The 70,585-nt window shown below is 37.8% G+C and overlaps 1 protein-coding gene across 3 annotated transcripts; it reads left to right on the top strand.

Annotated features, from left to right (window-relative positions):
- Window positions 1–10,369: 10,369 nt before the first annotated feature.
- CUL2 (cullin 2) lies at window positions 10,370–53,328 on the top strand. Of its 3 annotated transcripts, none has more exons than XM_027686893.1 (22): window positions 10,370–10,479; window positions 13,098–13,236; window positions 19,374–19,476; window positions 21,319–21,413; window positions 24,009–24,114; window positions 28,862–28,944; window positions 31,708–31,794; window positions 34,800–34,896; window positions 34,989–35,099; window positions 36,283–36,445; window positions 37,523–37,647; window positions 39,116–39,223; window positions 41,235–41,294; window positions 41,671–41,799; window positions 41,905–41,991; window positions 42,473–42,625; window positions 43,022–43,099; window positions 44,832–44,898; window positions 45,770–45,972; window positions 48,470–48,571; window positions 49,317–49,433; window positions 52,520–53,328. In XM_027686893.1, exons 2-22 carry the CDS (start codon window positions 13,118–13,120, stop codon window positions 52,649–52,651), a joined length of 2,325 nt encoding a protein of 774 aa, XP_027542694.1. In that variant the 5' UTR covers window positions 10,370–10,479; window positions 13,098–13,117; the 3' UTR covers window positions 52,652–53,328. The 3 variants fall into 3 exon arrangements, with proteins under 3 accessions (XP_027542694.1, XP_027542696.1, XP_027542695.1); XM_027686894.1 differs by lacking the exon at window positions 10,370–10,479 and adding an exon at window positions 12,021–12,040; XM_027686895.1 differs by lacking the exon at window positions 31,708–31,794.
- Window positions 53,329–70,585: the final 17,257 nt, after the last annotated feature.

Below are 70,585 nucleotides of genomic sequence, written 5' to 3'. Positions count from 1 at the left end.
TGTTTTATATTTATTCGGATAAATAAATCAGAAATTGCCGACGAGGAGGGACGTGCGCGTTTCCCCGCTCGCTGCCATGGGATACGTGCGAATGTCATGAGTCATGTCGGGCTGGTGCCGTAGGTGTGAGCACGGCGTGTGCGCAGGGCCTGTGTGCTCAAGTTTAATGATATTAAAAATCCCATAAATGCGTGAGCCATAAACTTCGTTAATAGTGGTGTTTTAACATCGTATGTCTTAGTGTTGCTCAGTGTTTTACGAAGTAGTGTAAAAAGGGATTACACTGCAGTATATTTTAAATTACATGTCTACACATCACTGCACTTATATTGTGAAGTTACATAATGTATTTACCATTTACCTTTTTTTTTTTTTTTTTTTACTGTGAGAAACTATTCAGCAGTGCGCTAAATAAACATGAAAACCTCAGTTAATTTCACATAACTCATTGTGATTGAAGAATTGGAGGATGTGTGTGTCAGGATTGGTGATATGTCCGTGCAGGTCAAACACTCAGTCTTACTCATGGTATGAAGAGAACCTGGGTATTGATTTCCTGTGTTTAAAAAAAGCCAAATTACTCTTATCTCTGACTTCATAAAAGATGAATCATATTTACTTGCAAAGGTGTTTGCCTTTAAGCATTTAGTTCATTAATTTGCTTCACAGAAGTTATTTACCACCGCTATCAAAATCACAATGTAGTGGAAATAATACAGAATCTTCAATGTTGCTATTGCTTGTGCAAGTTTTCAGTTTTCATCCATTTCCTTTGTTGAAACATTGAACAACACCCCCTTCCTGTTTTGAGTTCTGTTTCCCTCCCTTTGTTTGTTGCATGTATTTTATGTGTCTATTCAGGGTTTTAAATAGGAGTTTCTCTTCCCATGATTAATAACCTTCTGGTTTGACAGCTTACCCATTGGGAACACAGTATTGTTATGCTCATTTATTAAAAGATATGCTTTGCTAGAAAATCTCTGGTCAATTAGCAAATATTTGTTAGAATGGTAAGATAATCAAATGAACAGTCACGTGTAAAGTACTGAGAATCACTCCGCTGAAACCTTTGGAAGAAATTCCAGCTTTGCCTAGTATAATCAAAAAGCCAAAAGTAGCTTGGGATACTTATAGCACCTCAAAAATGTTTTTGAAGGCAGAAGTCTTATTGCAAACAGGAAGAAATTTCGAATGAGTGTGTTAAATAATGGAAACCACTGGAGTGAGTTACTTATAAACAAGCTGAGAATTTCCATGAACTCTTAAAGCGTGAATTTGAAGCAGTTGTTTTTTAGTAGTTTTCAAGTCATAAGCAGCTTTGAAATGTTTAACTAAGAATTTACTACTATTTATACCTCTCCTCTCTGATGATTTAATGGAGTGTATTAGAGGAGTGAATGAACTGCCTGAGGGATTTAGATCTTGGTTATACAAAGATGACTAACCAGCTTTGGCTCTTAATACAGCTTGCTGAAGTTGGTGGGCTGCAAGAGGAAGGGAATGAAGAGCAAGTGCCTTCATGTTTGGGGTACTGTGTTTGTTACCTGAGGCCAGAATGGCCTTTGCCACAAAAGCGCTCACTTGAACTAAAACACTTCTCTTTAAATTGGTATCAATCCCTGATATGAACCCATTTAATTTTGAATGCTAATCTGTAAGAAGGCCGCACAGGTCAGGATTCTTTTATGGTTGTCATAATTTACATAAGATGCTTCTGAACATAAATTTGAAAGCCAGCTCTTTGCTGTTGTCAGAATGACTACCTGAATCATCTTTTCTCTCTAATCTAAAATGTCCAACCTGATGTTATGTCCTGCAAATTCAAGGAAGTATCAATGATTCAGTAGCAATTACTTTTTAATTGAGTTTTCTGGGCTCTGGTGGGCAAAGCCAGAAATATCCTTTCAACCTAGGTCAATTTTGAAGTCTGATCCACTGCACCATCACACAGAGAGAAATACTCCATCAACTGAGGTGGGGTAGTAGATGAGTGGGGAGTTGGAGCAACTTCATTTGGCACCAAAAGAAACATGGTGCTCTTTGCAGAGAATATAAATATTTCACCAATGCATATTACATCAGTAGGAATGCTATCCATGTAATCTTCAGACAACTGATTTTACGTATTGGGTCTCACAGCTATCTTTTAAATAGATTTTTTTAAAGGAATGGAATTTTAAAAAAAATGGTGTATTTCAGTTGTAATCTCATTAAATACCTATTTAGTTTTCATGTTAAAAAGTTCATAGGTTGTCATGGTATGAGCAAAGACAGTGAAAGGGATATGCTGCCTAGGTTGGTTGACAATTTGTATTTAATTAGAATTCAGACTTTGAAGATAATACAGGTAAGACTGATAGAAAAATAAACTGCCATCCTATTTGAAATAATACTGATACTTAATGATTTTGCTTTGATTGGGCATTATAAAAATGATCGACTATTACCATCTTGACTGATGTTTAAATGTTTGTGGTTCTGTGATTTTCTTCTATCATAGAGACATTTGGTGTGTTACACATATCTCTTTTCAGCCCACATCCATATCTTACACATCCTAAACATTTAGGAATGATGAATGATTAACTTTTAGGTTAATAAAAAACCTTTATTCAAGTTGTATCTAAAATGCCCTAATGTTATTTATATAAAGAGAATTATAACATATAGGTAGTTTATTATGCCAGAAATAATTCCCATTGAAGCCTTAGCTAAAAGATGTTCAGTAAATGTAGTCTCACATAACATTTAATGACGTTCACTCTTAGGCTTTTCTAACAGAACTTTGTTTTTCTTCACTTAACTGATATTTGATGTCTATATCTTTGTCTCCTTGAACATTGCATGTTTATAATTATTGTCATAGGTAATACATTAATTCCTTATTGGGTATATGAACCTAGAGGAGACTGAATTACCATATAATAGTGGCACTTGCAGACCACTTCAGTTTTAGCTGGTCATTGAATAACTGTACTTCTACTGTCTCATTGCCTCTAAGGGAATAGGACAAGTACAGAACTTGCAGAGGAGTCACAGGAAAGTGCAGTCAACACACAGCCACTGTTTTCATAATTTATTTTATAAAAGTGATGAAAGTCAGAAGTAACCAATATCTGCATGGTGCAACAGAATCCTGATACCTCTGAAACAGAGGACAGGTTAAGCAAGAACTACACTTTAATGAATATAAAATACAGTAATGTATGTAAAATACAAGACTAATAATTTTTTTACCCATTTTTTTAATCTCTTTGTATGTCAAGGAAAACATATATTTCCCTTGACATACAAATAGAAACATACACCATTAGAAAGACAAATATTGGAAAATATTGTAAAAGGTAAATGCTTTGTAAATATTTTTTCCCAAATATATATATATTTTTAAAAAAAAGTTACGTGTCTCTAGAATTATAAATATTTAGTTATGTTTCCTTTCCTAAACTGCGTGAAGTTGGAAGTGAGACTGAGTGACTGTATGAGCAGTATAAGAACAAATTACTAGTCCTTTTATTTTTATTTTTTGCCACTGCCCATCACTGGAACCTTTGAAAATTGATAACTGCCTAAATTACTGCTCTGCTAAGGCACCACCTTGACTTTTGTGGGTTGCAGAAGCCAGAAGTGCAGGAAGGAATAGCCTTGAGGAATTCCAGATCTGGCTTAGGGAGAAGTCTGGCCTAAGAGCTGTGAGCCTTTGCACTACCTCAGCTAGCTCTACTCTGCCTTGTGTCATGTAAATAATAGGATTTCTTTAGCTGGAAGGCTTGAAGGTTATTATTGGTGAAGGCAGTGTCAAGTACTATACTACGTCCATTTTTTAAAATATTTTTACTTTGATTCTGTCAGTTTTTAATTATTTAATTTTGGATAAAAATTTGCAGTAATGCTACAATATTTTATACCAAAAAGATGAAATACATTTCAATGTGGTTTGTTTGTGTTTGATTTGGCTTTTTTTTTTACTTTTTTAGGATTTGTAATAACAAATTGAATTCCATAAATACTAAACAGGTATCACAAGTGATATGCTACTATCTGGTATGTCCTGCAGTTTGAAAGAACGGGTACTTACCGGTGCACCAAAACATAGCAAAGCAAACCAGAGTGCACTGGCAGTTAAAGTTTAATCACATTATTAGTCACTGCTTGAACAACAACACAAAAACCTAAAATGATTTGTGAATGTGTAGTTAGATGTTTGGTGTGGTAAGTAAAGCTGTATAAGAAGGGGAACTGACAGGATGCAGCATCTGATTCCTCATCTACTGGTCCTAGATCAGGACTCCAGAGCTATTGTCTCCCTACACAGTGGAGCCAGAACAAAGAAAACAATGGAGAAATGTATAGTTTGACAAATAACGACATTCTATAAATTACTGTGTACTCATTTTTTGCTTATTCATTTCATAAGAGAAATTATTATAGTGGAAAAATAATATTCAGACTAGGTGACAGTGTAAGGTGTGTAAAATGTTTTAATGACTGGTGAGTTCCATATATATGCATGATGGTACTTCTGTTGCAGCAGAAAAAAAGAATGGTGACTAAGATCTACTACATGAAATTTTCTTGTTTCCTCTGCTGAATAATGAACTTTCCTTGTATAATACTTTCCTCATAACCTGAACCTAACATGTACTTAATAGTATTCATAACCTTTTACAATCTGTTACTGTTTGTAGAGATCTTCAAACTTTTCAGGTGAAAAGCACAAGGTTTGTATAAAACATTATTTTGTACTTATAGCATGAATATTATAGCATGAATAACTAATGTTCTTTACAACCGCTTGAGTTCTATTTAAAATTTAAATACTTTAATATTAAAAGTCTTCTGAATAGGCCGTGTTTAAAAAATTCTACACAAAACACAGTTTGTAACCTAATGTGAATACACTGTACCACAGAAATGTGATACCACAAACTGTTTGCGCATGCTTGTTCTTTGCAAAACATGTATCCTGTAAAACAAGGTGAGCCAATGCAGCAATGTGGCCGGCACTAATAACACACTGAGAAACTACCTCACACAAAGGTGAATGACATCAACCATTCAGATAATGCCATAAAAGACAAACACATATAAAGACCTCACATTTATTAAAAAATATTCAATGAAAATATGAAAAAATACCAAGAATTATTTGCATTTGGTTAACAGTGTGGCTGTAGACTAGATTTTCTAGCCACCTGTAGGTTGCTTTCAATGGGGAACCAGATTTTTTTGTTGGTGGTAGATGGTTGTAAACAGTAGTGAAGAGCAAGAACACAGAATATAAATTAAAAGCAAAAGCTGCTGAATAAATGAAGGTCACTAGACACAAAGTAAAGATGTCTGGGAACTATAAAGAGAAGGAGAAGATACAAGTGAAAAATAACTAAATGGAATAGTATTGAGTATAAAAGAAGATTATTAGGCTATTTGCAGTGTGTTTATTTGACAGAGCTTCTGTATTTCTTTCGTGTCAAGAGTTGTTAGTTCTTAATCTACCAGTGATACAGATGAATGGCTAAAGCAACATATTTTTCTGAAGAGGATGTATCTTTCATCAAATGCTAGCTCAACTAATCTATCTCCTTGATGATGCTATTTTGCCAGCTGGCTTATTTATGACCTGTTTTTTCTCATTCTATTTATCTAGCACTTTTGCATGTTACAGAAGGTTTTCATCTCCATTAAGTTTGAAAAATGTGTTTTACTGAATTATTTGAGAGACAAATATATGTATTTTTATAAAGTCATTTCTCAGAAAACCCAAGGAAACTGTCAGTGGAATGATGTCTAGTTTAATTTGGAAAATGATGTTTTAGAAATGGGCACTAGACATTTCCTATTTATCATATTTCAGTGAAGATGGATGCTACTTGCTCTTCCCCCCGCCTTTTTTTTCTTTCTTTTTTTTTTTCTGGAAACAACAACTTTGCAAATCCAATCTTGTCTCAAAGCTAAGTTGTGTTGCCTAAAATTCATCATCACTTAGAGTTGTGTAGTCACTGAGTTCAAATGTTTTTCTTTTGTGTGTATATATACCACACACACAGATGTTGAAATGCTGCATTCTGGGTGTTCACTTTTTTAGTATAGGGGTAGAACCACTCAGGATTTACATGACTGTTTTCTCCAAAGCATTATAAAAGTTGTACAGGTAATTGATCTTTAAATACACAATTTTACTTGTCACTAATATTGGAGAATATTTTTAGCACTATTTTTTTTGGCAAAAAATATAAGAAAGAAAAATTACCTAGGTTTGCTCATGCAGATAGTTTAACTGCTTAGCTACAATAACTTGAAAATAAATTGGTGTCCCTTTTTAATAATGGAGGAAGAAAAATGACATTTGCAAATTTTTTTCAAGCAATCTCAGATTCTGGGGAAGGACGGAATAAATTTGGAAAATGAACTAAGCACTTGATGGCTAACTAATAAATATTGTTTGGGAGAGCTCAACTTTTGTTTACTTTCCTATTTCATGAACAAAAAGATGTGGATTTTGTCACTGTAGGTAGTGCAAGTTTAAACTCCTAAACTGCTGGTTTTTATATATCCAGCACTGCCATCTGGTGGCCAGGACTGCAGTGAGCATCCGCTTACCAAGAATTAAAGGGGTTTAAGCAGATAAAATAATCACACATTTAAAATGCTTCATAGACTTAAAAAAATGAAAGCTACAAGAATAGTACTTTATTACTCTGTATTTTTATAGTAACAAAGGTACGCTAAGTTTATACTCGTATTTTCACAGAATCACAGAATCTGCCAAGTTGGAAGGGACCCACAAGGATCATCGAGTCCAACTCCTCCTCCTTCACGGGACCATCCCCAAAAGTCACACCATGTGCCTGAGAGTATCGTTCAAATGCTTCTTGAACTCAGACAAGCTTGGTGCTGTGACCACTTCTCTGGGGAGCCTATTCCAGCACCCAACCACTCTCAGGGTGAAAAACCTTTTCCTAATATTCAACCTAAAACTCCCCTGACACAACTTCACGCCATCCCCTCAGGTCCTGTCACTGGTCACCGCAGAGAAGAGATCAGTGTCTGCCCCTCCTCTTCCCCTCATGAGGAAGTTGTAACTGCAATGAGGTCTCCCCTCAATCTCCTCTTCTCCAAGTGGAACCGCATGAAAGACAAACACCCACAATAAAAATCTAGATTAAAAATAGCTGCAATGAAATAAAGGTTCTTTCCTGATTTCATTTATCTTGGTTTTAAAAACAAAACATTTTAAAATTATTTTAATATTATTATCTGCATAAACAATGCAGACTTATTTAATGAAAATTGAATCTAACATGAATCTAACATAAATAATCCAGTCAATATTCTCATTTTCTGCATGAAAAAGGCTAAAGAACCTGTTACTTTAAAAATAGGATTTTAAAGCAAAGGCAAAAAGAGCAGATAGTAACATGGAAGGCATTTCCAAATTAAATAGTGGTAGTGGGCAATGTGGGCTATTCACTATCAGTTCAGATTGCAGTCTAAAACAGTTATTAAATAAAGTGGTAGGTTGCATAGTGGCACATTGCAAATAGTGTTTGTATTATCATAGGCCTGTGGGATTCCTAATTCTGTACCAGAATAATACAGTATTAGATGTAGCATAAACATAAAAAAAAATAGATAGCTCCCTCCAAAAGAACTTATTACTTAAGAGAAAACAAGTTAATGCAAACAGAGAAACAGAAGTATCAGACAAGAGAAAACAAATGCATATAAACAACAGGGGTAACTCAGGAAATACTGCAATACTGGTGAACAGACTTGACAGCAGATGTAATCATAGAAACATAAAATTTGCATATGTGGTGGCAAAGTTTTAAGGTGGCGTATTCATGTAGTACAAACTAACCTGTGTCACTCGCTACTGTAATCAACAATTGATAAAGAACTGATAGGAAGTTACTGAGAAGAAACTGACTTGTCCATAGGATCGTCCTACAAAAACTTCCAGAATTTCCATCTGTCACCCATCTATGACTCTGCTAGCTACAACTACTGAAAAACAACACTGGGCTCTGGTCAAGCAGGATTTAAAGAAGGTCTTCACATTTGCTGTCATCAAGAAATGCATCAAGACATGGCTAAGGTAGCGGAGCACTCCATTAATTGGTTAAGCTTTGTCAAATGGCAACTTTCTTCACTGGCATTCTTGGGCACGTCTGCACAGCAGGTTAATTCACCTCATCGGCAGCTGGGCTTCAGCAAGTAAGAGCAGCCCCACCACAGAGCTAACAAACACAACTGAACTCACTGCTGCATAAATCATGCATGCACTCATGTAAAGCGTTGGTGCACACACACAAGTTTTAGTCTTGCTCTTGGCAGATAGATTAGAATTATTTCTTAATGGACTGTAGGAGAACCTCTCTGTTCTTTTGGAAATGCAGGCAGCACTATGGGAGTGATGGGCTGACCCTTGGCAGCACACACAGTAATGCTCACAGCTTGCTCATCTCAGACTCCTGCAATATTCTGTTCTGTATTTTCCCTTGGTAATTCTCTGGCCAGGCTTGACAAAGAAACTTGATGAAAAGATTATCCAGATTTTATGAAGTTTTTGGACTTAGAAATTGTTATTTCCTAAATACATTCGAACCCAAGAAGAATTTTTAAATACCTTACATAAAAAGCAATAATGAATGTTCATGTTCTTCCTCCTAATCATGATTACCTCATCTGCAGTCTTACAGAACACAGTTTGCAGAATAGTTAAGGACTCGGTACCTAATGTAAAGTCTGTGGAATTTGTGAATATTCATAATTTCAGAAAATCAACACATGATTCTCCCATGATGAACACTCAGAATTATTACCTTTGAAAATACCTCCCCATATCTATGTTTCCAGTTCTCAACAGTTAACTCAGGACAGGACTTCTTCATGTAACAGATATTTAGAAAATATGTGGTGTGTAATGGTTGGGTAGTGTACAGATAAGGATGTTTTTCATTAACTGCTGTCTAACTTGTGTTATCTGATACGATCTTGTACAATTAATACATTCACACAGCATGGTTAAATAGCATAATTTAATTGTGCCAGCATGTATCTTAACTTCTAAGAGTTTAACTCACAAGCTTGTGGCTAACACTGCCACTAAAAAAGAGCCTTCAGTCCTACAAAAGGGCAAAAGTGCTGCAGATACAAACCAACAATTGCAGAAAATAACAAGCAATCAAAAGCTGAAAGTTACAACCTCCCTCCCCCCAGCAAACAGAAGTGAACTGAACTAGCAGAATAGAAAAAGAAAGGGGTTTAGGCCGAAAACAGAGAAAGTTGCAAGAGTTTAAAATGTCTAGAAGAAGTTAATAAAAATAATTTTAAAAGAAAAAAAAAAAGCAAAATGCACTAAGGCTTAATGAAAAAGCTGTAAGTTCTGGAAATGAAATGGGCAAGGGCCTGATTTGAAAACAGGAAAACCAATTTTTACTTGAGTTTTGAGTAATTTGAACAACAGAGTTTTCCGAAACAAGTATCTCTTTATCAGAGAACCATGTCTCTGTAGATACGTGCACTACATGCTGCAAATGCATCCTTTTCTTAGCTTTTTTTCAAAAAAAGAACTAATATTTTTAATTGCGAGTGCTCTCTGAGTGGCAGGTCCGCGTTTAGTCCCGGCTCAGTGCGTGGTGTCTGCACTGCTACGTAAGCCCGAACCTGGGCGAGCTCAGGGCTCCCACAGCGCCCCGGGCACGGAACACCTTCAGCTACTTAGCCTCCAGAGCGACTTCTCTTTGTTACTCCGAATGAACAACTCCGAGTGAACCCTTTTCCGCCAGGAACCCCAAGGGGGGGCGGGTGCCCTGCTAAGCCGGCCAGGCCGAGCGGCGCAGGGGGACTCTCGCACCTCCGGCGCGTGGCGGGAGAGAGGGAAATTCCCCGTCGGGAGCCGGCGGCGGGACGGGGACACCCCCACCTTCTGGGGAAACCGCCTCACACAGGCCCCGGGAACCCCGCGCCCGGGTAAGGGCCCCTCCCATCCTGCGTCCCGCCCGCCCTCCTGGACTCCATGTCGGGAGCGGTTCCCCTCAGTGGAGAAAGAGGAGGAGCAGCGCGTGCGCCGGGACCACCCCGCCGCCGGGAAGTGCGGCCGCCCGCGCTCGCCGTACAGCGCGGGCCGTACCAAGTCACGCTGTCCGGCGGGGGGGGCCGGGATCAGGAGGTGCCGGAACGCCGGGACCCTCTGACCCCAGCCCGGACCGCAGCCGGCGGGAAGATCGCGGCGGGCACAGCCCGAGGCGGCGGCGGCGGCGCGGAGGGTGAGGCGGCGGCGCGACGGCTGCAGCTCCGAGAGGGGCCGCGGGCCGCGCCCCGGCCCGGCAGTGGCGGCGCCGGCGGTAGGGGCGGGGCGCGGGCGGCTTTGGGTAATGGCAGCGCTGTGAGGACGGAGCGGGGCAGCGACCGCGGCCGAGGGCAGGAGCAAGGGAGGCCGGGCGGGGGTCGCTGACTCGGGCCCCGGGCCGCCAGGTAACGCCCTTGCCCGGCCCGGCCCGGCCCGGCCGCCGCGCTGAAGGGAGGGAGCGCCGCGCTCGGGGCGAGGCGGCGGTCTCGACTCCGCCGGGTGTGCACGGGGGCGATCGGGCCCCGCCGCCCCGTCCGGCCCCGGCCCCGCCGCTCCCCCCGACCCGGGCCCGGCCGCATCTGTGCGGCAGCGCCCGCGCCTGCCCCGGGTCCTGCCCTTGCCCCGCGGGGAGGGCGCGGCGCGGCCTCTCTGGTGGGGCCGGTCATTATTATGTCCTGGCGGCATCCTCGGCCGGTTTCGCTTTTGTTTTGGAGGGGGGAGAAGGTGGGGAGCGCACGGTTGGGCCCGGGGAGAGGGGCACGGGGGCGAGGGCAGGCAGAGCTGGTCACCTGTTGGAGGCCAGAGCTCCCGCCCTTGGCTGTGCACCCACCGCTGGCTTGTAATTTATCGAGGTGGTTCAATAGGTTAGAAATTTGGGGAATGCTTTGACACTGGAGGAAACTCTACATTTGTGTGAACGAATATATGCTGTATGCCATCGGTATGTTTTAAAAGATGAGGCGATAGAAGCACCATCCTTTCATTATTCTCGTGTGTAAATATGTTTCAGCAATATCTGCTTACCTTAGGGCTTGTCGAACAGGTATGGTTTCCCACCCCCTGAATAGTATAAACCCTAGGGTAGATATTCTGCCCTGCCATAATTCTTACTATGGAGGTTTATTTGCATCAGTACAAGACATTTAATATTCTAAGCTGGTGAGCTTACACAATGCAGACACCAAAGCACAACAAACCCCAAAACCCCACCATCTTACAGAAAAGTTATACTGCATTTAGTAGTGTGTCTGTAAAACACATTTAAATTCATATTGATGCGAAAGCTGTGAGAGACTGCAAAACAACAGTCAGCTTTGTCTTAAATTATTTAACTCTGGAATACTTTGTTGACTGTGTGAATGCTTTACATGTTATTAGGTTTTGGTGATACTGAACACAGGTTTACTGATTCTGTGTGATGTACTGTGGGTAGGACTTTTTCTTCACCCTTCCTTCCTCCCCCGGGTTTTGCTTATCTGTGAAGAAAAGGTTCTTTTACCTTGGTGGTACCACGTGTGTACCTTGGAGGTGCCACGTGTGTTTCCAAGACAGTGACCTATAATGTAACTCTCAATTAAGTACAACTTCATTACCACAAGCACTTCTTATGATTGTTAATTTTGTTTGTGGACCATGATTTTTTTTTTTTTGGGGGGGGGACAGCTGAAAACACTCTTGTGTTTTCCAGAATAATGGTATTAGAGCTCTTTGAAGACTACCACTTTCTCCCCTCCCCCCTTTTTTCAGTTCTCAGTGATTTTCTGTGAAGTGAGCTTCTATTGATGTACTGGGATTGAAGTAACAACCATGTTGCAAATATAACAACATTAACAGCAGTTGAGGAGCTTGGTTAGTTAGTCGAGGGGGTGTTTTGCATGCATGCAGGGTAAAAGTTATGTCTGATTTTATTGTTTTTTTTCTTAGACTGAGAAGTTCTTTACCCTGCAAGAGCCAGTAGTGATTAAGGTAGTAAGCTAGTTGCTAAATGCTTTTGTAGCATGACATTTGATTCTTTCCCTTACAGAGGTCTGCCTCTTGTGTTCAAAGTCTGCTTGTCACTAGCTTTCTGTTTTCCCTTCTGACCTTGAAGATTTGGGAAGACAAGTTAAGAATCACTTGTTCATGTATTTAAAATGAAAGAACAAGTATTCTTTCCACGTTTTATTGTAGTCTTACAATGTCATGTTTCTGAGCAGGAACTAGACTTGCTTTGTGCATGGAATGTCACACATCAGGTCCTTTCTAGATTAGGTGCATAGGACAGAGACTGGTGGAAACAACGAAGAGGTCTTCACGGTTGTCTCTTTTTTTAAAAATCACCTTACTTTTTCCCTGGTTTTATTTCGATAATTTAATGTTGAGGGTTTTTTTTTCCAGTAAATCTCTTCCAGTATTTTTATATGAAATTATTAATACAGCTTCTGTATTTTGAATCCATGTCTTTGAAAGATTTCATGATTTGTCCTACTGCGTAGTGCAGTAAGCTGCACAAGCTCTACGTATTGCTCTGTGTTGTCTTTTTGCCATCCTGATCAAAGCTTTGAGCTTTTGTGGCTTTTTAAATGTAACACCAAAAATGTCTCATGAAAACCTGAGGTGAACGTAGGCTACAAACTGACAGTGGTAACTTCAGATACTCTGGTAATAGTTCAGTGTGTTCCTGCCCAAAATTTTCTTAGATACAGCTTAAACATGTTTTGCATAGAAGTGAACAAATAAGAATTTACAGGAGAGTTGTTATCTTCATATAGCACTGTTAAATGGACAGCTTGGTGAGACAATGAACTTCGTGAGGCATGATGTTGTTAGGCTACTCGTGCAACATGAATGTTCCATTCTATAACATTAAAAACAAGAGTTCGTGAACTTAATTTTGGAGGGTGGGGAAGCAGGGGTGGGTGTTCGTGTTGCTCTGTCATGGTGGTACAACACTGTGCAAAGTTTAAATTGAAAAATTTAAAGGAAATGTATATATTTTTTAATGATTGTGCAATGTTGTCTGACAAGTTTAATTCTTCTACAGATTAACACTAAAGCCCCACAATGTCCTTGAAACCACGAGTAGTTGACTTTGATGAAACATGGAACAAACTTCTAACGACGATTAAAGCTGTTGTTATGTTGGATTATGTTGAAAGAGCAACATGGAATGATCGCTTCTCGTATCCTTTAAGTGAAAACTCTGACTTAATGTGTTCATATGATGTATTTAGCACAGAGTAAGCCCGTGTTACACAACAATTTCAGTGATCTTGATCAGAACTTGTTGTAAGGCTGTAGCTGTTGTTAAGCCTGAGGATCAGTGAATATGTTTAAAGGGATGGAAAATTCTGTGTATTTGGGAAGTGTTCTATATGAAAGTCACCATATTGACAAAAAGTCTCAGTTTTAGTCACTTTTAGTAGTTCTATTACTTAGCTTATGCTATAGCTGTTCACAAAAGTGCAGGCATTGAATGTCTGCTATTCTAATAATGAGGTTTTCTTGTTTGTTTAAATGTGTGTGTGGCAGGGGAAACACCAAGGACAGAGAATGCACATCTCTAAATTTGCGGTGCAGGGAATGGTGAGGTTTTTCTGTGTAAAGATTTCTGCCTCTCCTTTGCACTTCGATCTGTACTGATGACTAGCATATTAGACATTTCTATAGCAAGGGTTTATTAAAAAGCCTTCTTCCATTCCCTCCACTGTCATAGCCTGTCTGTTCTTTACAGTTAAGCCATGGTTAAAAATAATTACTCTTTCTGTGATCAAATAGTCTTGCTGTTCGAGTCACAGCTGTATATATATTGTTGTAGTGAAAGGTTTGCATTTTATCTGTAAAACGGACTTGTAATTTTTTACAAGGTTTAAGTTGCAGTTAACTTCTTTTAAAATAAGTATAACTGTTCTAACCAGTTATACTGTGCTCTGTGTCTATGTATTCATTAGCCATTACAGTGTGGTGAATAATTAGACAATTTTAGGAGGCTTTGCACCTGTTCTGCAGCAATTATACAGAGTTTGGTTTAATTATAAGGGGGAAGAATGGTTTAGACTTATTTATTGATTTGTTAATTCTTGTGGGTGAAAAAAGAAGCTCCTGAGAAGATTCTTATATGTGGATTTTTACAACACAAGCTTATTCTGTGTGCAGAAGCTTGACTCTAAAGTCTCTTCTTGTTCTGAACGTTACCCTTTCTCAGAATTGCTTTCCCATGTGCCTGTGTTTTGACTGTGTGCATGTGGCTACATAAATGGAAAATTTAGTTGCTCATAGTTCTTGTGGACCCTTATTGTGATGCAATAATCTTTAAGGAGCTCTTTCATATTAGAACTTGGTAATTAATTTCTGGGGACATTGCTCGTCACCTTGTCTTGGAGTCAAGTTCAAGTGACATCAGAATTTTCAGACGTTTTGAACTAATTAGTTGTGCACTTATGTGCTGACAAGTTGAGCTGCAGTCATTCTTTCTAAGCAGTTTTTGAGGATTTAATGTTTCAGTCTTCAACAAGTGGTTAAATTCTGTAGTTTAAAATTCTAAACACTTAAACAAGGGCACCTAATATAGATTTAAATATAAAATAATAATTGTTGCATGAGATGTTGGATTGATTCCTCTTGTCACACTGTTTCACTTAGAACTTCTTATGTGGAGACCTTGTACACAAGTCCGCTGTTGATCCTCTTTTGGGATTTACTCCAGTTGATTGAACATCAGAAAAGGAATGCTTATGAATAGCGGACTCAGGAAGCAGTCTTGGAAGAATCATTAGGCATGTAATTCTTAAGACCTTACTTACTGTCATCTCTTAATTATATTCTTTGGAAAGTAGCACTATTAGTGCCTGATTTGGCACAGGCGTGACCCTTTTGGCTTATTGTCTATGGCCGAGTGGCCTGAGGAGTTTGTGTGACTTGTAACTTCCAGCTTGAATGTTGATTGTTTAGTACTTCTGCTTCCTGTAACCAAACTCTGTGTTTTAACACAAACTGCTCACTGGGTATTCAACAACTGGGTGAAAGTGGTAGTTCTGTACAGCTGGTGTGAAAACTTTTTCCAGGGTTTATATATAAAGAGAACTAAAGTATTGATGATATAGTTTAAGTAGATTTACCCTTTAAAAAATATGTCATTTTGTTCTTTGTTAACTTCTTATTCTCAGTTAAATTCAGTATAATTGGAGTAATCTGTTTCTAGACATCTACAGAGATTTTAAAGAAAATGTCGTATTAACTCTATTTTTTGGATTGCTTAATAAGCACAATTTAAATAATCTGTCCCAGATTATTTAAATTGTGTTTTAATGCAACTCAGACAAGTTACTTCATTGATTATGGTATTGATTGATCTTTGTATAGTTGAAACAGTGATATGGAAACAAAGGATAAGGTACAGCAAAGAATCAGTTTTCGTCTGCAGCAATGTATTCTACGAAGTGTTTACTTTCTCTTATGCTGCTTGAGACAGCTGAGATCAAATTGAGTATGGAGGCTAATAGTATTTGAGGGATGAGAGGCTTATACTGTGCATATTTCACTTCTAGAATTAATTTTTGCCCCATTAGTTCCCCAGAACTTGTTTGTCTTGAATATAGTGTTTCCTTTGTAACTTATGGTAATTTTATTGTTAAGCGTAGCTTATCTTTAAATAAATCCTTTATCTCAAACTTGAAATTCTTGAGTGGCAATGAGCTGGGAACCACAACTGTGTAAGAGTTAAAATCTTCTGGAAAAGATCACTTGAAAGACAATATGTCACTTTATTTAAACAGTGAGTCATCTTGAGACACCTTTGACCTTCAGATTTCCTTTAAGGTTCTCAGCAGAAAGAATTGTGTGTGGAGTTGTTTCATTGTCTGGAAAATGAGTGACAGTTACGTCTCTATTTGAGATATTAGTTACAATAATTTGGTTATTGTGAATATGTTGTATAACTCTCTAGACTTTGCTGCTAACTGTTCAGTAGACCTGGGAGTCTTTAAGTTAGGAGGCTGCTCAAGTTTAGTTAGAGTGGTAGGTAGTTCATCTGTGCTTTGATAACTACCTTTTACTTTTTCAAACAGGTAGAACATCAGACTCTTCCTGTTGTTGTCTTGGGTTTTCCACCACCAAATAAATAAGATGGACAGTACCCAGGGAGGATGGTAGCTATACTGCAAATAGAATAATTTTAAAAGTATGCAGCATCACCACCTGCTTTTTTTTTTTTTCATTTCTCTGCGTGTTTGTTCTCCTTCCTCTTAATTCCCGGTTTTACAAGGATTCTATGATAAACCAGAAACTTAAACATGTGTCTTTAACAAAACAATCAGCCCAAAGAGAAGGAAGAGTAAATAAAGTTCACGTGATCACAATTCTTTCTGACTATGAGTCCTCAAGTCCTCTGTGAATTTTGATTCTGTTACGGAAGAAGACCAACAATTGGAAATTTACCTGAAGCTCTGAGTTGGTCTTCTAGAGAAGATCTATTCAAAACCTTCTGTTAATATAGGGTCTTACCTAGATGCTTTTTTAACCCTGAGGACAGTATTTGTGAGCTTTTATGACTGTGTATATAGTATTTTCTGGTTGATAGTAGTTTTGTTGTTGTTCTTTCTTAGTTTGGAAGTACTTCAGTTTGGGTAATGCCTGGCAAATAACAACACCCAAAGCACTTAAATCACATAAGGCTTTTGATGTTCTTGTTCTCAGCACAGAGTGAAGGTCCTTAAGCAGCAGTTTGGCTTCAGCTTCCTTTCTCACCCTCCAAAACTACGTGCTGATCTGGAAGGACAGATGGCTTTCACCATTAAAGCTAAATTATTGAACAGTAAAGGCTTCTTCCTGATCTTCTAAGGAATGACAGCACAGGAAAAATGTGCTTTAAGTTTATGGAGTAAAATGCCAGTGATGATTAATGATTCATCTCCCGTCGGAGGTTATTTTTTTTTGTTAAGAGATTCACAACATTTTGAACATGACACTTAAGTTTGGATTCTGGACTGAAAGATAGATAAAGGAACTAGTACAAATAGAGCAAGAATGTAGCAAAGCTACTCTGTAATGTGTATTTCAGTCTCATGATACCTTTTGTAGCAATTCAAAAAAAGCTTAGTGCCCCAGCAAGTAGCATTTGGTGTTGCTTTTTAGTATTTGGCGGATACAGAAAAAGGTGTGAGTTGCCTGTTAGGTGCTTCTGTGATTAGGCTCGGGGTTTGCATACCTGCTGAAATTAAACACAGTGGCATATGTCAAGGAGGAATAATAGATTCAGCTTTCTTTGCTTGCAAGAAAATTTTTTCTCTAGAGTAAAGAAAGGCATGTTTGGAAGATATGCATTTTCATGAAGGAGTACAGATATTATTTTCATACTTAAATAGGATTATTACAACTAAGAAGCTTGTTTACAACAGTCAAGTCATCCAGACTTCTAAGAGAAGCCTAGGGCACAGAGGCTAGATTAATTCAGAGATATTTGTTTGCTGCTTTCAAATAAACTTCTGTTTCTATTTTCTTGTGCTGTTGGAGTGAAGACTGCATCTTTCCTCTAAATTTGAAGTACATTGTTTTTGTAGTAGAGATCCATTATAGTTTTGGTGATTCAGATAGTGTAGTTGTGGATCTAAAGAGAAAAAAGTCAAGTTCCCTTTGCTTGTGAGCAGCTTACAAAGATTTCTAATTCTGGAGTTTATTTTCTCAAAGATATCTTTGCATAGTGAAGAGGCTTGTGATCTGAATTGTGTTGAGGATGCCTTTGACTACCAGCCATCCTTAGACTGAGAAAATTTCTTGGAGAGGGGAAAGTGTAAAAAAACAATTGTTCTTTATAATATCTTTAAAAAAATGTTTCATTCTTCACTATTAATTTAATAGGGGTTTTTATATTTTATTGGTTACAGCTTTGTAAGCTACTGCAGTGCAATGCTATTTACTGTAACAAAGCAGTGAATGCTGCCTGTTTTGTTTGTTGGGCTTTTCATTTAATACTTCTTGCCTTTCCAAGAAGAATTCTGATAAAGATGATCTATATGGATGAAATAACTGTACACAAGATTAGATTCTGGTGGGGCTCTCTGAGATTCCAGTTGCCCAATGAAGGGGTTTTTTTTCTAATTAGTTATCTTACATCAGTATCTTTTTTTTTTTTGGTAGTATATATTTGTTTTGAGTATATTAAAAATTAAACATGCTTTTGGAGAAAGCTGTGTGATGAGAGCTTGACACTGCTCTGTAGACTAAGCTGTCAACTGTCTTTGTCCTTTACCTCCTTTTACATGGGCATGTGCTTTTTTGGGGTAGACTAGAGGAAAGCAGATCTTATGTCTTCCTTTAATTAAAGTAATCGACTAAATCATTATTTCTAGCATGAATGGTTTTATAAAGTGTATTTCTAGTATGGCCAGTCTTTTAATGCCTTGGTTTAGTAGATAAACATGATGTTTTAAACTAATTTTTTCAGAATGAGTTTATTTCCCCACGTGAAGCTCGACCTAATCCTTGCTTGACTTTTCTGAAAGCAAAATTCTTAGTCATAAATTCTCTTCCTGACAAAGCATTGAGCAACTCTTAAAACTCGATATAAATGTTGCAAACCAAAGGCGTGGCTCTGCAAGGTGCTTTAAGGAGAAAATGAGCCTAAGGGTTTTCAGTGTTTGCTGCTTTAAGTTAGCAAGTAGAACTGTTTTGTGTGGCTGTGATCTAAACAGGATTACTGAACTTATAATAATGGTTAAAAATGAAACAGTTTTTTTTTATGCACACCACCATTGTGATTACTTAATTTTCAGTGTCCCCCAAAATTGTTTTACCTGTGGAGTTGGGGGTAAAATGCAGTAAATTGTTTTGGACTCTGGGAAGGAAGACTTGAAGTCGGCTTCACCTGATGTTTGCTCTGCTCTGTACTTGCCTAATCACATTCTTAACCTAATTAAGGCTTCTTTCCATTATATGAAAAGAGTCTCAGTTCATGTTGGCTGCAAATACGGAAGAGTTGTGCGTGAAAGCTGCGTTTTCACTTTGAGATAATTGTATATTATTCGTAGATGGCAAATAAGTGATAGAAGCCACATCAGCGTGGGGCTACTAGAAGTTTCAGGATCTTAGCTCTAACATTCCCCCATCATCCACTATTTAAAATTTAGTATTAATGCTGTAAACTTAAATTCTTCACAAACCAGTGCTTACACCAATTCAGAAAATGATCCATTTTATCTATTTTGCTTGACTATAAAACAAAACCCACCTAAACTGCATGTGTGTAAGAAAAAAAGGTTCTGTAAATTATAAATTTTGTTGATATGTTTTCACACTTTAATACAAACCTTGACTTTGAGCCCAGAGACATTTATGCTTTGTGTGTGGCCTATCCTGAACCTCTTGGAGAGAGACTTTATACTGAGACTAAAATTTTTTTGGAAAATCACGTACGGCATTTGCACAAGGTAACAAGTACAGTTACTGGTGGGCATGTAGGTGTTGTTTGTTCTTTTTTGACTTGAAGAAGGGGGTTTGTTTGTATTTTTTTATGAGACTAAATTGAAGGTGACAGAGTTCCAGAGACACAATACTTATATATGTGGTATATGTAACACATATCACATAACATAATATTATAGATATCTGTTTATGCAACTCTAAAGAAAGAATTTTCTTTCTAAGCCAACAGTTACAGTTGATATAATGCATTCATTGGCTTGAAATGTTCTTTCTTTTTTGTTGAATGCTTGTTATCAAGCAATTTACAGAAATGTCTTAATTTTCCAAATGTACTGTAGTTTGTTGTTAGCCTTCTGTTTCAACAGAAAAGTATCTACTGCACTGTCTTGGAAACTGATTGTATATAGTCTGCTAAAACAAACCCAACCAACTTCTGAAATATGTGGGAAATAACAAAAATGCTTGGGAGGGGAGAAAATAATGGCAAATTATTTATTATGACAAATAACAATATTTGTATACCTGTATAGTTGTGGGTTAACTTCTGTTTCATTAGCCAAGACAGCGGATTTCATCAGAATCATGGTTCATCATGTTGAGTAGATAGGATGGATGAACAGTGTCTCCTTGTGTATCAATAAAAAGAGAAGTAGATTTAAATAAGATTCCTGCCTGCCTTTAGTGTCTTTAGAGGGGATAGAGTGCTGCAAATTCTGGATAGTGCTGCTAAATGGCTTGGTGCTGTTTTTTGAGCTTATGTACCTGAGTATTTGACAAGATGGGCTGGGTGTCTTAGTGGGTAGTTCCACTGGTTGCAGAGAGGATAATTCTGACACTTTGCTAGATTAAATCAGTTCACTAAACTAGCAGAGAGCTCTGCCAAAAAAGTTCTTCCTCATTATTTAGTGAGCTGAATGAGCTCACTTAGGATAATCAGGCAGGTGCCAGCACAGTAGAAGCAGCGGGAAGTAGCGGAAAGCACACATCCGTGTTTTTAAATTGGCCATCCACCACTTGTCTTTGAAATAATGTTGGAAAAGCTTTGCAAAATGCCTTCTGCAGCAGAAGGCATTCTCAATTCTGTTTTGTCTACCAGCTTTCCTGTTTTACATTTTTTTACATTTTTTGCATGGGCTTCATTGCTGCTTGAGCCAGATTTTAAAATTATAAACTCTAGAGAGAATTATAGTTGAATTCCTAGGATCATATTCTCCCTCACAAATCGTAATAATTAGTTTAAATTGTTGAACTTATTTCTTTGAAGTATAAATATTTTGAGAAGATGAGTGCATCAGCAACTTTTTAGTTGATGATTACCTTAAATTTCAAAAGATATGGGCCTAGATTAGCAAAACTTCAAATGTGTTTTATGTTTATACATATCTGTGCTTTGTTAAACTTGCTTTATTGCATGACTCTTGGTAAGTATGAGGCCTGGTCTATCCAGTAAGGCACACTGGTTTTAAATGTTTATAGTTAGGCAATTCCTCCAGTGTGCATGTGGCTGAGTGTATTTAAAACTGATGTGTCAGTGAGGGAATAATTATGCAGGTTATCCCACCAGAATGATGTGAAAATATGAACCATGCTTATTCAAGTGAGTACTTTTGAAAAGATAAATAGAAAATAATACAGTAGAGAGAATGTTGGTTTTAAATGCAAAATAAAGCAGCACCAGGTGGTGTAGCTGGTTTACTAAAACTTGGCAATGTGAAGATGTGGTCATTGCAACAATGCAACAATTCTGAATATGTGATTGCTATTCCAAAATGATAATCCCATTATAACTTTCTAAGTATGCAAGATATTTTCATACTAATTTTAGTGGGGGGTGTGTGCCTTCACAGAGAGTTCTGGAAGCTGAAGAACAAGTACTGGTTATGTATCACAGATACTGGGAAGAGTATAGCAAAGGGGCAGACTATATGGACTGTTTATACAGGTAAGATTTGCAAAAGAGTTCTTAAACTTTTGAAATTATTACAATGATCTGCAGGTTAAGTTGAAGAATATTGCTTAAAGAGAGCAGTAGATGAATATGCTCCAGGTCAGTTTTGGGGAGAATATAGTTATGGTAGCAGAACATGAGCAAAAGGGAATAATGCCTCAGCAGGTAAGTTATCTAAGATGGTTCCTACTCTTTTTTCATTATTAGTATGTTCTACCTGATGTTGCAGTGCCAAATGTACTGGTGCTAATCAACCCTGCAGTGAATTAGGTCATAGTCCTAGGGATTCTTCTGCAAGGAGGGGATATGTTTTGTTTTTTGAGAGAATGTTTTGGATGAAAGTACTTCTGAAGACCTTAAGAATATATTCTGCTTTTTATAAAGTGGTTGGAGTTATTTTCTTACTTGCATGCCTGCTCTCAAAAAAATACTATAAATTAGTTGACTCTGTTGTATCCCAGGTTCTAATTTGTGTAATTCTTCCAGCAATGAAAACTGATTGATTTTTACAGCTAATAATCTTAATGTTGTTTAAAAATAGATTCGTTTAAGACACTTTTGAGCAAAATTCCTAAAATGCAAGAGTAATCATGAGATTGGCAAATGAGACAAATGTTTTCTTTCTTTGGTGTTGATTTTGATTTGGTTTTTTTTTCACCCACCCTCCTGGGTGCATTTTGCTAGGAAAACAAATTTAGATTCAGTTTGAAAACTAAAATCCCACATATGCTTGACTCTAAATATAGGTGATAAAACTGATGGAATAAGAAACAGTTGATATTAAATAACCTTCTTCAGTTGTCTTGGTTAGTTCTGATGATAAAAATGATAAAAACAATGCTGGACATTAGAGCTTATCAGTGTCTTGGTGCTGTAACTGTTTTCATAGATACTTGTAAAAAATCTGGTCTGTGTACTTTTATTTCAATTAATTGGAGGGTTTTCTTATTCAGCAAATTGAAATTAAGTGATTTAAAGAAAAAAAAACCAGAATTTTTAAAATTTGCTCATAATAAAATCCTAAAATCTAAACACACATAGTGCTGCTTTTGTTTTGTTCCGTTTTATCTTTTTTTAAAACAGTTGTAATAATACCAGCATATCAATGTATAGCAATTTTTAGTTCTTTATGCTAGTCTTGGTTCTCTTTCTGTATGTACTGATGGAGAGAGAAGGTGTGAGTGAGGAGAGCATGGGGCTTTCCTTTTTAACAAGAAAAAGTAAACTGGCAGCTGTTGGCTTTGTTCACATGGTGGAGTCTGGGAAAAATACCATCAAGGAGCATGCCTGCTAAGGCTGGTGTTCCAACTATTCTGGATGTCCTTACAGGTTGTGTATGAAATAGTGGGCCTGTAGCCTTCTGCACAGACCTGCATTTACAGTTTGTGATGGTTATCAATGATAGCAGAGGGGTTTACAGTTCTCTGTAAGAGTCTAAAAGTAGGTTAGGCCACTGTATTCCAGTTTGTCATCGCTGCACTGTCACAAGTCTTCCTTCTTTGGACTCTGTGGTGTCCTAAATTCTTTCAAGTTCACAGGTTTTCACAGCGTGTTTCTCCTTTTCTCCTTTGCTTGGCTTTTGCCTTCCTGCCCAGAGTGTTCAGGCATCACAATCTGGTGCAGCCTCTGAACACTGAATCTCTTCAAGTGCTGGCTGTTTTCAGTCTCTGAAACTGGGCATCTCAAAACTGCTGGTTAGATCAGAAGTTAAAAAAACATTCTCAGTTGTCTCATTTAAGCACTAACATAAGAAATATTATAAGTATAGTTATGAACTATATTATAATTTTTTCCCAGTTATCAGGGAAAGGAGAGTGGTGCAGAAGTATGTTATAATATTTGCTTTATGGAAATACTGGGAATCAAGAGGGATGTTTTCCCAGGTCTTGCACAGAAACCATTTTCTGTTATTTGTAAAAACTATGCATACAATAGTAAATACAGAGTACAAAAAAATAAACATTTATAACATTTCTTCTTTATCACTGTTAATTAAAATAATTTCTACAAATTCTTCTCTATAAAATTTGTAATCTGGCTGTTTGCTAGTTGTCATGACCTGGGTCAGGGGTCATAACTGACAAATGTTTGCCCTCTTAAAATTGACAGTACTTCTGTGTTTCAGTCTGAGAGAAATGCAAAATAATAAATAATAGAGGTAGAGAAAATACTTCTAACTTAAAAATATCTGATACTCAGGAGTGGTTTTCTATCATTAATAATAAATAAACCACTATTGCTCTAATACCAGTCAACTGCTCAGAGTTTAGCAGTTATTTTGCATATATATGTATGAGTTAATATGCCAGTGCATAGGTTGGTTTCTTACACAAGTGTATTGCTCACCAAGAAAATGCTGACAGTGATATATCAGGCTCTTGTTTGATTTCTCAATTACCAACACTGTACTATTTTAATATGATGTAAGGTCTTTTAAATTGAGGTAATTTATCTTTTAAGATTTTCCTACAAATGGCACTGGCACTGGTTAAAGGAGGTTATATTTTGTAAAGACATTCCTTAATTCCAAATCTATTAAAAAAAAAGGAGCTTTTACCTGTTTTGATTAGAATATCTTCATTTCTATAGGTACCTCAACACACAGTTTATTAAGAAGAACAAATTGACTGAAGCTGATCTTCAGTATGGCTATGGAGGGGTGGATATGAATGAACCTTTGATGGAAATTGGAGAGGTAGGTATCTCTGAAAGTGAGCTGGATATAAACTGTATTCAGAAGTGCTGCAAGTTCAGCTCTGTCCTTTTACATTTTTACTTTTCTGTGTTACAGAATAGGAATATTGTAGAGTATGTAAGCACTGAGCCCTTTGTAAAATGAGAATACAGTTTTGATGTAGATAAATACTGGCAGGCGAAAAAAGCAAATATGAAAACTATTGGAGAATTTCAGTTTTAAAATATGATAACTTCTAAACACACTTTGGATTATTAAGTGACACTACTATCAAGAAAACAGTTTGAGAAAGCAGTAATTTTGTTTTTGGAAACCCTTAAAATATTACTTTTAGGCTTCTATTTCTTGATGACACAAGGTACAAAAGCTTTTTTTGAGATTAGTCTTCTGCACATCTTATTTTCTTATGCAAGCTGTTTTGAAATTCAGTTGTAGCAACTCAGATTTTGAAAGAAAAGTAGATATTCTGTGCACAAAAGTGTCATGTAGGGAGGGTTTATTTTTTAAAAAAAAGTAATTTGTGGCAGGCACAAGGGTGTTGTCACAGTTACTAGTGGAGAGGCTGAGAGTAATTTTTAAATACTTACAAAATAAAAAATCCTGTCAGCAGTAAGACTACATTCTGAGACTTCACTCCATGCACTGCAACTATGCAGTGTTTGTGTTGTTTGTCACTTGATGGCTAATCTTACCATGAAGTATAAGACAATAAAGCAAAAAGACAATTTTACAGTTGAGAAAGAAGCACTGTATCTTAAAGAATTCTTCAGTATGTCTTTAAAAAGATTTTGAAAACACTTTTTCAGTCTGCATCAGGATAAAATCACAGTCCTGAATACAGCTGACTACCAACTTGTTTTTTGATTGCTTGTGTGTGTATCTGTTTGCTTTGGGTCCATATGTACACATGCTGCTAGCTGGAGAATTTATTCTGTCATTATATGTTTTGGTATCTTATTTTTTTCCTTTCCTCTCTACATCTGCCTTTTTCTCTATAGCAGTAAGTGAATACCTCTTCTCTTTTGCTTTGGAAGGCTAGAGAAAATGCTTGTTTTTTTCTTAATGTCAGAACTTGACCTGTCAGTGATTACTGTTCTGGCTCTTTGATTTCATTGTTTGAAGCAGAACATCTCTGCTGCCTTTAGTTAAGAGTAAGGCGAGATTGTGATGCATGAGGAAGCACTTTCTGTACTTCTGACCCAGCTGATGAAGAGGGCACTGCCAGTTGAAATTGCTAATCCTCTGGCAGGTTGGGGATGGGCTGAAACAAACACCAGAAACATTATGTGCTTTAAATCAAGGCATTTTAGTGAAGGAAATTCTTCTCTCTTCTATCTACGCTGTCTCCAAGGCTTGCTGTCAGTGGCATCTATAAAGGCTTATCAGAGCTTGGAAATGCATATTGCTGCACTGTTTATGGTATCTCAAAATGGCATAAATGTTATTCCCTAGTTCCTCAGACTGAGGTTTAGCACAGTGTGTTCCCATGATTGTCAGAGGTAAATCATAGTCCTGTGTGAATAACTGTTAGTTCAGCTGCTTTGGGGGCTGGGAATAGGTCCAGGATTGTTCTTGGGTGATGCTGATGTATTAATGAATTCTCCCCACTTGAGTGCTGCTCCATTCTGAGGTATTGCCCAAAGGATGGTAGTGGCAACTTTTGTCCATAGCTTTCTGTCCTAGTTAATGTTTACCAAACAAGAACAAACATCAGAGTTGGTAAACCTGGGTTTTTTGAGTATTCAGTTTTTTTCATGTTTGTGGAATCCTGAGTGGGGCGGAAGGGCAGTGGCACACACTTTCTTCAAGCTTCCCAGCCATTGTTCCAAGGAGGATACATTCCTAGCTCATTTTTTGGGCAGGATATGGGGAGGATCAAGATTCCTAAGCTGTAGCTGGCAGCCTTTTGGTTTTTGATGAAGGTGTTCAGATGACGATGTCTGAAATTCTACTAATGAGTTTTTCATTACCTCACTCTGCAAGACTCCTTCCATTTCTCTTTAATAAATACTGTCTTTGTAATCTGTAATAGTGGGAGGTAAAATTTGGGTTTGAGGCACTAAAGTTAAACTCTGTTCATGACTGGTGTAGGATTAGGTTTGTCCTGAAAAGTAATAGAGACTTGAGGCCTATACTCTTGTATTAAATTGCAGCACTGTTTTTGGTGAATTTGTTGCTCCAGTTCACATTTCTTGACCTACAAGGCACTTGCCAAGTTTATCAAGTCTTTGGAAAGGATTTTCTTTTTAATGATAGTTCCTGTAGGATTCTATCTTTTATTCCCTGGATTGCACAAGGGGCTTTACCTAAAGTGCAAATATTTCAGTTGTTTGTCACTTTAGAATGGAAGGAATTTCATTTCTCATTTTTTAGATGACTCAGATTATCTGGCCTTTATCTACCCAAGAGCAAATGTGTTTATTTTATATATAGTTCTCTTCAGTCTCAGCATCAAGTCACAGAAGTAATGCCCAGCATTTGTAGAAGAACTGTACTCTCTGTACTGAAGTTTCTGTCTCAACATCACTCATGTGTGCTAATGGAGCTTTGAGAGCTTTTCAGTAACCTCAGACAAGTACATGCTTGCTTAGTTCTTCTGGGGTGTGTAACAATAGGTACGTACATAAGACCGGAGGTGCGTATGTGAAGTGTATGGGCATGGCTTCAAACAGCTCATCATCCTGACAAGTGTTCCAGACATTCAGAAATGGTTGTCCTAGGAAACATACAGGATGAGATCAGTTGCTGAAAATAGTCTGCCAGTGCTTGCAAGAGATTGCTTCTTTCCTCTCTTATGTTATGGATGCATGGTGAAGGATACTGCTTTTCTGAATTGAGCCCCTATCACCAATTTCAGATTCCTGAATTTTCAATAACTCCATGGGCGCCCTGAATAGAACACAATGGAGATGTGCCTTCTGGGTTTTTTTCTTCCCTCAGAAATAGATTCTGGAAAATGGAGAAAATCGCCACATTCTGTATTACCAGTCTAGTTGAAGTAAGATCAGTTCCTCTCTTCAAGGAGGAAAAACTGTCTTGAACTAATATATCAGGTTGCTGGATTGACCAGATTGATCTGTCTGTAGTTTATTTGACAAAAAAAACTCTAGCAGGAAACTTGAATCTGCTTCAGATTGGTAGCTCCTATGTGAGAAGGACCATGCTAGAGACCACATTTCAGAAACCATGTTGCAGAATAGATCTACCTGAGGTTGTTTCTCTTCACCTCATAGGCACAGTTCTTTTCCTTTTTCTTTCCCTCCACCCTTTTCTCTCTCTTCAGAGCTGGCTTCTTTCAGTGTTCTCTGCTGGATGAGTTCCTGTTGTCTTAGGGAAACTTAACTGTTTTACTACTACTCTGTAACAGGCGAGACGGTGAAAATCACTCTTAGGACAACTTTGATTTCAAAACATTATTTGTCTTTTGATTTACAAGCAAACTTTTATCTCTTCTTTAACCTGCTTATGACGCAGTTGGGTCAGGTTTGCCTTCTGTACCCTGTATTTCAGCACGGGTTCTGCATAGCTGGTCAGAGCAAGTTAGTTTGTCTGCTATTTAAAAGGAAGATTTATTTCACAGAGTGGATCAGATTGGATACCTACTCAATAGCTATGTGCCTGCTTTCAGTTAAGACATATCTGATTAATATTTTAATTTTTAAAGCTAATGATCTACTGTGTCAAAACCTTCTTCGCAGCAATATTCTCTCTATCCTCACTAAATTTTACAGTGTAATTTTTCCCCAGTCTACTACTCACTGGTAGGTGTTTTGGGAGGTCTTATATGTGTGGTTTTAAGTGTATATGAGGGACCACATTATCCCCTTTGGGCTTTAAGTCTGATTTTGGCTTAAGTGTAAAAGCACATTTGAATGATTGCAGGTGTGTTTTTTAAAAATGGTATATTGGGAGCAATTACTTCACCACAAGAATTTGAGATAATTGAGTCCATTTGATTGATTCCTCTAATGATATGTTAACAATAGGGTGGCCTATCTGTAATATGAAGGTGATTTGTATTCCATTTGAAGTCAAACAGCTTGCCAGTGACTTTGCTTAAGCTGTGTGCATCTTAGTTTGGAGATACTCTCTGTGTGTTGGATGAAAGGATTCTGTATCTTTAACTCTGACCCCTGACAAATTGGCCAGGAGATGTTCCCTTTTGTCAGCTGAGGCTTATTTTGCCATCATTTTTAGAAATACTGCGTTTTGTGCACATTCAAACGCTCCAGATGGAAAGGTGTGTTATTTACCTACTACTGTGCAGATGTTTTGTTCATAAGTACACGCAAAATCTGCCCTTGTAACCAGCTTGCTTGGGGTCCTTATATGCATTTGAGAATACTTGATGGAGTGGAACCAAGGAATGAAGCAGTTCTATCAGCTGTGTAGGAAGAATGCAGGCTGGGAAGGATGCATTTAGATACTGCCTGGCTAGAAATTCCATGTCTGACACTGCTAGTGTACAGATCTGTGTGATCTTCATCCAAATGCAGTCAGATGTTCTGGAAGAAAAATGTGAAAATAATGTATTAATATATTGAGAACAGGCAGGGTGTAGAGGGGGGTAGGGAGAGGAGAATGACAAAAGAATTAAGAAAGGAGAAAGGTTATCTAAAAATTTAATTTTTAAAATCCGGAATGAGAAACGATGTCATCTTTGGTATAGTTCTGGGTTTCATTGGGGTTTTTTTTTTGTTTGGTTTTGTACTTTTTACTGATGTAAACTTGTGTTGTGTCCTGACAGCTAGCTCTTGATATGTGGAGAAAATTAATGATTGAGCCACTGCAGGCCATCCTTATTCGGATGCTCCTCCGAGAAATAAAAAAGTGAGTGTTTGATTGTTTTTTGTTTTAACATAGTGTGGGGAAGGGGTGTTGCACTGTTTTTACTTTGAAAAGTCTGTGGATTTTGAGTGGATTCTCTTATGTTTGGTTTTGTTAAGGTAACTTCTTACCTGATGATGATGGTCTATCAGCTTTTCTCATTGTAGCTACATATTTGTGGCTTGCATGTGTAGAAAAAGGCTCTGAAAACAAAACAGTCCACTCCCTGTAGCCTCGGAGTGGTGATCTTCCCTGTTTCAGCAACCCTTCTTCCTTCTTATCAATGGGATTGGGGAGGAGTTAGAATAATTCTCCAGGTCCCATAGGATGCCTCTTGCCTTTTTCACCGCCTGATGCTGACTGCTTGTGGCTTCTGTGCTGTCAGTAAAGTTAAGGACCAGGCCTTGGGCAAAGATTTGCCAAAGCCAGAGAAGCTATTTCTTTGCATGGGACCCAGAACAATTCTTGCTTATCTGCCAGGAAGACCAAGCTTGTGGGTTTCTGTTGTTCAGATGAGTGCTTCACTTAACAGTCCTGCTGCTTTACTTGAAGGAAGTGGAAATAATTATTTTTTTGCACTTTGAGGGGAAATTATTATTTTATTTCTGAATATGTTTTTCTTTTTTTTTTCCTTCTAAACAAAGACCCTGGTAGCTACAGGACTTGAGACTTTTAAAGTTTCAATTTAAAACTTCTACTTAACTCCTAAAGGACCCTTTTATTTATGCATAAACAGAAATACTGAGATTTACTACAGATCTTGTGTGTAGCTGTAAGTTCCATCAGTTTCTACAATTTTAGTGCTATTTAGGGTAGCTCTGGAGTTGCTGATGACTGGGTTTTTTTAAGTGGTCACTCAGGTGACCAGACTAGTGTAGGTAAACTGAGAGAGGTAATTTGACTGGTTGAGGTTCCTTTGACATGCATTTGGTCAGATAAAAACTATTTATAAGGCATTAAAAACCTAATTTTAAGATTTTATTTTTATTTTTCATTCCCAAATGATGTCTGTCTTGGATGGCATTTCTGAGGCCAGGAAGTATTTACTTGCTTTCAGTTGTTGAACTGTAGTGCCTTTGTAACCAGGGCCGATACTACTTTATCCATATATTTATACTGTAACAATTTATTTTTATTAAAGGAGGATTCCCTAATTCACTGTGAAGAAAATTCTCCTTTGCTACATCAGGCACAGGGATATTGAAGACTTGTTTTAGTTGATGCGTGTATTTCACTGGTGGGTGGGAGAGGAAATGTGTGTAAAAACCTTTCTCAACAGAGATCTGATGCCTCTTAAGAGTAATGATGTGTATTTACCTTGAGGCTGACTGCAGACCTCACAAGAGTGTTTAGATCAAGGCTGTCCACTGGCTTTGGAGGAGGCTTGAGACTGTAACAAGTTGACATTATTTGTAATTAAACTGTTTGGAAAATTTTAAATAAAACTTGAGTCATTGTCTCTGATGGTTGGATCTGGATTTCTCCCCCTTCTTTATTAAGGATTCTTTTGTGTGATCTCAAAGAAGTTAATGCAATTCTGCTTCTCAAAATACACATATAACTATTCATACTAAGTTTCTTTTAGCCACTTTGTGATCTGCATATCATTTAATGAATTATATGAGAGAGAACTACTTATAGCTTTTTTCCTGCTATCATGAAATGTAGCGTTCACTGTGGGGATTCTGAGGATGGCCTTTGCATGTAACTCTAGGCTGGTTGCTGTTCTTAGCTGTGATTTCAGTGGTCAATACAGTTTTTAAGAGGCAGTTTTAAAGACACTGCTGCAAATTACTATTAAATGTCTTCTAGCATTGAATTCGGGAGTTCAGGGATTAAACAAGGTCTTTGGAGAAATGGATATATATCCATAAGTTACATCTGTGAGAGATGCAAGAATATGCATGGGAATAATATTACCTAAAAATTGTAATAAAATTACTAATACATGTATGTGCTTAAAACCTCCTCTGTAATATACCTTCTTAATAGTACTTGTGTGTGCATGGTTCTATTTATTACAACACCTCTAAGAAACTAAAACGTATGTAGATGGGACAGCTGAACTACTTCTGGCGAGAAGATTTTGCATAGCCTATGACAATATGTGAAGTTGATAACCAACACTGTAGTCAACTGGCTGCAAATAAAAGTGTGTTTATTACTGTCCTGGAAAAGGTAGGGGAGCAGAGCCACAGCTTTTTCTTTCAGGTGTATTTACCTGAAATCAGTGTATTTACCTGGAATTTTAAAGACTTCTGACAAAAATCTTGAGCACATCGACCTTTTAGAAGCTTATGAGCTTGTGCAATACAGTACACATTAAAATTAACAACAAACTTCTTTGGGTACGTGAAAATAAAGAAATACAAGTAGTGACTTGTGGTTCAGCTAAACAAAATGACTAAACTGATCTAAGAGTTTACTGATGCCAAAAAAGAGCAGGCTCTGCTCTACTACCTTTCATGTGCTGAATTAGGTGCTCCTCTAGTCCCTTAGTGAACCAGCTCAACTGCTGGTTAATACGACAGAAAACCATCTTGGCTGCTATTTCTCCAGATTGGCACAATGAGTCAATTCAGCAAAGAATTAGATGAGTGCCAAAGCAAAGCAAGAGAGATAGAGAGGCCTGTGACTGAGCAAAAGGGAGCAGGGTTAGCCCCCTTGAAAGGCAGAAATTCTTAAATCGTTTAAGCCTGTCTTGTCTGACTGCACTAGTTAATATAGAGTTCTGAATATAACACACTTTCTCCCCCCTCCCTCTAGCCCAAGCACTCCTCCTACAAGGCAAGCTGAATATCAACTTAAGCATTTTTGTTCCAACACAACAGGAAGCCGACAAGATCTTGAATTGTGAGAAAATTCATCTATGAAATTCTTAAGCAGAAATAATTTGGAAATTATTCAGGTGCTATCTCAAATGACAGTGTGATTAGTACAGACTAACCAGGAGAGGCTTCTCTGCTAAAGATAACTAACACTTTCTAACTAACTGGACCTGTTCCTGTCTAAGCTGATACATTGTTTATACCATTTGTTTGAAATTAAAGCTATTGGAAGTTATCTTTTTAAAAAGTGTTCAGAATGGGCTCTTCTAATTGACAGTGAATTCTGTAGTTAATTGGCCTCAAAAGACCTTTGGTTTGACAGAGCAGAGCAGTTCTTTTGAATGATGGAATCTTCTTTTAATAAATCCAGTATTTATTATTGTACCTTAAATTTTAAAAATGTTCTTTGAACTTGTAGTAGTAGTACACTGTACAACACTTGTTGGACTTCCACTGTTAGCTTTAGTCTTAAGACAGGAACAATATGGAATTAATATTAAGCAGCACAACTTCCTTTAGCTTGTGTTTTGTAACTTTTTCCATTTTTTTTTGAAAAAAGAAACTTGTCATCACCTAAATTAGTGGAACTTGTGTTTCTAGCACTTAATGTTTTTATCCATGTTCCTCACCAAACATCATCATTCCCTCGTATCCTCCCAGATGTCCTGTGATATCCCTGCTTCAAACTGTGCGGCAGCTGCTATGTAACTCTAAGCATCCCTGTTGCTTGCTGACTACTGCCAAGAAGGAAGATGTACATTTGATACTCTACCTTGGTGGAGTCCTCTATTTCATTTTAGTTTGGCAGTTGCTCTTACTACTACAACTTTCATGAAAGTCATCCTTGAAACTTCTCAAATTTTGTTGAAACTAGTCATTTGCATTACAAATTCCTGGGAGCAGAGCACCATTGGTGTAAATAAAAACCTGAAGCTGCTGCCAGAGCAGGCACAGCCTATTCCATGCTGCACTTGTTTTTGTTTATCATCTTCCTGCGATCTGACCTCTGCTTCGAAAACTTGTTTCCTTCCTCCCAGCTCTTCTGGGGAGCACGTCTCCTCTACTTTTACAGCTTTTTCCTAATGATACGTTGTCCTTCAAATCCCCTGGATCTGACCATTGCTGCCCCCTCCCCTCCCCCATCTGCCTGGACTAAGGTCTGAAGTGGCCTCTGAACTGAGCAGAGGGGAGCTGGGACTGGAGCTGTTGTTGCAGTAATGCTTCCTGTGTTTGTGTCACCAGTACCTTTCCAGGTCCAGAAACCCTGCGTGTTAGAGCTGGGCTGGACTGTCTCTTGCTAGAGCCCTGCTTTGTAACATGCTAAACTCTTAGTTCTGTGGCTTCTTGCACTCCATGACATAGCACTGTGTTCACAGGCTGCATGCATCCTGCAGCTTTCCATGCTCCTGGACCCCTCCAGGCTGGAGTTATATCTAGGCCCAGGGCAGGTGTTTCACTTCTTCCCTTCTATGATTCTGTGCTGCTGCCTCTGCCATTGTAAACCAGACCTGTAGAGGGATGTTGGCAAGGATACAGGGTGTGATTACATGTACCCAAACTCAGATTTGTTCTGTTGATTCAGCTATCACAACCAGAGGAAATCTTGCTGTTCCCTGGGTGGAAAAATCAGACCATCCCTGATGGAACCTGTCAGTTCAGTTCACTTATAATGGGTGATGAAGCTGCGTAAACCGTACTGTCACTGCTCATAATCTGTTAGAGAGCTAGTTCTTTACACCCACCGTGAGCCCAAGTTTTCAGATCTTAGACAGAAGTCGTGTTTGAAAGCAATACCCGTAATTAACAGTGTTGTGAACGTATGAAGATGGTCTGGTGTGTGTAGTACGATGACTGCTGGTGTGGCTGTGCTGGTAAACCTCCCCAGTTCATGGGTATCCTCTGGAACTTTTGTAAATTACAAACTAAAACAAATGACATGAGCAAAATTACTTCTCCCCCACACCACCCCAGCCAAGATGGGTATATGATAAGGCTTGGGTTTGAAGTATATTTTTGTTGGCTTTACCTTTTTTCTAATCAGTCATGTAAATGACTCTCCTATACCAACGTTAAGTTTCTAATAGAGAACTCATTTTGTCTTTTTAGTGCAGTCTAGGTAAAGTAGAAATTCTTACTCTATATACATGCATATATGTGTACATAAATATTTTAAAAAGAAAAACCTTCAAAATTATGGGTGCTTATGCGTAAATATACTTTTGTAAATCATATTTTAGTTCTACTTAACACCTTAGGAGTTAGGGAATATTTTTTTACTTTGTTGCAAAGTGCATATGAAAAATGGTCTTTTTTTAGAACTTTTCATGTCTTAAGAGAAAGTCCCTGCTGTTCTGAGTGTGGGTCTGGTATTTCCAGTTTTGCAAAGGACTGAGCACTAATGTTTTTAGCATGCAAAACACTTGTTTTAATTACTTTTATTTTCAACTAAATGGAACTAAATATAATGTTTTCTTGAACTCCCTGGTTTGAAGCTAAGAAATTGACTGGAAAACATAAGGTTTTCCTTTTCTGATGTATGATTAAATATTGTGACAATGTGCCTGGTGTGTTATTTGTTCCACTTGAGATCTACATATTGGATAGTAGATATTCAGAAAAGAAAATAGCATGCTTCTTGCTGTGATGCTGGTAAAAGCTATGGATTTTTTTTGGCAGGGGCAAGAGTGTGAAGGTAGTCTATATAATAAAGGCTACAAATACAAGATGGAACTTACTGTATCTTTTGAACTACTTGCTCAGAATATGTAATTTGGAATACTTATATCCTTAGCAAACACTTGGAAATTTCATGACCTGTAAATGCTTTTGAATTACTGTCTCAACAACTCAAACGTATATTAGAGAAAGAAGAGTGCATTTTTTATTTTAAGATAAATCTTCTTCAATTTTGCCAATTTAAGCAGAGGAGTTTACTGGAAAATGTTTTCATCCAATTTTATTTCATTCAGTTATCAGATGAATTACACAAGATACCTGCATTTTCATAAATGTTTGCTTTGCCTATTTCAGTGATCGCTGTGGAGAAGACCCAAACCAGAAAGTAATCCATGGGGTTATTAACTCCTTTGTTCATGTTGAACAGTATAAGAAAAAATTCCCCCTAAAGGTAGATACATATTCCTGATTCTATGTTTTTAATTTTGAATGTAAAGCCAGTATATGCATTATTTGTCCTTTAAAAAAAATTCTCCCTTCTAGTTTTATCAGGAAATTTTTGAGTGTCCTTTTCTGAATGAAACAGGGGAGTATTATAAACAAGAAGCTTCAAATTTATTGCAAGAGTCAAATTGCTCACAGTACATGGAGAAGGTAAGAGATTCTTTGGTACACATGCAATAACTAAAATCTAGTATTATCATTTTACTGATGATATATGTTTTCCTCTACAGTTATAGTTGTTCTTTGTTATGCTTTCATGCAATACTTTTTGGTGACATGGTTAATCTGAACATAAACTACAAACCTTGCTATGGATGGATGGTTGGCATCAAAATATATCATAATAAATAATAAATTAGCAGCATGTGAAGTAAAAAAAGAAGACAAAAAATAAAACACGGATCAGGTTGATCAGTATTACTTCTTCACTTCCTTGTTTTCTTTCAGTTTAGAGTAGCATAAGACGAGAGTTTTTGCATCATAGTGGTTAAAGGAGACTTTAGGTTGTTACAGAACATTATTAAAAATTACATACTCTGAGATGGATTTTCTTTTGTTTTGCTTTGTGGTGTATAAAGTCAAGTATATTAACTTATAATTCTTATACCTCGTTTGAGAAAACAAAGATTAGAAAACAAAGATTAATACAAGACTAGGAGTCAGTCCTTGGTGCTATACTGTCCACACTACCAACACAGAAAAGTTGAGGAGAAGGCTGTGAAATTGCTTTTAACCATAAGGAGCATAAGTTAATGGTTGCACACCTGTGGTGAAATTTAGGGACAGGCTAAGACTTCAACTAAACCAAAAGCAATGCAGATTAATTTTGCCTATTGTTAACACTCTGCAGCTGCACTACTCTCCCTAGACTCCCCTCATATTCACAGGATGTAAGTGCTTTTATGTCAGCATTCACATGACTTATTTTATGATGCCTATTTCCTTCCTGTACCTATTGAGCAGATGTTTTATGTACAAGCAGATGGATTTGGAGCAGTAAAGTGGTTCTTATAGTCTCTTATAGTTAGGTGTTGTCATAAAACTTTCTCCAGAAAGAGCAAGAAGCGTGGTAAGAGAAATTGGGGAAAAGTGGTCACGAAGTTGAAGGGAAAAAGAAGTTTTGAGAACTACTGAAAGCTGCTAGTCAGTATTTGGAGTAGATTATATTATTTCAGCAAAAGCCTGATTCAAAAGAGCAAATTTAATTTTTTGGCATCCTGCCAATTTTTACTTATTCTTGTGTTTCATGTTACATACATATATGGCTGTATATTCTGTTTCTATATTGGTTGTTAGTACTTCTTCAGGTCTCAGTTTAAACACTTGTCTGCAGGTTTTAGGTAGATTAAAAGATGAAGAAATGAGGTGTCGGAAATACTTGCATCCCAGCTCATATGGCAAAGTGATTCATGAATGCCAACAGAGGATGGTAGCTGATCACTTGCAGTTTCTACATGCAGAATGTCACAATATTATCAGACAAGAGAAAAGAAGTGGTAAGTCTGTGGTCACAAAAAGCATAAAATGGTTTTTGTTTTATTCATTTACCATTGGGATTTCCTCTCTTCTTTTCAATGGCCTTCTGTGCACTTAAGTACTTTCAGCTAACGTTACTTACCTAGAAATCCTAATTCAACCCTGAATTACGTTTTTCTTTTACCATGTAATTAACTTTCATTCTTCCAAATATGTAGTCAAAACCTTCTTTTTACTGTTAACAACTCTACTTTTGGCCAATGCTCTTTCTCTTTCCTTGTCTTAGCTTAAAAACGCACTGAAGTCCTGTGTCCTGTAGAATTGATCATATTTTATGCTTGTGTTTTCATTTGTAAACCAATGGCTCTGTCTTTACAGATTTCTTCATCATCAATTGACAGGTCAGGATTATAGAATATTTTGGCTTCTTTTCACAGTGCTTTTTTATTGTCCTGAATCTTTTGTGACCTCTTGTCCCAAATCCTTTTTAAAGAAGGAGATGTTCTTATAATTAGATTCTCTGCCTGACTAAAAAAAAGTCTTCCTGATGACTACATGCTTCTTACCCTTGAAAGAATGCTTACTCTTACATGGAAGATGGTATCTATTATGTGAAACAAATTATTTTTTTACAGCCCAACTCAAATTGTATCTAATAATAGTGTTCAGTTTCCAGGGAGTTTTCCAAGTTTGATCGGAGCTTGGACCTGTTTTTTAGTGGGGGGGGGGTGGTGGAGGAATAAAAAAATCATAAAAATAGCAGTTGCTTATTTATAGCTTTTCTAACCTGAGAAAAATTTCAAGCCACCACTGGCACAGAATTTCTCCATACTAGTCCACTTCTCTTTTTGGACTCTCTCCTGAAGAAGCAGTATTGGAAGAGTGAGTTAGTCACAGTGTCAGGACCCAGTAAATACTGGTATTAGCCCTACTCTTTCCTTTTATTATTTTGTCAGTGATCCAGTGTATGTTAATTTTTTTTTCAAAACAGTCTTGTTTCAGTCTTTAAGAAGTTCTGTGTGAAATTATGATACTATATTAAGTGTCAATTTTTAGTGTTTCTAACCCTATTCTATAAAAATGTATCTCTGTTACAGACATGGCAAATATGTATACTCTGCTTCGTGCTGTGTCAAGTGGTTTACCTCATATGATTCAGGAACTACAAAACCATATCCATGATGAGGGCCTTAGAGCAACCAGCAATCTTTCTCAGGAAAATGTGAGTTTCCTCAGGCAGCTGAAATTACCTCTTTGATTAACAGTCTTGATTAATTGTTTGCTCTTTTCCTGTTAGTCTATTCTGGTTTTTTTTTGATTTTGTCTGTATGAAATTAGTTTGGAACATGATGGATAACTTGTAACCTCTGATCAGCATGGTTAACTGTGTGGCACATATCTATCCTGAGAGTTGATTGTTGTGATCTAACCAGAAACAACTGCAGCTAGATATTTCTGATTGTTGCTGGTTAAATGCTGTCAGGGCAAGTAGGTCCTTTTGTTCTATATATGTATTTTTTCCTGAGTTTCTCTTAAGTCAGTGGCATTTGCTGTTCTGGTATATTAGGAACCAGTGATTCCATTTAGTTTAATTATATAATATTTGTAAAGACTTGACATCCTGCCCTGATTTCAGTGTGATGTTTTTCACTAATAGCTTTGTAGTCTCATATTTTTATGTAATTTCTGAAAATACTCTAGCTTAATTATTTTACTCAAGTGTATTAAACTTTTTTCAGTTCATATGTATTTAAATTACTCAGTTCCATGTTTGTTCCTCTAGCACTGCTGTTCAGACACAAACAAGCTTTCATTGGACATTATATTTGTACATGTGCATACAACTTACTGTCTAGATCTGTGCTCACTTTAGGATGGTGACTTTAGCCATCCAGTGTTTGTATCTATAATAATACATAAATACAAGCTGTTGTAAATTCACTAATTTATTGACTGCACAGGAGTGCTTACTCTTCTGTGACTCCTGTGTGCATACAGAAAACGAACTGAAGTCTTTAGTAGTATATTTTGTTTTCATATTATTTGTAGGTTTATTGAGCTTATTCTTTCAAACTTACAGGGTCTACACAGGGAAATAAATACAGAGAAATGAGGGTGGTGACAATTCACAACCTTATGTAGATAATTTCACAGTGTCTCTGTAGGGGCTCCTGCAGCTCCTGTCAGTCCTCTCTATACAGAATGGGATACTAAAATGTAGTGCACGAAATTCAATTGGTAACTGTCCTATGTAGGAAAATGCAAAGGGATCATCCGTATTTTGTGTCTCTGAAGTCAGTGTGTAGGAGAAGCAGCCGTTTACTTACTTCAGTTGTGTTTTGGCTTGATCGCTGTATTTATGTGTTAGCATTAATGGTTTTTGGAAAGGCTAATAAAGGATTTTAGGGTATGATCGGAAAAATTAGATGGCATGAGAGCAGTATAGACCCAAATCTATGTTGGACTGTAAATGTAGCCTGGTCTTTTTATTTCCAAAACATGCTCTAGGACAGTCGTGTGAGAGTACAACAGTGCAGAACCAATCCTCTCAGTGACTTAATCACTGTGGTATTAACTTTTATAAAAAAGAGTAATTAGGAAAAAAATCTACAACTGATGCAGATATGTTTATATGTAGATAATACTACTTTTATCATTAACTTGCCTTCTGTTTTATTTACCTCCTTTAGATGCCAACTCAGTTTGTGGAGTCAGTTTTGGAAGTACATAGTAAATTTGTTCAACTCATCAACACTGTTTTGAATGGTGATCAACACTTTATGAGTGCCCTTGACAAGGTAACTTTTACTTAGGTAAACAAGGGATTGGAAAACAAAATTCGGGACCCTGTTTCAGCCTCACCAGAATTCTTCAGAGCATCAACACATGTTCAAAGATAGAGTTTTTACGCAGTTTTTCTAGCTTAGAAATGCAATGGAACAAAAGACAAGCCTGTGTTAGAGGGAAAGATATGTGCAGAGGAAACCACTTTAATACTTTAATGTTTTCGGAAAGAAAGGCCTTTCTTTTCATCACATTTCATAACACAAAAAGGGTGCTGACACATTTAGTGTAAATGTAAGTGCAGATAATAGACAACTTGTGTTTGGGAGGTTTGGTAATTCTTAAATGCATTTGAACTTGAATTTGCTTCCTGACATAATGTTTGACTCTAAGTGCTTTTAGTATTACTTACATAGAATATTTGTAGTCAACTTGAAAAATCTAAACAAAGAGTATCTGAAAACTTATATTACTTCAATCACTGTCACAATAGGTAACTTTTTGCAGGAGAGAGCTGCAGTTGAAGTTAAATAATGAATTTAGGGAAAGAGGCTTGCTGCTCTTTTGTTTTAACATAACAGTTCTAATTGTTATAAAGTTTAATAATAATTATTGATTGTAACTATTAATTGTAAGTATCTTTCCTGTCTGTAATTTCCTGTCATGGGATGTAGACATGTGGTTCATTGCTCTTCTGTGGTGTTTATAGTAATTGCAGTTTGTAATCAGGGTCCAAGTCTAAGCTTTGATAATTTTAAGCCAAGGTTAGTATGAAAAGGCATAGTGAAGAAGGTACCAATAATAGCACCAATAGTAGTTACCCATTTGTATTTGTGATATGGAGAAAATAACTATTTATCATTTTAAAACAAATACTTATCTCAGTACCAAACACATTTCTGTCTCCACTGCAATTAACATCATGTACCAGAAGGTGGAGTAACACGAGATTGACTACTACCTTTGGCATATAGCAACATAGGTTTTGTTAGATACATCACTTTTTCACTTCAGTGATCGTTCTTACAATAAATATTTAAAATATTAATCTGCTGTTAATTTTTCGTGGTGGAGATCAAAACTGCTGCCTCCAGTTTTATTGCAAAAAAGTGCTCCAAGCTTCAAAGTTTCCTACTCCAAGTCATGCATTCCTTTCTCACAGGGATTCTAGAGACCTATTACCAAGTTTTGAAATGTTGATGTATTGTACAAAAGAGTTGGTTGTCAGTTCATCTTGATAATAGTAACAATATTTTCCTTCCGTAGAGGAACTGTAATTCCTAGGAACTATGATCACGCAGTATTTTAGGTTCAATGTTAGTTTAAAATGTTAATTTAAATGTGATGTATGGTTTAGAAACTTGATTATTCTAGCATCTTTTTTTCAATTCTAAACTTTCATTATCTCCTTCCTTTTCTTTTTATCATATTCAGGTTTTCTTTAGCTACCATATTGTTTGTACTGTACTGCTTCAAATTTCTACTTTGAACAATATTTTTCTCCTCTTTAGTCTATCAAAAAATCCCACAACCAAAAACTTTTAGTTTTTACTATTGTGAGCACACCATATATGCTTTTCAGCTCAAGATACATGCTGACAATATAATCTACTGTTGTTGTGCTGGTGTTCAAATCTGCTTTATCTGCAATTATTCCTAAACCTCTTTCCATCCGTACTTCTGCACCATGATATTGCTGTATTCAAAAATCTTCATACTTCCACAAAGTTTCTAATCAGAACTTGATTTGTTCTCCCGTTTTCTGTAATTAGCTTCTGTTCCTCTACTCTTTCCACTTTTACTTAACTCTCAACTTAAACATGTTTAACAACCAAATTCTCCCAGGACAGTAATTGAAACCTTTTTATTTGTTGTTTCTTTTTTGATCCCCTTTTGTGTAATTCAGTTTTATAGTGTCTCAGATGGTCTTTGCCTCGAGCATTTTTTTTGATTTCTTCAAATCTCTTAAAAGAAAAAGGTGTAGGTCATTTACAATTTTTCTCTTTGTTCTGTGTTCTTATGTAGGCTTTGACATCAGTAGTTAACTATAGGGAGCCCAAGTCGATCTGCAAAGCACCTGAGTTGGTAAGTGATACAAGTAGAAAGTAAGAATTCTTGTTTATAATTGTCAAATGAGTTGGCATGGAGTCCCTCACATGAATATCCAGTTCTTACACTGGATCACCCTCAGGTGTGTATTTCAGTAGTAGCAGTTTAACTTGCACACGTTTTGTGGGTGTGCAAAGTTGCTATGGTTCTATTTTTTTATATAGACTGTATTTTCTGTGGATGTAGAATGTATAGTTTACCCATGAATCCAGCCTTGTAATATAATGTGAGACTGTAGACTGTGATTTATTTCACGTTTGAACTTTGTGTAGAAGTTTGGAATACCTTGGCATACATTTGTTCTCAAGCTTGACAGGTAGATTGGGTTTGATTTTTCTTTTTCTAATTTGAGCTGGCCAAGTACTGTGACAACTTGTTGAAGAAATCAGCAAAAGGAATGACAGAGAATGAAGTAGAAGACAAACTTACAAGTTTCATTACTGTTTTCAAATACATTGATGACAAAGATGTATTCCAAAAGGTAACTTTTTATATTCAATAAAGGTTAAAATATTACATTTAAAACATACTTGAAGGATGTGATTATGCTTCTTAAAATCCTCATATCTGTTTTTTTTCAATGCAGTTCTATGCCAGAATGTTGGCAAAAAGATTAATTCATGGTTTGTCTATGTCTATGGATTCTGAAGAAGCCATGATAAATAAACTAAAGGTAATGTAATATTCTTCTAACACAGAATGAACAAAGGAATATGTAGTGTTGAGAGGGAGCAGCAGAGGGTGCCAGAGGTAACTTAGCAGTCAGTAGGTCTGTTTCCAATAGCTGAAAGGAAGAACTAGTTTTTTGGTAGTCTGTGAAAGATATATGGCCAAGTATCATTTGACATTTTTATAAGATTTTGGGTAGTTTTATTAGATGGGTTCAAATAATTCATATTAACATTATAAAAGTACCAAGGACTTTCATAGACCATGTCTGTCTTTCAGTTTTATAGGATAACATTGTTCATATAGATCATTGTGTATAGAGTGAAACTAAGATAAATCTGGTAATTTTATTTTACAGTGTTTGTTTTCTGTAAATGTAAAAACACTTCTGCTGACTAGATTTTCATATTGTAGTAGTGAGTGGGCATAATTTATACAATAAGGACTGTTTTCACTGTGAAACCTCTTACAATATTTCTTCACAGCAAGCCTGTGGTTATGAATTTACCAGCAAGCTCCACCGAATGTATACAGACATGAGTGTTAGTGCTGATCTCAACAATAAATTCAACAACTTTATCAAAAACCAGGACACGATTATAGATTTGGGAATTAGCTTTCAGATATATGTTCTACAGGTACTAATGTATGTTTTTTACTACTGAGTTACTTGTGCTTATTTTTTATGTTTTGATAACAAGTGAACAATTTTTCTAACTATGAATGCTTCTTTGTATGGAAACTGATGCCTTGTGATTATTGTAGGGTAATATATTTTCCTAGTGTTGCTTTTTAAAATTAACCCAGTAGCTCACTAAGCAGTAGTGATATAAAATGTCTTGTGCTCTCGACTTCAGTTAATACCTCACTGAGATGTGCATAAGCAGTAAAAAATGAGCAGTAAAACTTCTGGGATCAGTTGATTGTCTTATGACATAATGTACCCTATAGATCTGTTTAAGAGTGTTATTTTTTTCTTAATGTATATATTGTCTGAAAATGTTAATGCTTTTATTTTTTCCCAATACCTTTAGGCTGGTGCATGGCCTCTAACTCAGGCTCCTTCTTCTACATTTGCAATTCCTCAGGAACTGGAAAAAAGTGTACAGATGGTAGGTTAGTAGGAGGCTTCTTGTAAACATGTGGAAAATGTAAAATAACTCCAAGTAAAAGATCATCACTCAAACAGAGAAAAACCTGAGCTGCTTCGTTTTGTTTGTAAATCGTGGATATCCTATTTCCAGTCCATAGGAAATGTGGAAGGGTCACCCAAATACCTTACTGAATTTATGTATGTATTTGCATAGCTTTTCTTTATTTTTAACATCTCTCTTCTACACTTTGTGATTGCTGAGGGAGATGTTAATAAATACAATTAAGCCAACTGGGTTGGTTCTTTCTTTAAAAACAATTCCTAATATTTAAAGAAAAGAAGATTCTGTTTCTAATATTAAATATGAACAGATATAATAGCAGATTAAGATGCAAATGCAGGGGTTTTGTCCTGTATATTGTAGGAGCTATTCAAAATCGAGCTTTGTGCAAACTTCTTTACGGCTAATTTTATGATTTCTCGAAGCAGTAAAGGTTTTACTTTGGTCAAATATTCTTTTCTTACGTGATTATTTCTGCTTTGTAGAGGTAAGTATTTTGTTATTTTTGATTGTATTATTGTGTTCTAAATGTTACCTGTACAATGTGTGTTGATCTTTGTTAAAGTGTATTTAATGGTGAAGTACAATTTACACAATGAAAATTTTGTGTTATTGGACATAACAGATTTTTAAAAGCAGCTTTTATACCTTAAGTTACTATCTGATGTAAATTATAATGGTAAATGTCTGTTTCTGTGGTGAGGGAGCTTTTTCACATATTGCTACTGAGTTTTAGAACTATTTATTCTGCTATATTTCCCCTCTATTAGGTGGCACTTTTAGCAATATAATAGTTTCCAGTCCATACTATGCCATCACCAGAAGGTGATTGATGAGATTTTCCTGTTCTTTGTGAGTTCAAAGTAGGAGTATTGTCAGTTGTGTCTCAGTTGGAAAATTGTTACAGGCTTCTGTATCAGAAGCAGCTTAGAGTCTGGGTTTTTCAGCCTAATTTCACTGTTTTGCCAGTTTAAAGGAGCAAATTTAGTCATAGCTAGAGTCAGTGCTCTAAATGATAATTTCCTAAGGGAACAGAACATGACCTTGGGGGGGGTCTTTGAAAATTGTCTGACAATGTATTTACTGTTAAGTTTCATCATTTGACCCATACAGAGAGAGTTCTCTCAGGATTCTGGCCAGGATTTAGAAAGAAAAAAAACATTTTGCAATTGCACTCCAAAGTATGTGAATAACTGTGCAAGCTGTTTAGCAGCTTTTTCTGAGACTGCTGGAGCTTCTTGTAAATATATATTTATCTGAATGGTGTACATATATTGGTATTCATACTGTGTAAGTTTGTGGGTGGAGAAACACCCGATTCTTAAAGAGGTCGAAAGTTCCTGGTTTTGTGTTTTCCTTCAGTGTTAATCAGAGTTGCCAGACCAAATCAGAATAAGCCAAACTGATGTGTACACAGTGTTGGCTATGTGGGGTTTAGAGAATTTGATCCCATTTTAGGTAAAGGTTCTTTGAATCTGCTTAAGCTTTTCTCATTATGAGAGGTAGACCTTATTAGGATTCAGTCATCGCTCGTGTCCCAAGGGAAAATGCTGTCATGAATTGATCTGCAATGTTTGCATCCAGTAGGGTGAACATAAAGCCAGTATTTCTTCATTAGGGTGGTAGGGTGATAATAAGCTATTATAAGTAGTTGTATGTGTGACTAATTGAAGTTCATTTTGTTTTGCAGTTTGAATTATTTTACAGTCAGCATTTTAGTGGAAGGAAGCTTACTTGGTTACATTATCTTTGTACAGGTAAAAATAAGTGCTTTGCTAAACTTATGATCTATACAACTGGCAATTATTTGCTAGAGGTCCTTTTCAAATGGCAACAGATTGTGGAGTTGGAACAATATTTTGCCTATAAAGTCAACAGATTATTTTGCATTATAAATTAATATTTACTACATAGTATTTCCAAAACTCATGTTTTGTAAACTTGCATGTGTTACCTGTGATTTATTAAATCCAAGTAAAACTAGAGTTGTATGTTCTTAACTACAAAAGAGCACTACAGAACTGCCAAGTTAATAACAATTGACCCAGAATCATTTTTGTAGTATAGATGTCCCTTACATAAATATTAAATAATTTTAAGAATGCATATTATACTATTTTAATCAGGTATGTGAGTATGTGAGTAAATAAATATTTATATTTACTATATGGGAGTACATGTTAACATCTTAGAAGATATATATAAAATTATAGTTTATTTTAGTAAGTGTCAGTAAATTGTGTTTTATTTCAAATGCTTTCAGTATCAGGCTTTAATGACTGAGCACCACAGCATATTATGTGGAGATGAAAAACCAGACTAGCATACAACAATATGATGTTATGAAAATCTAGTTGGAATTTCCGTTTTTATTATTATTATAAATTATAATGCATTATTCAAAACAGTATTGTTCTAATATTCATAGTTAGTCAGAGGGGTTTTTTTGTTGTAGACCACATTCTGTAAGTGTGAATTCACAATATCAGTTGTCATCATCCCATTTCAAGTCTTAAATGCAAGCTTGAATTGAATGTCTGGAAATGTGTGAGGAGTTCTAGTAGTTAAACTTCAGATGACTTTTCAGCACCTTCCATCAGTTTGTAAAATACTATTGTATCATTACAGGTGAAGTAAAAATGAACTATTTGTGCAAACCTTATGTAGCCATGGTCACAACATACCAAATGGCAGTGTTGCTTGCCTTCAACAACAGTGAGACTGTCAGTTACAAGGAGCTTCAGGACAGCACACAAATGAATGAGAAGGAACTGACAAAAACCATCAAATCTTTGCTTGATGTCAAAATGATAAACCATGACTCAGACAAGGTATGCCATAACGATATAAAAGAGTTTCACCTTTTCAGTCTTGTCATTCTGATATTTCTGGAGGACTTGTTTTAATTATAAATAATCCACTGTTTAATATCAAAACTGTATTATTGACCCTTGTGAACAATTATAAATTTGTATTTTTAAGGAAAGAGATAGGAGGAAGTAGACTGTCTGCCATATAGGCTTTCCATACCTATAGCAGCATGGTCTGCTGAACAGATAGTAAAGCTGGGACTGTTTATTGCTTCTGTTGCATTTCATACATATGCCTTTAGACTCACCACTGTTGGAGAGGAATACACCACTTTTGAAGTTGTATTGAATCACAGGAAGGAGCCTGACTTGTTAACCAGAATCTTACAGCCATCCTAAAAAAATATTTGTGGGATTAAGAGACTGAAAGCAACAGTGCTGACAGATTACAAGAGATGGAAAGAGAGCAAGGAGGGTTTGTTTGAGAGGATTTTTGCTGCATTTTGCCAAACTTATCATTCCAGGAGTTTCATGGAATTCCAGTAATATCTGAGCTTTGTTTGTGATTAAGGCAATGGTTGATACAGGTTCTGTTTCTGACTGTCTCGTCCTTCTGTATGGCCTATGTGAAACCAGTTACCCTTTTTCCCATGCAGCGAAGGACACAGAGGTCTGTTAAGTAAGAAACATGACAGAAGTGCCTGTGCATCCTGTACAGACATTAGCATGTGCTTCCAGCTAGCCCAGAAAGCCCACTATTCAGACAGTATCAGACAGAAGGTACAGAGATAAGCTGTTCAGTTCACTTTTGAGAAGAATTCTAAAGCTGCTCTGATGGCAGGAAAATTTTAAGAAATGGAAAGTGAGATTACAAGGAAGATCTGATGCTTGGCTGAAGCATAGGACATGCTTCCAATGTCTAGAAATGAGCTCAGGTTGGAACAATAGCTGGGAAGATGTCTGTTAAACCATGGGTCAAATAAAACACTGGGAGCTATTAAAGAAAACAGTGAAACTTTTCATTATTTTAGGAAGTTGCCCATTATTTAAAGGATTTACCTTTACTTATGTCTGTTTGTATAAGGTTTGCCCAGTTCCTTTAAGGATATGTTATTGAAGAGGGAATGATACAGCTTTCCAACCCTTTCACCTTTTAATGTTTACCACTGCATTTTCTAGCTCTTTGCCTTCCAAACTATTATATTCAAGCATCTTTACTATTTCTGTTTTCTTTGCACTCTATCCAGCAATGTGATAGCAGATCTGTAGACAGTCTATCAGATTACTTATTAAATAAACAAATGAACTTTAGTGGCTTAAGCAGTGGAATTCAGTATACAAACTTCTCTTAACCTGTATCTGAGTGTCGTGGTTTCACCCCAGATGGAAGCCAAGGCCCAACTACCACTTGCTCACTCCCCCACTAGCAGGATCAGGGAGAGAAGCAGAGGGGGGAGAGGTGAAGAACACAAGCAGCTTTTGGCAAAACCTTTATAGGTCCATTAGAATTATACTTTTTAATTTCATGCTCAATGCACAATTTATTTTGGTTTATATTCAACTATGTAAGGAGAATAATGCTAAAATTTCATGTTAGCCTATTTTTTTGTTACCTTATTTTTTTAAAGCTGTTGGTCTTTTCCCTTTCATGTTAAAATTTCTATACTATGCCTGTTGTCCTGGTTTTATTTTTATTGTAACAAAGAATATTTGTTGCAGAATATAAAATTAGAATTAATGCTGTTTTGAGTGCATATTTAGTTAAATATTGGCTGTGTTTACTGAAATATTTGCACTTCAGACAGTTCGGCAGCATTCTAAGGTCTCAGAAGTCCTGTAACTTTATTCTGCTGGAAATTGCTAATACTTCTACAGACTCTTGGCTGGAAACTGCAAAGATCAGTCCAGTTATCTTTTTAGTTGAAAGTAAAGGTGTTTTGATTGCAGGGAGTAGTTACCATTTATTGAAAGAAATGGACTTTTATGTGTGGAAAAAAATTGAGATTCTGACAGGAAAAAATTAGAAACACACAGATGTTGCAGTTTTTCAGCAGTTTCTGCTATAATATAAAAAAAAATGCTTAGATATTTTTTCCTTAAATTCTGGGAGGCAACATTAGTAATAATTGTAAAAGCAACAGCTCCCTCTCGAGGTTCTGCCATAAATAAATGCAAATCCTGCTTTCTCTGCAGGAAGAAAATGAGTTAAATGGAGAGTGTTTGCAACTAAATAAGATGTCAAAGTATTAAAAAAGAAATTACTTTAATCATATTGACTTGCTAACAAAATTAATGTGTGATAGAATTCTTCATAGTGTTTTCTGAAGTAGACTTGATTTCTAGGTTAGTTAAACTGTAGCTTAAAAAATTGACCTGCTTCAAGTGGCATTTTAGAATTTCCAACTACAAATCTGAAATTGTTTGTGTGTATGTAAGACCCTAACTGTGACTTTTCAAAGTAAATTGCTACCATTTTCTGGTTCTCTTTTTGATTTTTAAAAAAGATTCTTTATTGCAGGAAGACATAGAGACAGAGTCTACGTTTTCATTAAATATGAACTTCAGCAGTAAACGAACAAAATTTAAAATTACAACATCAATGCAGAAAGACACACCACAGGTGAGTATTCTTTGGTGTTTCTAGCTTGAACAGCTTAGAAACTTATTTTTCTAAAATGGAATTTATTGTGTTAGTCTGGTGTAAGCAGATGTAAGATTCACCAAGATTTACATAGCCATAAAGAAATTGTGTGAGTTTAAAGCTTAAGCACTGCAATTTTTTTTGTACTTAAGGAGAAGGAGAAGGCAGGAGAAGATAAAATAGGGAACAAGAAGGCAGAAGGAAAAGATAAACAAAATGTACCAAAAGGGATTGACATTTAGCTTGTTTTATCTCATGGGACTTCTTTGTTGGTGGTGTTATCTCATGAGACCTTTTCTATTGGTGGTGTTTACAAAAGCAACTTATTCCAGGAACAGCAGAACCAATCAAATATTTTCCTATGATTTTTGTCTTTCCGCAACTAAAATTAACTCCTGTGTTGATAATCCTGTATCTCCTAAGACATAGGATTTTGTGCAAGATACGTATGTGCTGCCAAACTCAATACATTACAATAAATTCTGCCTGCCTTTCTCCATAGCAGAATTGGTGGTTTGGATGCCTGTCCTACCTTCCTACTGACTTTAAAGAAACCTCGTATTCTTGATTTATGGAAGTACTTTGCCTGGAATTGAACTTCTCCTGCATTTTTGTATTGGTTGACCACTTCTAGTAAAGTAAAAAGTATAGGTTCTAGATCCTTTTATGAAGTGTTTATTGGTCATAATATATTTTAAACATTAATATTCTTGCAATATCACAGGAGATGGAGCAGACCAGAAGTGCTGTAGATGAAGACAGAAAAATGTATCTCCAAGCTGCTATAGTCCGTATCATGAAAGCACGTAAAGTGTTGCGACATAATGCTCTAATTCAGGAGGTAAGAGAAAGTCCTCCTCTTCAACTTGATTTGAGGAAAATCTTCAGGAGAGTTGGGTAAAACATCTGACCACAGAACTCTCCTGTGCTGAAACTAATACCCCAGTGAAATTAGTGAGGATTTTCATGGGGTCTACTTTGAACTGCAGTACTAGAGCACCAGCTGGGACCCCTCAATCTTGTAAATGTGTCTTACCGCTAAAACATTAAGTGCTTGCTCTTTCCTGTTGGCTGGTTCTATGCCAACAGATCCTGTATCCTATAGGAAACATTGCCAGAGCTATAGTTACAGTTGAAAACCTGAGTGTGGATATTCTAAGTATGGAACTTGCACAGAAGCACCTAGCCAATTTTTAGCTCTAATCATTATTTTTATTATAATACATGGCTTAAATTTTAAAAGTTGTCTGCGTATGAAGACATGCACTTTTTAATCTCCCTTTTCCATTAAGTGGTACAGTTCTCTAGATTTTTTAGATTCTAGATTAATGATCTGTGAACTGTCACAGGCTGGCTGGGAAGGTAGTGCTATGTCATTAGTTTTTGTCCCATTTTCCCATCTGTTGGTCGCCTGCCTAATTGTATTTTTCATTCCAACCTTTGCTCCCACCAACCGGTTCCCATTTTTAGTTTTCTCAACCTTCCAAGGCATTCTTTCTTCAGTCTAGTTCACTCTTGTGTCTCTGAGCCTTGCTGGAAGCCTCAGAGCAGACTGGTGGGAGGAGGAATAAAGATTCCTGCTTTATTCAACCGTTTTGAGAATGGAGGTGGAGAAGCGTTGAGTAATTTGAGGTGATGGAGGAAACAGTTTAGTACACCCACCACTTAATTTTTATTTCTTAAAAAAAAAATAAGCTGGTACAGAGAGTTTGTAAGCCCAGAACTTGCAATGTGAGATATCTTAAAAGTTTTGGATATTGAAATAGTGCTTGTACACAATTACTCTTAGATTGAATATGTAAAAGGTAAGGCACCATAGGTCCTGATTCTTCTCAAAACCTTTGGCTATTTGGTTTCCTGTTATTTAAATCATCCATGCAGTTATGATGAAGTCCTATAAGAATTTACAAATAAAACTAGAAAGGCAAGCCTTGTTTCATCTTTGAAAATACTTTTTTCTCTCCACTCTCAAATGATTAGGGAAAGATTCCAAAATGTACTTTTCTTGACACCAGTTTATAAGGGTGAAATAGATTACAAATTTTTATGTTTTGGAAATAAATCCTTTCTGGTTGCTTCTTCCTTTGTTTAATGGAAAGGCCGCTATCTTATGTGCCTCTGCTGTCTTTTAGTCTTGCAGTGATCTTGCAGAATATTCTATTAACATCAGGAGCTTTTTCTTTAGCTTTTCAAGAAAGGGGGATATTTTGATAGTTACTCAATTAAAAACTAAGTAGAGAGTAAAGTTGTGATATTGTTACTAATTCTGGTGACATTGTTACTTTTATCATGCTGTTTATATACATATAAAATGTATTCACTTAAATTTTCCTGTCTGACTTCTTGAATACAAATGAATCTTTTTAGAAGGAGTCAGTTTACTACGAAGAGTTAATATTTTCTCACCTCATTAATATTACTTTTTTTTAGCTATAAGGGCAGGATTATAATGTTGTTAGAGATAATTGAGAGACTCCTAGCCTTAATGTAGTTGGCTCTGATTTTTACAGTTAGACTACAGCTCCACACATTTTGTTTAGGGTGAGGTGTTCAGGAAAATAGTCCAGGCCCCTGATAGACCTATATATGTCAGCATATGGTCTTTGTCTGAATTGTTAATTGTGTTAGATATGCCCTGATAATTTCAATTCCAGCTCTATGCTGCAGTTGCCTGCAGAACGAGGTAGCTTTTCCCATAAAACAAGTAAGTCCATGGAAGTAGTGGAGAGGAAAGGTCGGTGCAGTCATTCCCAGAAAAGTTTTTATTCTGACCATCAGGTATTTCTGTCTATCCTTCTTATTTGTATTACCTTTGAGGAAACAAAAACAAATCAAAAAAAGCCCTTACCAATACAAAATTTACCTTTTGTTCTCTCTGTCCTGAGTAAATACATGAAGTATGATGATGACAATCAGTTTGAGTGTAGGGCTGAAGTTAGGTGAAACCTGAGCAGATGTATTAGTTTGTTAGCACCCAGTTTCTCCTCATTTGTGCTGCTGTGGAACGTACCAGACCCTTGGCTGCAAGCCCAACAAAACTCGCTCTTTTGAGCTTTTTGTTTGCTTTGCTGGGTGAGTTCCACCTGGTGAGTTCTGTTGGCTCACAGAGGGCCCTAGAAAACTCTAGAGCTGGGACAAAGCCAGCCATGAGAAGTTGTAAAGAAAACAGGAAATCCAGCTGAAATAAAGATCACTTTCTTTACAGAAGAAATTAAAAACTACAGGCAAAATATATTGTGACATTTGAGTAGTAAGATATTTTGTTTGAAAAATTTTTCAAGTTCTAGATTTGCGTGATCTGTTACTACTCACGATTTCCTCTTCTTCTCTACAGGAGAATGGGCAAAACTAAGAACTATCAAGAGACAACTAAAGTTTTGCCTGCAGTGGGAGTTTCTTCCACAATGCAAATATAGACTTGTTTTTACAATAACTAAATTTTTACTGCATGTACTACAAAGTTCCAGCATAGGCAGATGGAACTCACCAAATTGTATATCTGTCTTCAGTGACTGAAGGAATAGAGGTTCACCCCAATTGTCTCAAATTGTATAGGAAAGGAAATCAGTGGTAGCAGAACTCCACTATGATAATAATGAACAGATGTGTTTATATTAGATTAATTTTTAACATGGGTATTTGTGTTCATTTGTACTGTGACAAATGAAGCAAGCAAGAGAAATGAAGAGATCTGGGGAATATGCAGCCAAACTAACCAGTGAGCTCAGCAGTCAGTTTCAGTGTCCTGACACTAATGCATAAAGATGCTTTCTTGATTGTTATTAATTAACTATTCCAGGGTTATTTAATCCTGTCTTTAAAAGAAAAGCATAGTGAATTTACCTTAAAGCCCTTAGCAAATATTTAGATGCAGTTTTTGACTGTGAAAAATAAAACTAACAAAAAAACTATGTCTTTCTTTTGCAGGTAATCAGCCAATCAAGAGCTAGGTTTAACCCAAGTATCAGCATGATTAAGAAGTGTATTGAAGTTCTGATAGACAAACAGTACATAGAGCGAAGCCAGGCCTCTGCAGACGAATACAGTTATGTAGCATGATGTTGCTATCCTGCAGGTATGATTGTAAGGAGATCATTGCTGTCACTGTTTGGTGTGTTCCTGTGGGAAGAGGCAGGCCTGTGCCTCCATAATTGGTCACTTGGCAGCCCCTGTTTTTCTGCTGTTTACAACATCACCAGTGCCATGTCATGAGCGTCAATGAAAATGCCTATAGATATTTCAAGCTCATGTCATTATGACATTTCTTAAAACTTTACTAAAAGAATGAGTGAAGTATTGCTGAAATGTGATGAATTGGTTGGGTACCATGCTTTTTTTTTTTTTCCCTCCCCTTTCACGTTTGCAGTTGATGTTTTTTAATGTATCTTAAGACAAAGTAAAAAAAAAAATCACACAAAAAACCTAAATATTGTAATATGACAGATAACCTAATAATTGTATCTACATTAAAATGTAAAAAAAAAAAATGACGAACATGATACTGCTGCTTGTCAAATAAAAAAATAAAGTTATATAATGTGTCTCGAATGATTGTAGAGCTGGATATAGCATTAATGTCTGTAAATATTATTCAGGCCTGAAGAGTAAAAATAATGTTATGTGTTTGGGGTTTGGATAACCTCAGAAGTAGATCTGACGTAAGAACTAATTTATATAAAACTGAATACCAGGTATGTCATGTTTGATGTGATTATAAAAAAAATATTTATGGTTAAGTGCACATCTTGTTTTTTTGAGATTAGGCTGATTTACATTCTTAGTGCCTGAAGGCCTACTCTGTGTCTGTTAATCTCGCACTGTAGGAATACGTTACAAGAGAAAATAAACTGACATTTGAGGGGATTTAATAGTGTAGTTCACAAACAGTTAGGAATAGTTATCACAAACATCAAAGATATAGTTCAGTGGCTTGTGAAACCACCTTCTTAATGGGAAAACATATACCAGACTGGTAATTGAAAACTGTTTTTTCACTAATGTATTAAGTAGAAACACTACATGGAGATTGGTACCTGTGTTTGTTTCCACATAAGCCTGTGCAGCCTCTTGACTCATATGGTTGTTTTGATTGTGTTTTGTTTTCCTCTACCCCAATTAGATTTCCAGCTATTTGGGTGGGACAAGAGATCCACGGGCTATTTCATGTCCTGTATTGTTCATCAGGGTTGGCATGGTTACTGTTCACTCTCACATCAGCCAAGTATAATTTTGTAAGGTACTAGCTCTACCACTGGAAGTAACTGAAGTTTAAGAGCATTGAGAGTTTGAACACTGAATCCCTGCTGCAGAAAAGAGCTTCCTCGTGGCTATACTTGCAATTATGATTGATAGGATAAATATTAAGTTAACTTTAAATGTTCTATTTTTGCCAAATTTTATTTGTGTGCATATGAAAATATATATGTAGATATATACTATTTGCAATATTTTTTTAGATTGTGTGATAACACCTACTGAAAGTCCACAGATCAAGAATTAATTTTAGAGAAAAAAATCCTTTGGAGGGAGCTTTTTCCTTCTTTTTTCTTTTTCTAGTTCTTCACTGTATGAAAGGTTTCTCTCTAACTCTCAGATTATTGCTGTCTCTTATTTCTTAAGTGGCATTGCATTCATATGTTATCTGGAGGATATAGGAAACTTTCTATAATTAACTAGGAAATGCATCAAGAAATGGTACTATGTTTTTCTGATGTGGATTTTGCTGAGGATGAATAAAGGGCAATAAACAATGAAGGTCAGTAAACATTTCTTCCATATTTATGGTATTTTATCCCACTACACTAAGATACAGATTTTTTACATGGATTTATGTCTTAAATAAGTGAGGGGTTTTTAACTGATTATAATATGGTGCAGTAAGTCATTGTCTCAAGTGTTAGTTTAGAGTTGTCTCTGTGTGTTGGGAGACAGCAACGATGTTGTTGTGTCACCAAGTGTAATAAACAGGAGACACATTAGCACAGATTTTGACTGGAGTGAGTTTTAATCTATTTCAGTGTGAAGCAAGCATATCTGTGCTTTATAAAAAAATAATTCATTACTTATAACAAAAATAAGGTCATATTCTACGACACAATACAAAAAAGAGAAAAAATATTGCCTGAATGTTGAATCACCAGGTCATTTCTCCAGAAAACAAACAGTGACAACCAAAGCTTCTGGAAACAGGTGTGTTTTGTCTTGTAACCTGTGTATGAGTCAACAGATTTTAAGCTTGTTTCTTCATAAAAGGGTTAATAAAAGGTTTATTTAAATATAGATTGCGGTAGCAAAATTTTAAGGCTGATTCTGAAAAAGGCTTGACAAATTTTATTTTCAGAATCATTTCAGAGACAGCACAAGAACTTCATTGCTCTAGCCCAAACGTGCAAGGTTTTAGCATTACCTTATCTCTGAATTTTTGCATTGCTAAACCATCAAAAGTAGTATTTTGGGTTTCAGATAAGCATGCTGCTGAGTTGAGACATGTTTAGCGAGTTAAAAACATTCATATATTTCAGTGCAGTTGGCATCCCCAGACAATGTCTTTCATAATTACACACAAACTGGGTCTTTTCAGTGCCTCTTGGGAAATGTGGCTATAGCTGGGAAACGTTTTGAATTCTACTTTATAAGTCACACCTTTCCCCTAAGGAAAAAAGTAGTGCAAATATTCAGACCTCTGTAGCTGGGTTTCATCACTGAAATCATTGCTGGCACACAGGGATGCAGCTTTTGGTGTAGTGCTTCAGCCTGGCAACCAATACTTCTGGCAAGTGTCAGTTCAAAATACAAAGTGCTAAGGGGTATTGACAGGAGAGGCAAATTGTAAAAAGAGAAAGATATTTGTTTGTCATAAGCCTATTGACACGTATGACATGCTGGTTTATAGGAAGCTTTACAGCTGACTCTGGAAACATAATGATACATAATAATACATCTCATACATGTCTAATATCAAAATGCATGTTACCCCTAGTAGTGTTACTGATCATTCTTACTATACTAACTGAAAATGTATTTCTATGATGTTTTAATTTGTCTTCAGATTGATTGTCTTATTCTAGGAAAGTAAAGTATGTACCTGCATTTCAGTATGTTCATACACACAGGGCTGCTGGAGCTACGAAAGGTGCTTAAGTCACTATAACATAAGAAACTGTTTGCAAAGCAGAGAGTATCATTACTTTCTAAGAAACCTTTCAATGAGTACATCACTTTTCCAAATAAGAAGCAGAGTACAGAGATTGATCAACAGAGAAATACATTTTATAAGCTGATATCTTTCAGTTATGCTTCGAAGATCATTCTTATCCTTAAAAAAGTTAATTTTAAAAACAAGTGTTGCAACATAGTATTGATTCTTGAGCATAAATTCTTTGTACCCTGGGACAAATATGTTAAGACTGTCTATGCCCTGCAACTATGGTAAGTACTTAGAGTTAATTAATCTGAGATATCACAGTGTTTGAAAACATACTCTCCAGAATCAGTTGCTCTTTCACTGAGTATTTTCTCTTATTGCAAATCTGAAATTATCTTTACTTGCTTATGGTAAGTTGTGCTGCACTTCTGCGCTGATACAAAAACAGCATTTTTCAAAGTTGTCAGGCAAAAGAAGAGGAAGGATCTAAACAGTGTTTGGGTATAATAATTTTAAAACAATGCAAGACTTCGATGAACCTCTGTATGTGTGTGTGTGTGTGTGTGTGTATGTGGTTTTAAAGAGGGAGGGTGAATAAATGTGATGGTAAAAGTAACCAGACATGTGTGGCTTGGATGTGCATTTCTTATTGTCTCCATTCTGTGGAATTCACAATTGCATCAGTAAGGGAAGAAAATAACACACAGCAAAAGTGAAGAGGTAGATGAGGAGGATAGCTAGTTGGCTTCCTTTTTTTAAGTACTGGAGTTGTGGGTTTGTGTTCTTTATGTTGAAATAGCTTCAGTGTGCATATGTTAATGAAGAAGATTACTGTTTAGTTCGGTATTCATGATTACTTGTCACACGTTTGAGGAAGAATCGTGTCACAGTACTCAGAGAAGCTGTGCATCTGGCATAGTCATCTGTTGGTGCTGCTCCCACCAGCTGTCCAGGAGCACAGCACAAGACTTGAAAGCTCCCTTAGTCTTCCCAGTTAGCCCAGCCTTGCATATGCATCTGAGAAGTGAAGGACTAAGCCTCAGAAGTAGTATGAGGCAAGCCAAAAGTTCACTTCTAAAACAGTTCTAATAGTTTGGGCATTACTTCCAGCATTCATTTCTATGCTTTCTTTGGGGCCCCTGTGACTGAAAGCTATAAGTGGTGATTTAAGCAAAACTGAAATACTTACATGTTTGGTTGCTTTGGCTGGAGTAACGAACGGCTTGCACTAACACCATAGTTTCTCCTCAGCTGGGGAAGGTGATAGGAGTGTGCATTACTTGTCTATTACAATATCAAGTACAAACTTTTCACTTGAACCACTGGCAAACTTGGTGTATGGGAACCCTTCCTAGGGCTTCTGGACTAGCGGGAAATCTCCCCTGGGATTTCATACTGAGGAGGGCTAGTCTAGCTTTGTGTGTCCTTCCTTCCACTCTTCCACTGAGATAAAATCATACACTCGTATTCTGTAAATTTTGCTCTCCTAATTTTTGATGTAGTGTTGTACACCAGGAACAGAAAATCATGTAGTTTAGTACTACAGAAAGTAATGTAGGATGGACAAAACACTTTCCAGTGTCTGTATAGCCAAGGCATCAGTTCTTTCAGTCTGACTCTTATCCAACCAAACACTTGATAAATTGGTGTTTACAGGAGCAATGGATATTTAAGGAGACTGTTAGGCATGTTCTCATCTGAAAGAGGCAGTGTTCTTAACATAATCATTGAATGGCAAACACTGTATTTGTCACCTTTTGGTGGGAGCTGGTGGTTCTCATGTGTGTCAAACTGGGGTTTTCCAGCAGCTGAGAACAGTGGCCATGTAGCTGTGAACAGTCAGTAAAGAGGAGTGGTTTGAGGGCAGATTTGAATCTTGACAGGTCATGCTGTTGCCTGTCTTTTAGTGTTGGTTATATAATCTATAACTGACTAGGTATATATGGTAAAAAGTGTAGTGCTTCTCTGGTAGTCTTTCACCTTATGTTGAACAGTTTCAGTTGAGTTTCAAAAGATGTACTTGGTCTATTTTCTTAAAAACCCTATGCATGGGTCCATTTTCCTTTCTTCTTTCCAGCCACCAGCTTAATAGAATTCATGGTCATCAAAACTTGAGTTTGAGAGAATAAAAAAAATATGTCTGAAACTTGTGATACTGTGTAGTCACCTGTAGATTTGAAGTCAGTTCATGTTTTATGGGATTTGTTTTAAGCAGAGCCAGGCATTTGGCTCCCTCAGAGTGATGACATACATGGAGTGAGGTGCTGCCTAGAACTAATCAAGAGGAAACTGTCAGTGGAAGGTTATGGATGATCTGCTGACACTTATGCTTTGAAAGTTGATCTAGTGCACAGAATGTAGCACATCACTTGTTCCCTTCAGAGTTTGCTCTGTTTTAGAGAGAGGCCATGAGCAGTGATGCCAGCAGGCATTCAAGAAGCAGGAGGCCTGGCCTTTTTCAGTCTGTCTTCATTCTCTCCTTGACCAGAAGAGTGCCCCAGTCTTACCCAATAAGGCAAGCAAGACCTGTTACCTGTCTTGGACGTGTACAAACTTAAACTTCCTTGAAGGTAAATCAAATCAAAAAGTGTGAGCTCTTACCTGCTTCCCAGGGCTCTTTATGTATTTTTTATTGCAATATTGGAAGGACTAGAAAACAACAATTGAGACAAGGAGTCTGTAATTTAGTCATTAAGGTATTCCTGTGGGAGCTGGGGCCATGGGTGTGGATTCCCATCAGTGGGTTGGTGCACCGAAGATGAGCCATCTGCTTCTCAGTGCTGAAGGAAAGCAGCAGGGTCCAGAATTCCGTATGCAAATGTCATCCTCCATGCTTGTGGATGTCTATAATAGACTTAAGTGACAGTAATCTAGATACCAGTAATGAAGGAGTATGTGAACATTTAAGTTTAGGGGTCATCTCACCAGCTGGTGACTCAAGAACACTTGGAAATTGGCCTTCCAGAAATACCTTTATGGGTTTGCATATATGTTCTGCTTGACTACCATCTGAAGCCATGAAAAGGAGTCACATGAACCTCATCTCTAGCTTTGTCTTAGCAATTCCAGGTGAAGTTCTCTTTCCCTTCCCGCAGGTGGATGTCTGCTGCCACATGTTTTAGTGTGCTGGTAATGGTGTATCTAAGCCTTACTGTAGCCACAAACTGAAGGGAATAGATGTACACCCACAACTGCTTAAATTCTGAGTCATGACTATGAATCAGAGATGTGCCCGTTGCAGCAGGTGAAAGAGATTTGGGAAGATGTAACATTCCTGTTGGGAATAATCGTCGTCTGATTTTTGGCTAAGGAGACTTCCCATCTGCATGAATGTAGACTCTAGCCTTAAGAAACCTCTATCCATGGAGAAGACCCTCCCCTCCCCCTCGTCATTCATCCTGAAAGAGTTCAAGGCCAGGCTGGATGGGGCTCTGATCAGCCTGGTCTAGTGGAGGGTGTCCCTGTCCATGGCAATGGGATCTAGTGGGAACTGGGTGGTCTTTAAGGTTCCTTCCAACGCAAACCATTCTATGATTCTATGATTTTTTGAGTCAAGTAATTGAGAAATTACACTAGCTGCTCCTCAGCCCTCTTTCCTCAAGGCAGTAGCCTTGCCTTTTTTGGATGCTCTCCCTCTTTCAGAGCACTGGGCATTTAATTTTTAAAAATGTGTATTTTAAAGGACGTGTGTGTAGTTTGACAAATGGGAGAGAAATGGAGCTTGTGCCACTGAGCATGACCGGTATTAACTCAGTGGGAGGGGGCAGGTGGGGACGTGTTCAGGTCCTGAACGACAGCCTGGCAGCTGAGGGAGAAGAGTGTGGGGTTTTGCATATGGACCGACAGACCCTCTTTATTCTTTCCCACACCCAGGCACAACCTTTGAAATGCAGACTTGACAAGCAGAGCTGGAATATCTGCTCCTTCCCTTCCTGGTGCAGCTCCTCTGCGCGTAAGGGCTGCGTGTCTGGACAAGCCCTGCTTTGCCAACCAGGTTCATGGGGAGAGGCGGCGCCGGCGCCCTTTCTGCAGGAGATGGAGCAAGGGGGGTGGAAAGGGCACTGCAAGTGGCAGCAGGACATGGCCATGAGGATTTGCAGAGGGCAAAGGAAGGTGTGATCTGCATGGACTTACAGGGACAAAGATCAGAAGCTGCATAAAAACGCCAAGAAGCATAGGATAAACTTCTTAAGTGTATTATCTGAGGTGGCTCGGGAAACTGTAGGTTATGTGGGTCATATGCAATGACAAAGATGAAAATATGACAGGTGAAATAGCTTCTTTATGCTCAGATTTGCTTTTTACCTTTTTTTTGGATCATTTATAAATCCTTTTGTGAAATAATACACAGACTTTGGGAAAGTAAATCTTCAAGAAGTTTATTTTGGAGGGGTTTTTTTGTGGAATGTTTAATTCACACTTCTGGATGTGGTCTCTGGGCTTTGCATCCACTGTCTAAATGGACACTGTGCTGTTGCGCATCTCTAACAGTGTCTGGCTGAGTTCCAGATACGGGAAAATTGTTTCTCTTTGCTGGACTGTTCTTGCTGCATAGACCTCACTGAGAGGGGCTATTCTTTCTTTTTTTATTTTAAATCTGTGCTTATCGATATATGTCACAAGTTTTGACTTCTCTGTCTGCTTCTGTAGCAAGCGGTTTGGCCTAGCCGGCCTTAAAATGTGATTTTATTATTGTCATACTCATGTAAGCTCTGGGATACGTAAACCAGGTTTTCTTCAGGAGTTTGCTATTGGTTGTGCTGTTCTTAACACCAGTTATAAAACTAAAAATCACATTAAATCCTGTCCGTGCAGACTAGAGTTTTGATACCACTCCTACAGACCACTGCAAACCATCAATTAGTGATTCATGCGCTTGAGAGTAATGTTTTGAAATAACTTATTTTTTGTCCTTAGAAATCTTTTGGGTGTTGTATTTTTATGTGTATAAAGTGCTTGTGAAAACCCTCACTTAGCGATGTACTAGTTGGAGTGTGGACAACATAAACGCAAACTCCTTTTCAAGGCGTCACCTGCAGCGATGGAGGAAGCAACTGGGACAAGACATCTTCATATTCAGACTCTGCTGGAGGCTACAAGGGCTCTCAGATATTTTAGAGCAGTTATGTTCAGTAACAACTGCTCTAAAATCTCTATTTGTAGGAGAAGTTGCAGCATGGAAGGAAGAGATCCTTCCACTGGTTTCACACATTTGGGATTGTTAATTTCTTTACTCGACAGAATCATTGCTTGATTGGGAAGGTTTGGGGAAGGTGGCAGAAAACCATCAAACCTGCTTGGGGCATTACCAACAAGGGGCTGTTCTCATCTTCCCTGGAGTCACTAGTGCGGTGTGATTCCCCTGTTGGCTCCACAGCAGCAGAATTAATTCTGGCTGTGTGGAAACATGGGTGCTTTCCTTAAAGTGTTACAGCAGAATTCCTTGCTGTTATTAGAGACTTTCCAGCCATACTGACTTGGCGGGGTGGGAGGGTGTGGGGAGGAGCAGTGTGACCATACATTCCACTGAAAAGGTTAAATACTGGGAAGGCAAATATGCAGAAATGGAAATGTATTGCTTCTCTAGGTCAGGATGAAACATTCGGGGTCCTTGAGCCTGTTCCTAGAGCAGAGGCCCCACTGCAGCCTCCTGCCAGCAGAGGTAGCTGCTGCAGCTGAGCTGGGCAGAGGGAGCCTCACTCGATGCTGCGGGTCCCAAAGCCAACTTCCCACAGCAGCAGCCAGCTTTTCCCAACAGGATGTTTCAGGAGAGGAAACACTCTCCACTGTGGAGTCAGAATTTAGCAGATGCTGCAGCAAGCTGAGCTGTCTGGGACTCAGTAAGGAGAGCTCGGAGGGCTCAAGACATAAAGAAACAGAATGAAACTTGTGCACACACAATTGAGAGCTGGAAAGAGAGGATCCCACTGCTGCCATGCTCTTAGGATTTTGGGAAATAGGATTGGTGTTCTTGGAGCTGTCCTGTGCAGGGCCAAGACTTGGACTTCAATAATCTTGTGGGTACCTTCCCACTCAGGATATTCTATGTTTCTGTGAACATTAGGACCCTGCTGGGATGCATTTCTGCTGAGACAGCTGCAACCTTTTAGCAAATTTAGGTGGGAGGGTAAAAAGGTGAAGATGCTTCGTATCTCAGCCAAATGCTCTTTTGGAGCAAAGATATACACATCTTGCAGAAAAATATACCTCACTTTTCCTCTAGAATCCTGGGTGGAGGTGATCACTGTTCTCGCAGAAATGGGATGTTTGGGGAGCACCTGCAGCTTTTGAAAGGTATTGGTCATCTTCTTGCCAAGACAAAGGGAAAGAGAAGAAGGGCTGAGAGACAAGATGGGTGTTAAACTGTTCACAGGCAAATCACTTATAGTAGAAGGGGTCTAGAAAGGTGGGGAAAGATACAATTTGGGGCTTTAAGGGTGTATGAAATGGGGGAATAGACAGATGCAGAGCTAGCAGGGCAGGAATACATCCTGTGTTTTCATGTGTGGTGCATCAGGGAAAAAACCTAACCTACAATTCATCAGCTGGGCAGTTTCTAAGCACAAGTACAGGTAATGGGCAACAAACTTCATGTTTGATTCCCCATAATTTACTCCTCTCTTAATATCCTCATTCCTTGTATTCCTATCAGCTGCTTCCTCAATCCCAAACCTGCTTTCTTCAAGTTCTATGTGGAGTATCTGATGGGTGTGAGTTTTTAAAGCCTTGTTTTAAGTAAAGGGATCATCAGCTAAGAGTGTTGCATGTGAGTGAAATGGGGGATCTAAACTTGCTTTGGGGAAGAAGCTAGAAGTAGTGAAAGCAATGAGAGTTACAGGCACAGATACCAAACTTTTTTCCCAAACCTTTTGAAATGGGTTAGCAGAGCTGATATATGATTTCCAAGTGAGCAGGAGAGAATGGGAGAAGGCCTGAAGCAGAGAAACGGATTGGGAATGGAGCCAGGGAATCTATACTTGTTTTACCATTTGAAACAGGCTGTGGCTTATCGGGGGCGGGGGGGAGGGAGAAGATGTGACAGTAGAAAATGGGTATAATAAATCCTGTTATTTGGAAGCTAGTGCTGCACTGCTTAATGCCTCCTTACTGTTTTGAGGTTTCTGTCTGAAAGCTGTTTGCTTTTTTTTTCTTCAAGGTCTTTTTGGGTTTGGGTTTTTCCTATTTTTTGTGGCAGAAATAAGTATTAAGATGCCTGGATACAGTAATCTGTTTGAAATACATAGGGCAACCCCATGGTAAGTAAATGTAGATATTCTAATCATTTCTGTTACAGAATACTTGTTTTCATAGATTCATCACTGTGGTGGGCAATGCTGTGGATCTGGAGAAATGTGGGGACTCATCTGGGAGCAGAAGCCAAGGCTTGCCCCAGGTAACCAAGAAAGGGGAGTTTGTTTTCAGTCTGGCCTGGTGGGGTCCTGAATTCCCTTGTAGCTTCAGTAGCAGGACTGGGGAGGGCTCACTCCCAGGCAAACCTGTAGCAAGGTGCCCCTAAGAGGCTGCTTTGGATCACATCGGGCTCAGTGTAGGGAACTGAGCCTGGGTCTTCTCCTTCCTGAGTGTTCACTCTAATCCCCAGGTTATTAAGTAGAAGGGATAAGGTGAGAAGGTTGCTGCTTCCTTTGGCTCTGTTTTAAAAGGAAGTATCTGCCATCAGTGCATTTCACGGGGCTCCTAATCTTGTTGTGTGTTCTGAAAACACCCTTCAGACGGAACCCCTTAGGGGACATGAGGAGGTTCTGAAGCCTGCTCAGGCTGCAGTGCTGAACTGTTCAGCCCTGCTGAGACTGAGGCAGTTCTGGCATGCACAGAGGTGAGACATCACCTATCCGGAACATCGGGAAATCAAAAAAGTAGGATGCTTCTGTGTGTGAAATTTCAGGATCACAGATTTTGTGACTATTGGGTTTGGCTTGATAATATGGCACAACATTTTAATTTTGAATAAACCTTGACCTAATAAAGTCAGTCTCCATCTCTGTGAGAAGCAGGGATTTATTTTTTTCTTGAAAACATGCAGCAAAGGTCTTGAACAAATTTTCATGGGCAACCCCACTGTTGGATTAGTGCCCTCATTCAATCAGAGCGTGCAAAATACAAACCCTAGGCAGAGCTAAACTACAAAGCAGAGGAGATTTTCACAATGCTAAATGGAGTGAAAGCACCAGGGGAAAAATATCTGAAATCCTCTTACACGATTATTAAAACAAAAACACACACACACACGAAACCAGCAAAGTCTTAGACTGGGGTGCCACAGGGAACTGGCAGGAGAACAGCTTGTTCTAGTTGGATGTTTTGCTTGATATTAGTTGGAAGCTGTAACAAAGAAATTATTCCAGGACTCCTTGTAGATCTCTGTGCATGAGCTGACCATAAATGTATTGGCCCCTTTCTCCTTCCACTGCCAATCCCAGCTACCTGGCAGCTCTTGTCACTACCCCTCTCTAGTCACACATTCTCTCTTTTCTCCCTTCAAGTTATTAGGAAACTTCATGCTCATCTCTTCTTCCCAACCCTCATGTGACGAACTTCTTGGCCTTCCCACCCAAATACACATTTTCATCTACAATTGCACCCACGTGTCTGCTCTGGATTTCCCTGGATTAGCATTCCCTCTCAGGCATCTTGTTTGCTTGCACTGACTTTCTGTGCACAGATGCTTTTAGCAGTGTTAAGAGACAACAGTATGTGCATCTTCACTGGGATCTTGTCTGCAATCTATTAGAAATAGATTGGAAAATCTTTAGCAGCGCAGCCTTATCTTCTGGCTTCTCTCTTTGGCAGCAATTCAATGGCACCTGCATCCCTTTTCAGCAAAAATGGTAACATTAGTAACAGTAGGTTCCCCAGTGGGAGGCTAGATTGCTGAAGTTGTATGAAACTGTCTGAGAATATGTGGTAGGATGGGACAGCATTGTTTACATTTCAGGCTGTTCCAATTGATGTTACTCTCCACTCTGCTGTATGGAACCTTACAGGTGAGGAATTACTTTAATTATGGGTAAACTGCATCTGGTTCATGGGACTGAGGCCAGTGATTATACTCAGAAGATGAAATATAATATAATGAAATAAACATGCATAAAATTGCATGAGAATATGAAATCTTATGTGAGAGGAGTGAAAGAGAAAATAGAAAGAAGCTGGATGGCAGAATGAATACCATTAGATTTGCCAGGCCAGCTTCATATGCATTCTCCTTCTCAAAAGGAAACACGTAAGTAGAGGAGAGAATTTGGCCTACAGGCTTTAATCCAAAACTGATTAGGCAAATCACAAAGGTTTGATAAGAGACATCTACCAGGTACTGCAATAATGAATGACCTTGCTCTGCCACATACCTGTGGGTGGCTTGGAGTGTGGTGGCAACTCCTGAATGTCTTTACTCCTCAGGATGTTTCCATTAGCAGAAGAAAGCCATGGTGGCTGCCCTAGCAGCTGGAGAAGTTAACAATGAGTCAGGCTTGGCCTCTACTATCAGCTGCCAGCATGCCAAAAAAACCCGGACAATGAGTATGTTAGTTCTTGCTGTGGATGAAGACTCCACGATGGTACCTGAACCCATCCTGCTTCTGGAACCATGGTAAGGCACCATTAATGCGAACCAAAGCTCTCTCCCTGGCTTAGCTGTTGTAAGATTTCTCCCTTTGGTGCAGCCTTGCCAGGAAGGGTTGTCCCCTCAGCACGGCTCTGCTGCCGTGACTGTCGGCTGCAAGAACATGAGAGGTTGGCATGTGAGCCCAGAGCAACTTGATAGAAGAGCTGTAGGACTGTAGATGGTCTCTGGGAGTGTCTCAGGGTTTCAAGGGACATGCTTTGTTTTAAAAACGTTTGATGAATATAAACAAGAAAGGAGACAATCTGGAGACATAAAAAAGCTACAAGGGATGGTTGGGTGAACTAAATTTCAAGCTGAACATGAGGAAAACCTTCCTTACCATGATTTCTAACTATTTAGCAGCATCCTAACATTTTTGATATTTAAAATTAGAATGTAACGAATAGGAAGAAATACAACTCAGGAGAGACGTTTGGCTAGTGCAGAGTTCAGTGAACAAGAAGACCTTTACCATTTCTAATATATTTTGGTGTAGATGCTGGAGAACATCCACAGAGCTCTGAGAAGCTTTTTTTCTTTGTCTTTTGCAGATATTAAATGCAAGATCAAAAAGAATTTAGATTAGTTGTCTTCAATGAAATTACCCTTGTTTGTGTCTTTCTAAGTAGGCTACAGAATAGTTGTAGTTGTTTTAGAGAACTCAATTATTTTCTAAATCTCTTTAAAAGCAAAGGCCTCTCGTTTAATGATTTATGTTTTGTTTTATTGAGTAGACAGTTTATAATCATGAGCAATTTTGCATTTAATAACAAACTTTGAAACTCAATGTTTAGGAATTGGTAGGTTAGTGTTTGTTGAATTAATATATCCTTTTATCTGGAAAAAAAATTCCATTCTTTCACAGCATATATATTCCTTTTTTGATGTAATGAGATGTCTAACTTTAGAAGTCTAGGGTGTAAATGTTTGCACCTGAGCTACTCATCTTCTTTCTTGTATAGTCAATAGGAAAAAGTAGGTACTTTGTGGTTTCCTCTGAGCTATTATGGCTCTTTACAGAGAAGAAATGCTCCAGAGATGCTGCTGGCTGGATCTCTACCACTGTGAGAGGGATATTGAGTGATTAGGTAAGATACCTACACTTATGTAGATGAATGCTGTGCTAGGAGCTTGGCCATGAGAAATGGTACAAGGGAGAAAACAAGGCAGGGCCCAAAACTTGCCAGGAAAAGACCTTGCAAATTCTCTGAATATTCAGGAATGGTCAGGCTTTGAACAAGACGCAGGAGCAGCTGTGGGAAATCAATTACTCATGATGCTATAAGAAGAGGGGGCTTATTGGGATTGACTTTGGTTGTGGGGGTTGGACATGTAGGAAGAGGATGCTGAGCTGATAGACGTAACATGTTCCTCCCAGGGCTAAGGGCAGTAATCCTCACAAAGCCCAGGCTGCTGCTGCCTCGATTACTGCGAGATAAGGCTCTGTTGCTTGAGCTAATGGAATAATGCAATTAGGACAAGGCAGTGCTCATAAACTCTTATCCTTTAAAGGGCTGGTCTTAATGAAAAAGTGACTCCCACCGTGCCAGGCACAGAACCTCCTTGGCCAAGCCTTGCTGTGTTGGAGAGCCACCATGTTGTACCTGCCCACTGCTCTGGAGTGGAAAGGCCAGATTTGAGACAGGAATTAGGGAAGAGGGGGGAGCAGAGGAGAACTTGATAAAGGTCATAGCTGTGAATGGTGTGGAAATGATGAGCAGGGATCAAGTTCACTGTCTTCTTTCCATAAAAGAACTGTGGGACACCGGATGAAGCTAGTAGGAGTCAGGCTAAAACCAATAAATCGTAAAACAAAGTGGATTTTCATAGAATGGGTAATTGAGTGGTTAGATGCTTTGCCTAAAGGATGTTGTGACTGCTAAATGTTCTTGTGGCTCAGGAGGAGACCAGACAAGTTCATGTAAATCTGTGAAGGGGTACTAATACCAAAGAAGCCACATCCAGCCTAAGAAATCCCTGAAAAGGGCTGGAGACAGGGATATTATTGGCAGAAGTACAACATGTTCTTACGCTCTGATCTGGGCTAATACTTCAGGAATCAAGATACCGTGTTAGAGGCATCTTAATGCTGAGGTTTTGCAACCGCTCTTAGGTGTTCTCTCACCTCTAGAAAGCCATTTAATCTCCCTTAAGTCAGTAGCTTTTTTTTTTAGAGCAACTTTTCATGCTCTTCATAGCATAGAATTATGTTTTCTTTTCCTGTCATGTTATAGTAGTGATTTGTTTTGTTGGCTTTACTTATATTTATTTTTAAAATGAGATATTCATCTCAAGGGAACAAAACTCATTAAAAAAAACAAACTTATTCATGCCAAAGCACTTCTGGGAGATCTGTTTTTGTGCTTTAGAAGATGCAAAAGTAAATTTAGCTTGCTGAGGTCAGACTTTCATCTTACTTTCCAAAATAAGCTACAAAGAGCTATTTGCATTATTGTTACAAAGCAATGAGTGCATCGACAGCCTTCAGCTTTCTGTCCCGCCTACTAGGACTCCTACTGCTATATCCATGGGGAAAACAGTGTGGTAGAGCGTAGAGATGGACATGGATACATGGAAAATGAGGGCTGATAGCACAGCTACAGCACACAGCCCAGGCTGAAGAAAGAATCTGTCAAATCAGTATCATTAATCTGTTTTCACAATGGGAAGAGCTGAGTTGGAAGGTCTGTTTTCAATATTTCTAGCACAGTGTGTAATTGTTATTATGTAACTACTATTGTAAAATCCTGGTCAATTGTCTCAAAACCAAACTGTTTCTGAATGTCCAGATTCGAACCTGTGTGTAACAGAGATGTTGGGTGCTCACACAAAGCACTGCAGTCCCTGCAATGTCTGTTTTGGATGTGCAAATCCTCTACAAAGTACAAAATTCACTGGCAAGTGAGGTTCTTGAATCTCTGGTCAAGAATCCACAAATTAGTGTACTCTCAGCAGTTTTGTCCTTTGTCATCCTCTGCTTCACAAACTCACTGTGAAATGGGTTATGTTATCTGCTCAGCTCAGGGTTATTGAGGAAAAAAAAGGAAATATTCACAAATTTTTTAATAAACAAATGGCTAATACTGCACCTGGTGCAAAGACTGGGCAGTACACTGTAAGGAAGGCTTGGGACTGTGCAGTGATGTCTGTGTAGGGAGATAATAAGGACGTGGTGTTGCAGAAATCCTGTGACAAGATCACCATGTTGTGCAATCTGAGCTCTACTTGCATCTGTCTTTTTTTTTTTTTTCCAGGTGATGGTACAGTGCATTTTATTCACTCTGACACCTTTGCAGAATGAAGATTGTACAGACATTTTAAAATGGCACCTTGAAAGAGGCACCATCCTTCCCGCAAACATGGATACTCAGAGGGCTTTGCTCAGGGAAGCCTTTGGGGATTTTAAATACCTCTTTAATGTGAATGATGGTGCTCATGCTGTTGCAGTGGTAATGTATTGATTTTAGCAGCAAGGGGAGCTGTATAAATGCATGGGCAGCGCACGTACATCCGAGTCAGAAAGAAATAAACTACAAAAGACCAAGCCAAAGATATACTTGTTGTGAGTTAAAAGTTATCCTCAGAGTGCAATGAGCTTGTGTCCTTGGTGGCAGCAGGTAATAACGCATCAGTAGTGACTGGTACCTTGAGAAATTACCCACTATGTAAGGAAGGTTTCAGCAGAGTGTGTGCACTAAACTGTTGTTATGACCTCCTAGCACTGCCCTACACACACTCCCACAGGTAGTGTAATATTACTCAGGCTGGAAGTAAGGGAAAGAGAAGCAAAGACCAAACTGCTGTCCTGGAAAGCAGATGTTTATTTCTCCTTTTCCTATTGAACAATATCTGCACAGTCAGAAGTAGATGCCAAAATTAGCAGTGAATGTGTAGAGTGAGCTGATTAATCTTCAGAGTAAAATGCCTTTGGTGTGACAGCAGAAAGCCAGGATGAAAATTGAGGTTAGTCCTTGCAATGCTGGGCTGGTGTGTGTTGCAGGAGCCTGCTCCCAGTAACTGCTGCTTCTCCAGTGTCTTCCCTGCAGGAACACGAACCCCCAGATAATAAAGAGTGAGACATTTATGCAGGTTGAGCTCCAAGCCTATATGTGTGAAACTCCCATTTGTGTTATTTGCTCTTGCACATTACTTAGTTTGTGAGTACTGAACCTATAATCTATAGATTCCTGAAATTAATTTTTGAGAAGATCTGGCTTATCTTTTGCCTCTGTCAAAAATAGACATGAGGCATAGTTTTTAAGTCAGCTGAATGTGTTACTGAAAGGATTAGAATTAATCCAAATTTTTGAAGATGAGTGAAAAAAATTACCCACTTTTTTTTCAAACTGATTCCCTCCCCAGCAACAGCAGTTTGAAGCAATATGCTGGAAAGTTTCCATTAATCTTCATAGTTTTTGGACTGATGTTTTTCCTCATTTTGAAGTAGCAGTCAGTGAGACTGCTGGAGATGCCATGTAGAACATAGGCCCGACTTCATATGCTTTTTCCCACTGTGAGGCTTGGAGGAGCATGGACTCAGTACCCAGAGATTTAACAGATGCCATGATCAGTCACCTTGTGAGACCTGCCAGTATCCTGCAGAGCTCTTACTTTCTCATAGACTTTGTTATTTTTTGTACAATTTTATCAAACAAGTTGACATAACAAAAAGGTATATAAGTCCAAGAAATGAGACTACTCGGTCCACTGAACCATTACTTTAATTCCTCCTCACAACCTACCTGCTACTTTTTGCCTTATTTTCTTGTTTTGCTGCACAGGCCACAGGCTGAGGATCACACTCAGTCCAAATAATTAAAAAAACCCCAAAACTTTAGCTAGTCATTCCTAAAGAACCTCATAAACCTGCTTAAGTGAGCCCCTAAAATCTCAGTAGGATTATCACTGAGGTATTGGGTCTTTCTCCAGACTGAAGTGATGCAATCTGATGGAGGGACATCGGGCTTTCCTGGTCCATATCTTGCAGTCAAATGTGTTTCTATCTGAAGTGCATCCTGCTCTCTGACTCATGAAGCTCACACTCCTCACCAACACAAGTTTGGCACTGGGCAGCATCTGGGACTGACCCTTCAGAGTCAGCTCTGATTAGCAGAGTCTGATACTTCATTCTGTGAGAAAGCTGATGGATGTCGTTTGACTTTGTGCGAAGAAAAGTGAACTGCGTTCAAAGACAAACCAAGATGTTCTCTGTGTTTAAAAAACCACA

This window comes from Neopelma chrysocephalum, unplaced genomic scaffold (assembly GCF_003984885.1).
Source record: "Neopelma chrysocephalum unplaced genomic scaffold, ASM398488v2 Primary Assembly neopelma1_72, whole genome shotgun sequence".
In the NCBI taxonomy this organism is placed as follows: domain Eukaryota; kingdom Metazoa; phylum Chordata; class Aves; order Passeriformes; family Pipridae; genus Neopelma; species Neopelma chrysocephalum.
The sequence above is the reverse complement of the archived record's forward strand: the minus strand, read 5'-3'. Positions and strand labels throughout refer to the sequence as shown.

What these genes read in the sequence shown, in the direction of transcription:
- CUL2 (XM_027686893.1), top strand. Translation starts at nt 13,118, where the DNA reads ATGTCCTTGAAACCACGAGTAGTTGACTTTGATGAAACATGGAACAAA. An exon ending in ACATGGAATGATCGCTTCTC is followed by an intron (nt 13,237 to 19,373) that starts GTATCCTTTAAG and finishes CTTTGAGCCCAG; the next exon opens with AGACATTTATGCTTTGTGTG. An exon ending in GTTACATTATCTTTGTACAG is followed by an intron (nt 44,899 to 45,769) that starts GTAAAAATAAGT and finishes GTATCATTACAG; the next exon opens with GTGAAGTAAAAATGAACTAT.